Source organism: Mytilus californianus, unplaced genomic scaffold (genome assembly GCF_021869535.1).
Source record: "Mytilus californianus isolate M0D057914Y unplaced genomic scaffold, xbMytCali1.0.p SCAF_8, whole genome shotgun sequence".
Lineage (NCBI taxonomy): Eukaryota > Metazoa > Mollusca > Bivalvia > Mytilida > Mytilidae > Mytilus > Mytilus californianus.
This window is the reverse complement of record NW_026262734.1, coordinates 104,703,317-104,775,405: the sequence shown is the minus strand read 5'-3', so window position 1 is coordinate 104,775,405 and position 72,089 is coordinate 104,703,317. Positions and strand designations below refer to the sequence as shown.

At 32.1% G+C, this 72,089-nt stretch overlaps 2 protein-coding genes and 1 pseudogene across 4 annotated transcripts in view; all 3 read left to right on the top strand.

Annotated features, from left to right (window-relative positions):
• Window positions 1–27,846: 27,846 nt before the first annotated feature.
• Window positions 27,847–40,861, top strand: LOC127712669 (uncharacterized). 2 transcript variants are annotated; one of them, XM_052219255.1, is made up of 8 exons: window positions 27,847–28,088; window positions 29,717–29,776; window positions 30,848–31,147; window positions 33,961–34,260; window positions 35,030–35,275; window positions 36,975–37,067; window positions 37,869–37,908; window positions 39,092–40,861. In XM_052219255.1, the coding sequence occupies exons 2-8, from the start codon at window positions 29,743–29,745 to the stop codon at window positions 39,549–39,551; spliced, it is 1,473 nt and encodes a 490-aa protein (XP_052075215.1). In that variant the 5' UTR covers window positions 27,847–28,088; window positions 29,717–29,742; the 3' UTR covers window positions 39,552–40,861. The 2 variants fall into 2 exon arrangements, with proteins under 2 accessions (XP_052075215.1, XP_052075214.1); XM_052219254.1 differs by lacking the exon at window positions 27,847–28,088 and having other exon boundaries at window positions 28,307–29,776.
• A 10,523-nt stretch (window positions 40,862–51,384) lies between these two features.
• On the top strand, window positions 51,385–54,584 carry LOC127712950 (alkaline phosphatase, tissue-nonspecific isozyme-like; annotated as a pseudogene).
• A 16,856-nt stretch (window positions 54,585–71,440) lies between these two features.
• Window positions 71,441–72,089, top strand: part of LOC127712670 (uncharacterized) — a 9,933-nt gene continuing 9,284 nt past the window's right edge. For both annotated transcript variants that reach the window (XM_052219257.1, XM_052219256.1), the window contains exons 1-2: window positions 71,441–71,493; window positions 71,841–72,089. The exon at window positions 71,841–72,089 is cut by the window's right edge and continues 36 nt beyond it. In XM_052219257.1, the coding sequence (XP_052075217.1) occupies window positions 71,460–71,493; window positions 71,841–72,089 (283 nt within the window). In that variant the 5' untranslated portion in view covers window positions 71,441–71,459. The remainder of the gene's footprint in view (window positions 71,494–71,840) is intronic.

Here is a 72,089-nt window from a genome sequence, read left to right as displayed (position 1 = left end):
ATAGAGAATATAGGGCAAAAAATATGATTAATAGAGAAAATGGACCAAGAAATAAAAACAAAATAGAATAATGAGGTGTTAAAATATAAAGAGAACAGAATAATTGGCAAAAAGTATAAAGAAATAAAGAAAAGAGAAAAATGGCCTCAAACACTGATTAAAGAATAGAGAAAAATGGAATAGAATATCAAAGAATACAGAAATGAAGAAATACGCATCCAGACCATCATACTAGTTGCCTAAACCAACGTTATTTTGTCTCCGGTAGAATGTTATTGGTTTTCATACGTTTTCTTTTTATTCCTATGCCTATCAATTAAGACATGAGCTTTCATAATTTGCCAGCTTATTACATTATAAAAAAAGACTAAGCCGAACATCACTCTGTATTTTTTCTGAAGTAGACATCAGCTACCCACCCTACCACACCATTACCGAAAAGTTAATAAAAAAATTCTACGGCAATACTTTTGTCCTCACTAGGTGCAAAGGGAAGCTGGGTACCTGTTGTCTTCTGGAGAAAAAATCCAGGATGTAGGATAAAGCAAAACATTGTAATCCACATAGCCAAGTGTGTGGCTGTTGTTTTCAGGGTATGAATGGTTCTTTTCCTCGTTGAAGACCCTCCAGCTACTTTCAAGATGAAGAACAGGAATAAAAGCCCTGTTCATTGATAATTTGTATTTTTTCTATGTATTGTGTGCGATTTTGTCCCATGCACATCTCTTTATTTTCTATTTTAGGGCCTAAACACGGCTCAATGCAAGTTTAGCCCTTCAATATTAAAGGTCATATGTTACATTATTGTTTCGGATAAGAGTGAATTTGGTACCTTTTAAAACGTTTAAACCCGCTGCATTTTTTTGCACCTATTCTAAGTCAGGAACCTGATGTTAGGTAGTTGCCGTTTGTTGATGTGGTTCATAAGTGTTCTCGTTTCTTGTTTATTATGTAGATTATACTGTTGCCTAGTTTTCCCGTTTGAATGGTTTTGCACTGATCATTTTGGGGCCCATTGTGGCTTGCTGTTCGGTGTGAGCCAAGGCTCCGTGTTGAAGATCGTACTTTGACCTACAATGGTTTTTCTTTTACAAATTCTGACTTGGATGGAGAAATGTCTCATTGGCACTCATACCACATCTTCTTATATCTATATATGGTCTTTTTAAGTGAATTGGGAGATTCGGATTTCTAGCTTTAATCTCACCCATGTCTTTTTATTTGTATTTACAGAAAATTGAACTAGTTTTGTATTCTTTAATATATTGTAACAGTTTAATTTTCCATGAAAAAAGGACAGTTTTTTTATGTCCGGTAGCATCGTATCATATCTGGACATCGGCTGTTGTCTACTCTTTGGTCGGGTTGTTGTCTCTTTGACATGTTCCCCATTTCCATTGTCAATTTTAATATCGGTAGGCATGTAAAATTGCCAAACCATACACGACCGTTCATTAGTCATCGTAGATCTATTCCAAGTCTTAATAAGTCTAAACAAAGCAGAAAAGGAACTTTTACAACAAGGAATATTACACAACTGAAGCCATAGTCATAAAGATCGATTGACTGATTGGTGTTCCTTTAACGTCGCCGCAGAACATAAAATTATTATCTGATCTTCATTCTCAACATCTTCAATCTCTATTGTTCCCAAGGAAGCAACCATTTGATTCTCTGGGGTGGGGCAGGGATTTGTACCCGAAGTCAATAATTTTTTTTAATCCAAACTGAAAAACATGCCTTTATCCATGGCCACACACAAACACAATAATATTTTCAAGATTTATTAAAAAAAAATTTTTTTACACTTTTATATTTTTATGTTGTTTTGAAATATTAATTTGACTTGAATTTATACGAATTTACTAAATATACATGTTTATACCAAGCCAAGTCCGTTTATATCTTGTTTCTCGCCTGACTATACAAAAGGCCAGGAGAGCTTTGGCCATCATTTGTCGTCTTTGATAGATATGGTTGACTGATAAGCTGTCTATATAAAGTAATGGGACAATGGCATGAAGACATCGCCAAATCACCATATACAATATACAAAAAGACACCTAGAACTTACCATATGGTCTTCAAATACCCACCAACAGGCAGTAAGCTCTGGTTGGCCTTAAACACAAATCAAAGGGCACAGCAAAATGAGAAAATATCCAATTAAAACTGGGTGACCTGGGAGGAAAACATTGGAACTTTCCTAAGAAATACAAATTTCACCCCCCTCCCCCCTCAACATTTCAATAAGGAGATGTGGTATGATTGCCAATGTGACAACTATCCCCAAAGTTCAAATGAAGTGGATGTAAGCAATTATATATAGGCAACCGTACCACCTTCAACAATGAGAAAAAAACCAGTAGGGTATAGTCGGCTATGAAAGGCTCTGACATGAAAAATATGAAACAGTTCAGTTGAGAAAAAACGAACTAATTTATAACACAATAAAACGAAAAACAAATATGACAGACATCAACAAACGACAACCATTGAACTACAGGCTCCTAACTTGGGACAGGCACATACAGTATGTGGCGGGGTTAAACATGCAAGTGAGCGCTCAACCCTCCCGTTAACCTGGGACGAGTTTTGTTACAGAACAACAAAAGAACAAACTATAAAAATCAGTTGAAAAGGGCTTAACATATCAGATCGATACAAAACAGAAAAAAACATCTAACAAAAGCACAGACCGGACGTGGCAGGGTATTTATACATCCTTAACAAACAAAAAAGGACACAAAGTACAGATCTGAGAGTAATCGCAGTACTGACAGCTAGTTTAAAGCCAATAACAACTAATACAAAAATCATGTATCTAAGACTAAAATATCAATCAGTACACATCCAGCATCCAATGAATTTAGTGTAAAGACGTCATTAACAGTCAGAGAAAGACATGACTTTGTGCAATGCCAAATCATAGGTATCAACAGATTGTAGTACCTTGATGTGTATAACAATAATATGTAGTATAATTTTTTAAGTTACTGATAACAAAATTAATATTTATACCAATAAAAACAATACTAGTATTCAAAGATCTATTTACAGTGTTCAATTGGTAACCTTTTAAAATAAGTTTATTTAAAGGATTGATAAGTTTACCCTGATCGTTTTTAATTTACATGCATACAATTTCTATTTATATTATTATTGATAAATACAATATTGCAGAAGTAGTGCAAATAGATCTACAAGTGAGGGAAGTTGTTTGTGACTTCAGGGAACTTTATTTGGATATGCCTGTTATGGTCTAATTGAGATTTACAAGACCTTCATTCAATTTTAGCACATTTTGAGAATGTATGTCCCATTTATAGGCATTATGTTTTTCGGTCTGTGCCTCCGTTTGTTCTTCCGTTCATCCGTCTGTTCCGCTTCAGGTTAATGTTTTTGGTCAAAGTAGTTTTTGATGAAGTTGAAGTCCAATCAACTTAAAACTCAGTACACATGTTCCATATGATATGATCTTTCTAATTTTAATGCCAAATTAGAGTTCTGACCGCAATTTACGGTCCACTGGACATAGAAAATGATAGTTCGAGTGGGGCATTCATGTACTATGGACACATTCTTGTTCAAATCCTTTATTAAAGAAGTTAGTAAATTTACTTCAGATAAAAATACTAAATTAGACGAAACAATCTAATTAAAAGATATATCTCTGATTTCGTTATACTTATATAACTTTTTTGTATGAATTGTAATAAGATTACTGGACAAACGCGTTCAATCTTCGGACTTAATTCTTAACAATTTTACCGAGCGGAGCGAGGCGAAAAAAAAACAACGTCTTTCAAGCCAAATTTTATATGTATGCTTTACACACGAATTTATTGTTTAAACTTGGTAATCAATTAATCTAAAATACAGTCCTAGATAATCAAATAATCATGAAATATTTGGTCTAGTAAACAAATAATCACAAAAAAAAAACGGCCAAGTAATCACATAATCAAAAACCCCATATGGAATCATTAAAGAGGACATATTTTTGTATTAATATTGATTCACTTATAAGGTCTTTGCATCGAAAATAAACTAATTAATTCTAAAACCAGTTGTTGGCATAATACGGGTCATTTTCTTCACATTGACATAATTTACTAAACGTTTATTGAAACCTGTAATGTGAAGACGTGAATGAAAATGCGGAGTTTGTGAGACCAGGTTCAAGCAAGCAGCCACTCTCTAGCAGCCACTTCGCTAGCAGCCAGTTTTCAGATGTTTATATAAACCCAAATGTTGCATAAGATTCAAACGTACTTCAAATGTTTTTATTAATATATAACCACTATATTATCAGTTTTTAATATATAATTAAGCAATCAAAGACACTATTCAATGAATTTCAAAATTTCATTTCTTGTTCATTAATCATTTAAATACAATAGAAATCGCTTTCAATACATCACACAGCGTGCTGTACGCTTTACATTTCAAATAGTCAACACTTTTGAGTGTATATAGAATCGTAAATAATTATGAAATTATTTAAATATTGGCAAAATTACACTATTGTGTGAAATAGCTTTCCATATTCTCGGCATCCTGTCAAATAGTTCATGAAAAGTAACAATTGTTCTGCATTAGAAGAAAAAAAAGTTGCACGCGTGAAAGGTTTATTTTTTGTACTCAAAGTATGGTGGGAAAGGAAATTATTTATTAGCTTTAAAAAATAATCCGTGCTATACCCAAACTGGGAATTTTGATCAAGTAGGCGCTAGGTCTCTAGCTTACGTTTGCACCTAGTGCGGGAAAAAGTATTGCCATAGAATTTGTGTTTGTTACTTTTCGGTAAGGGTTGGGTAAGGTATCTGACCTCAACTTTGGAACTACTTTAGAAAAAAAACTAAGCCGAAAAATACCCTGCGTTTTTTCTAACTGTAGATCTCAGCTACTAAGCTTCCCTTTGTCTTAGTGCGGACAAAAGAATTGCCTTAGAATTTTTTTTTATTAAATTTTCGGTAAGGGTGGGGTTGGGTGTCCGCGAACCCCCCACTTTGGACATACTTAAAAAAAAACTAAGACGAATAACACCCTGGATTTTTTTCTCCACTAGACCTCAGCTACCCAAATTCCCTTTGCACCTAGTATTGCCGTAGATTTTTTTTATTAACTTTTCGGTAATGGTCTGGTAGGGTAGGTAGCTGAGGTCCACCTGAGAAAAAATCAAGAGTGATGTTCGGCTTAATCTTTTTTTTATAATGTAATAAGCTGGCAAATTATGAAAGCTCATGTCTTAATTGATAGACATAGAAATAAAAAGAAAACGTATGATAACCAATAACAATCTACCGGAGACAAAATAACGTTGGTTTAGGCAACTAGGATGATGGTCTGGATACGGGGTTCTTCATTTCTGTATTCTTTGATATTCTATGCCGATTTTCTCTATTCTTTAATCAGTGTTTCAGACCATTTTTCTCTATTCTTTATTTCTTTATACTTTTTGCCAATTATTCTGTTCTCTTTATATTTTAACACCTCATTATTCTATTTTGTTTTTATTTCTTGGTCCAATGTCTCTATTATTCATTTTTTTTGCCCTATATTCTCTATTCCGTAAACCCCCATCCACACCCAGGCTCTAGTTAAGGTCACCATATAGCTTTCAAAAATAAGCAAAACTAATACCGAGTAGGCTCCGAATGGCAAAATGATTGAATGCTAATCCCAGTTTGAATTGTAAAATTGCTCCTGAATGTTCGTATAATGGACCTTGGTCATGAATTCTAATCATCTGAGATCAACCTTTCTAAATTTAAAAGTTAAGATCACGCACCCTTATTGTTCAGATTGATAAAGTCTTTTGCATCCGTCGACATTATCTTCGATTAAAGATCTGATAACCATAGTGACTGTGCATGTATAATTTAACGACCGGGGTAGTTTTCTTATAAGTTTTAAAAAGTAGTAACCTCCCTTGTTAATGTGATGTTGTAATCAATCTATTTATTTGTACCATCTTTATATAATATTGTATTGTACAATTTAAATTTATGATTTGTTTAATATTTAAATATAACATTTTTTTTTTTATTAAAGATATAAACAAGGTAATTTGAAAGGCTTTGATTCATTTATCACCGTAGTTCAATTCATAAGTCAGGCGGTCTATTTTGTCTACATTATGTTGAAAGAACACCGGGGTGTTTACATTGGCATTATTTACTATCAATGACTGTGAAACAAGAAAAGAAAACATTGTACATAATAAAACAAGAAATAATTAAAATTAAATACAAAATTCTTGTTTAGTGAAATCAAAAACGAAAAACGGAAACACATTTGATTTTCATTTTGGTTTTAGAGATATCAAAAACCAAAAATGAAAACACTTTCGTTTTCCGTTTTGGTTTTAGAGAAATCGAAAACGAAAAATGAAAACACTTGTTTTTTCGTTTTGGTTTTTGAGAAATCAAAAACGAAAAATGAAAACACTCTCGTTTTTTGTTTTTTGTTTTTGATATTTCAAAATGAAAAACGAATGGACGCAAAAATACACGGACCTGTGTATCTCGGTTTTGTAATTGTTTATATTTGTATCAAATGGTAGAACAAATAAACAATTTTTGGAGAAGAATTGTCTTTATACCGTTTTGTATTACTTGTTGAGATAAGAAAGGGTTTCCTCCCCATTCTGATGCTTTAAAACAAACATAGTTGCCAATACAAAAACACTTGTCGAAAAGATGATAATTTTCAACAAATTGTCATTCAATCGTCGTAAATAATATAAGAAAGGATCGCAAATTTTTCTCTGTGGCATTTCTTGGGCTTATAGTAATAGTTTGAATAAAAGTTTGAATATTACAAATGTATTAAAGCACATGAGATTAATCAAGGTGATAATAGTTAACCGATGTTCAAATATCTTAAATCGATTAAGTAGAAACAAATCAAGGTAGCAAATAAACACTGAGGGAACCGCATGAAGTCATGAAGTAGCGAAACTTAAATATATTAGACTGCATAATTATAAATATATGAAATATTATACAGCGAATGCACAATCAATAAAAAGACGATCTTTTTATATGATTGTTGTTGTAACCAGGTAACAGGTACACAAACTATTTAAGCGCCGAGTTTCATAATCCCCAAAACGAAATGAAGTTTAAACTTCTGATGCGTCTACTATTCTGTAAGTTCAATTAAATATTCGAATATTGTCATATTAGACATAATTGGGAGGTACTAGAAATCAGTATAATTTTATTGAAATGATCAAAAGAAAAAAAATAGGTTGTGGTGAATATAATGAATAGTAATATACAGTAATATATTTGGTTTAAGACCCTTTATTTCAGGTAAAGATCAATGTAACATCATTTTCAAATGATGTGTGAGATATTATATTGTTGGAGTGTAACTATCATGTTGTTGGTCTTTTTCTTTTATGGCCATTGCGTTGTCAGTTTGTTTTTGACTTGTGAGTTTGAATGTTCCTTTGGTATTTTTCGCCTCCCTTTTACAACCACTGGGTCGATGTCTCTGCTGGTGTACATTTTGTCTCCGAGCACATCATCCGCCCAGTTGCATGATATGCATGACGAAGATCAAACAGAATACTGGCTCGGACGTCGCCCAGTATAAAAAGGTCCGAAACAGACGTCACCATGGACACGGTGTCGTCTGATATGACCGGTGTCCCCATATCACGAGATATGAAAAATATCCCTAATATGACACATTCAGATCATCATACTGATGACAACAGTAATAATATACCTACGCAGCCGTGTTCAGTTCTTCTACAAGACATTTTGGATTTTAATGACTATGAACAGCATTGTCTCATTTCGAAATGTAAAACCAAAAACTGCAAAACTTGTAAAATCTCAATAACAGATGTTCAATTCACTAGCAATTTAACGAAAAAGTCTTATTTTGCAATAAGTTACGATGATCTGATTTGTAAGTCAACAGATGTCGTCTACGGATTAGAGTGTAACCGTTGCGGATTGGTATATGTCGGTGAAACGAAAGGAAGGCTAAAGAAACGTATGTGCGGCCATAGATCAGACAAGCGACATTGTTTACCAGCATTTCAACCAGCCTGATCATTTAATCCTTTCTATGTAAGTTTGCATCATCGAAAAAATATACCACAGGACTAACACACGCCTCTCCGTAGACAAAAAGAAGACCACTGAATTCGACAATTGGGAACTGGGACGCCATATGGTTGCAATGACAAAATTGGTGGTATAGGTATTCTATTCAGTCCTTCCTGTAGCTCGGTGAATGTGATTAACATTTCAACTCTACTCCTCGACGTAGACGCAGTCATGGTCATCGTCATCATACATCACTTACTCACCATGATGTCCCTATTAATGACCTGCTGCCATTTATACAAAAGCTGTAAGGTATTCATCACATTCGCACGAAGCTTTATTCATTACCCTTTCAAAACTTCATTCTCTGTACAAATTATATTTGGAAACCACTGTTACAAACCCCAATTCAAACCAATACAAACTTACAGCTATCATCTCGAATATGGCAAGTCACAGACTTTTCAAACTAGTTCGCATTGGAAAATATGAAAAGGAGAAAAGATTACTTCTAAGACTTTCCTTTGCCAACAAAGGTCTCGATGCCATCAACTTGGGCAATATCCTTCATCATAAATCAGTTCACTCGAAAATACCTCCCTATTTTAAAGATCAATCTGTACCTATCATTTGTTATACCTATACCAAACCAATTGCAACTAAAATTTTCAGTGGTAACGTTTTTCTAAAATTTTGGTCAGAGTCAAGGCTCAATTTTCAGGGAAAACGTAGAGTCTCTATAAGTTTCTATATGTAGAACTAGTTTGATATGTATGTTGCCATATGTGATTGTATACGTATACGTATAGGGTGCACATTTTTATTTAGCTGTCAAATGACAGTGACCTTGACGCATTTAAATTTCAAAAATTGGAATTTTTATACAAGATTCAAAGCAAGAGATGTCTTTTTTTTTTAAATATATTAGCATTCATAAGTTGCCCACCAAAAAAGCTGTTGATAGAAGGTGTTCGTCATTTTCTGGGTAAATATATAATTTCTTTTGGTGAGTTTGGAAGCACAGACAATTTTTCTTTTGCTCAAAAATTTGTGATATATTAAAAAAGAATGGATTGAATTAGCAGTTCTGAGTATATACATTTGCTTAATAGAAACGAGAAGTACTGCACACGGTGAAAAATGGGATGGGGATGTGTCAAAATTATGAAAACAAAATGCCAATAAGGAACAGATGAATCACTCCATCCTACCATTTTTATTACCTATTGAGCAGAAATTGGCTATAAAATTAAATGAAGGTAAAGAATATCTACAGGAAAAGCATCGATGTATCTTACAAACACTTACAGACAACATAGAGAAATGATCGAAGCTAGAAATAGCTAGTACGTTTCATTGTCTACTGTTTGAATAAAAGGCCACCGACAAGGTCTAGGTCAGAGACCACATTGCAGGTCTTTTGTCAGAGAAAGCGATACATAGAGAATACAATAAGACGGTGGCTGCAGCAAAGGCGTAAACTATTTGTATAGCTTTATAATTAGTTTATTAATAGAGTACATGGATGCTTCATACATTTGATATAGATGCGTTATGTTACGAAATTTCCGTCTGTCATATGATCAATGTCCTTGACCTCATTTTCATAGCTCGGCAAATGCTAAAAAACTGTTTAGTTGTTTTCGTCATGTGAATGTCTCCCTCATCATGAGTTATAGGATAACTTTATTTGGTTACTAGTATATGGCATCCCTGCAAGGTCTACATGTCCGTCAAACAGCGTCAGACAGGGGTCACCACCTGACCTCGACCTAATTTCATGTAACAGTGAACAATGATTTGTTTTGTGGTCAAGTCCGTATATCAGATACTGTAAGCAGTGGATCAAATATAGTTAGTGTATGAAATTACAGTGTACATGTCTTTGTGGCAGAGTTCTTCTGACCTTGTTTTTTTCTTTTGTTACAAATTTTTAATCCTGGTATCTATGATACTATGAGTTTATTCATAAATAATGCATCCCGAATTTGCAGCAGTTCCTGTATCAGTGCATTTAAATTATCAGTTACTTTTCATTCATTTGGTATCTTGACATACATATAGAAATTGACAATGATGGTCGGTTGGAAACAAAACTTTACGACAAAAAAGATGTCAGCTTCCTAATTGTGAACTTTCCATTTCTATGTAGCAACATTCCAGCAGCGCCTGCATACAGAGCATATATCTCCCTGTTGATACGATATTCCAGGGCTTGTATTTCCTATTATGATTTCCTTGATAAAGGGTTGCTGCTCACAAGAAAGCTATTAAACCAGGAGTTCCAAGTGGTGAAATTGAAACCGTCAATTCGTAAATTTTACAGACGCCATCACAAGCTGGTTAACCGTTATGGAATATCTGTTTCACAGATGACAACGGATATGTTCCAATTGTCGTAACTATAATCCCGTCCCCTTTTCCCCGAATGTGACCTACCGAATTAGACTTATCACCGGGTTTGTACTAACATGAGCAGGATATTATTCCCCTATGGATACAGTTGGTCCAAATTTTATTATCTTCATGTTGTACCAAAGTCTGTACCTTTATATTTGTAAGCAACAGGTTCAACGTATTTACTAAAATATTGTTACTGTATATTCGCAACTTCGGTTGGGGAAGTGATACTTTGAACCCTTATCAGCTTCCTATTTTTATATAACCATGATAACAGTAGAAATGTCCCCATTTCTGTAATGCGTGATATGCTTAGATTTACACATATATTAAGTTCAAATATCAAAGCATACATAAGCATTACTAAGATATTTTGATAACATTTTTTAAACATAAATATCAAAAATAGTGGAGATCAATACTATAGCTGTTATTATATTTTCTCTGAAATTCCGATGTCCATCTTAAGAAGTGAACTACATCATAATTCAATGGGTGTGGAGATGAAATAGTACAAGTTTGACAACAGATAGTAAAGCGTAGAAAAATTGTATTATAAAAGTTAACAAAAATTCAGAACTCCGAGGAAAATTCAAAATGAAGAAGTCCATAAAAACTGACTAAATCAAACGATATCAATCAACGGAACAAATTAAAAGCAACTACCATATTCTATTATTTTATTATAGTAATATAAAATGACGAAGAAGATAAATATCGAAAAAAACCAAGAAATAACAGTCTTAGGAAATTTTGACTAAGGAAGCTTAGTTGAAGCTCAATTGTAAGAACTCGAAATTGAATATTTGTTCTACAGATAGTTGTAAAAATATAATAAGTATATGTATTCATTGATATAGGAAGATGTGGTATGAGTGCCAATGAGACAACTTTCCATCCAAGTTACAATTTATAAAAGTAAACCATTATAGGTCAAGGTACGGCCTTCAACACGGACCATTGGCTCACACCGAACAGCAAGCTAGAAAGGGCCCCAAAAATTACTAGTGTAAAACCATTCAAACGGAAAAACCAACGGTCTAATCTATATAAAAACGAGAAACGAGAAACACGTATGAACTACATAAACAGACGACAACTACTGTATTCTGACTTAGGACAGGTTTAAACATTTGCAGCGGGATTAAACGTTTTAATGGTACCAAACCTTCTCCCTTTTCTGAAACAATAGTATAACATCACAACATAGAAAAACACACTATAACATATCAATTGGAAGGCTTAACTCCATCAAAAAACGTAAATTAACACACAATGAACGAATAAATTTGACCTGTGACACCTGAATGCAAATACACAGTTAATAAAAAACTACAAGGGATAAATAATTAATGTCAAAAGTAAATAAACAGGTTTAAACAAAGTTAAAATATGATATCATTGTGAAATGTCAAACATTTTTTAGAAAATCATCACTTTTGAAGAAACCTGCGTCATATTATACACAGGTTAATGAAAATAATTTTGTTGTTAAGTATACTTCTTCTTCTGTGTGTATAAAATCTTGCGTTTAGGAATATTAAGAAATTTCTTTAATATCAATAAAACTAATCTAACACTTGGTACATATGGTGTGAATATCAACAATAAAACTATACAATAAGTGCTAGATAAAACTTCCTGTACAGGTCCAAGAACAGCATCTAAGGAAAAATGAAATAATTTTTATGTTCATAGTACGAAGAAGTGAAAATTTGTAGTAATACCAAATAATCAAAGCTGGTATATAGACAAGATCCATGTTAACATTAAATAACAAAAAAGCATTACAAATAGTATCAACAGGTCAAATTAAAAAGAAAGTACGATTTGAGAGTACTCGCAGTTACTGACAGCTAGTTAAAAGCCAAAACAATTAATAATAAAAAATCATGCATCAGTATTTATGTATCTTATAAGCATATTCACGTCCTTGTATATCATGTTCATTATGCTTCACACACATAGGTTATATCAGGGGAAACACCATTATATTGTTTAATCATTAAAGATCAATGGCCAAAGACTTTTTTGTAGTGTGTTAAGTAGGTAGTTTTCGACTAAAAATTTAGCAATTGCAGTTTTAAGGATCATAATCATGTGCATAAATTGCGGAAACAAATAATTAACAATAACAATATACAATTAACATGACAATAGAATTGTTCATGCTGCATCTTAAATTTCCCAATATGAATCAGTAAATTTTCTGAAAATCATTCCTTATAAAATCCTGACTTTTCGATTAAATGTCTATCGTTACACCAAATTCAATTTCGACGTGAGTATATACATTATATTAAGTTATTTAAATAATTTAATTTCCTTTGGATACTCCAAGATATCAAGCTTAGATCTGTGCAATCAATTTAACAGTTAATGACTCATAACTATGAATATTAATTTTACAAAGATCATCCATTACTACTGAGTGCTGGTAGACTCCTGCTATGATTGATAGCATATAAGGCATCATTCTCGATTTATAATAACCTAATATATGAATAAACAAATTCGATATTAAAAAGAGCTAAACAACTTATTTTGACACCACCTTATGATAATGTTCCTGTACCATGTATGGAACCTTATGTTTTGACTTTATTTGGTTTTTTTTGTAATCAATAATTGTATTGTCGTACGATTTTGTTAGAGGTAGAGCGTAAAACATGGTGTTTGTAACTTTGTGTTGATGGCGGATTTAGATCGATATTTATCAAAAATGTTCGCTATGTTTTTAGACTCGAGTCGAGTTAGTACTTGACATATTGCTTAGAACCTTGCATCTATGATGAGTTTATTTAGTGACCTGTTTATATGTTTAGACCGTATGGTGCCCTCTGACCTCTTTTGTTAAGTAAGGTAAGACCAGTTGGTACAGAAAAAAATATTACATAAACCGAAACTTTCTTAGCATTAACATATATGAACAATTTGAAAAAAATATGATAAAAAGAAAACGGTTTATGTACATGAGAAAAAATACACATGTACCAATAAATAAAAAATAGAAATGAAACAACGCTTTCATTATTGTTGTTCATGATGTTGGTTGTTGGTAATAGCTCAATTTATTAAGAGTTAAAATAATTACATTTCAGGATTCCAGTTTGACTAGAAATGAATATAGTGTATACATGTATGTTCTGCATTCTTTTCAGTAAGTTCGTTAAGAATCGTAAAATAAGTCATTTCTACAATTGTCGCGAACTTAAAGGCATTTATATAATCATATTAAGGATAGGATCTTCGTTCCTAAATACCCGAATACGGTTAAAACAGCAAACTGTTTACTAATGAGTACGATTGGTCATCAAATATCAAAAACAATCTTGGCGTATTTCGTGTATTAAATAATTGGATGAAAGCATAACTACAGTGAACAAAGGTGGATAGTTGTCTCTTATGGAATCTTTCCACACCTACATATTTATTATATAAAATCAAATACACTATTATACGATGCACGCACTCATGTTATTACGAATGCCTATGTTGTAAATTTGACATCATTTACACTATGCATGTGAGCGTTTGATTGGAATAATTACGTGTGCAAAGACCTGTTGCAGTTTTCTGTTACAGACAAATGTTTTCCTTACAGCGAAACTTTGTATGTGTTATGTTTAATCGAAGGACTGTATTACCTGTTCTAAAAAGTGTATACAAAAAAGTAAAATAACAAAAATACCGAACTCCAAGGAAAATTCAAATCGGAAAGTCCCTTATCAAATGGCAAAATAAAAAGCTCAAACACATCAAACGAATGGAAAACAACTGTCATATTCCCGACTAGGTACAGGGTTTTCTTTATGTAGAAAACGGTGGATTAAACCTGGTTTTATAGGTAGCTAAACCTCTCACTTGTATGAAAGAGGGTGAAAAAGAGAGAATTATTTGCAACCAAGTCAAGTAATGTAATTAATGTGCACACAGGAAATATCCACAGTTGCTTCAAAATTGGAGAACGAATAGTAACAAAATTAGCGGTACCAATTTCAGTGCACAAGGTTCGTATTTCAACGATTAATATCTCTTCATCATGTTTAGTGTTGCCTAAGACCAGCATATTTGGAGAGCCTAAAACCAAAAAGTAAACACAAATCTGAACAGATAATCAGAGCTATGCTTGAGGGAGATACATTTCTTAATTAAACAAACTTAGAATATCTTTACATCAACAGATATATATATTTCAGGCTTAAGGAATTGCGAAAAGCTCTTTTTGAAGAAATATACCAGAGTCGAAATTGCATGCCCATTTATAGCAAAAGAAAACGAATCTTTGATGTGGTATTTTGATCAATCGACACTCATTTCTATAGGAAAGGAAGTCAATCCTAAGTTTATGTCCAAATATAGTGTAATTAATTCTAGGAATCTTCAAATTTTAAATTTTACTGACGTGGATGAAGGGCGATACACGTGTCACGGATATATTGGTAAAGAAATTCGTCGAGATACAGTCATTGTGACCGCGTGCAGTGAGTAATTTAGTACTATTTTCTTAAAGCAAAAACAACAAACAAATTTATATAGCAAATGAACAAGTATTATTAGTCTTGCATTTTAAAGTAATGCCGTTAACAAAGCGAACACGTTTGAGATTTGTCTTTTTAATCAATATGTATAGTTACTCATGTCTATAGACGGGGTCTAAAGTTATATTGTTTTCGATGTTGTAAATATGAAAATAACAGGCTCTGATATGATTGCAAACGAGACAACTTTCTACAAGCGACAAAAGGACGTAGGTGTTGGCAACTCTGTATCTTGTATTTCTTGGGATTAATATTACTTACCATTTAGCATTTCAAAACAGTAATCTTTCTTTTATTATTTCCTTTTTCTATGTTTGGATTGGTCTTGCTTGTGCATGTGTTATTATACTAAAGCTACTTAAAAGTAAAGTGACACATTTTACAGTAGGTACTTTGGACATTCTTTGATACGTCATTAAAACATTGTTTTCATTGTTAAAGTCCTCCAATTTTCATTGTGTTTTGAAATATTGATATAACCGAAGTAAGTGGTTATAAATGTTTTCTTTTTATTGTTTTCAATTACCCTTTTGTGCTTGCATTCATAGTCATGTAGAGATGGTTAATTTGTCACAAAAATATATTCAGAAATATATCAGAATGATATTTAATCTGTTCATTTGTTAACATATTGAGCTGACTCTTTGCAATTTAGAGCTTGACAAATGTTTCAGGCGCTTGTTCATTGTGGGAAACCGTATGTTGAAACAACAGCAAACATGTTGACATAACCAACTGAAGAACATGTGGATCTAGAGAATCAACTTTATATTTTTGTATGCCGTTTTTTCAAGGATCAATGAATAAGTAAAATCGAATCCGTACATAAGTCATTCGTACGGTTTTACATGGCAATGTAGAAGCATTTTATTTTAATCTTTCAGAACACCATCATACATTCCATTTGTCTTAGCTACTATCTTGCATTCTATAAATGATTTATTGTCAAACATGACATATCACTGGATGTTTACGTGTCATTAGCAATTGGTGTCACTAGTAGAGTAGGAGCTGCTTATCCTTTATTAGTACACGACTTCCCCTCCTTTTTCAAGGGATGATTTTATCGCCTAACTAATATTGTCTGTTTCTGTATGTTTCATCGTTTCCTCTCGTTATCATATAAATATGAGAGTTTATTCTTATTTGATGACTGTCGTTTTTACCTAATGTGTGCTGGTTGCTCATGTTGCGTGCTGGTATTGTGTGATTTTATTAAAATTCTGTTAAAATAGAGGACAACGTCTAAACTGGAATAAAAAAATCAATAAACCAATTTCTATACTTGTGAAAAAAAATCTTTCATTCTGTTTTTTCCGTCTTTCGCGCATGCGGAGTAACCCTGAGGGGGGGGGGGGGGGGTCAACTTTATCAACTCTTTCCTTAAAATTCGAACTCGTATTCGAATTCTAATAACTCGTGCCATAACAAAGTCGTACTTTTACCAACAGGTACCATATTCTTTAGAGTATTATAGGCACAGTGACGATCTTCCAACAAATTTGTATATCCGATTACCAAAATTGTCAAGGCGAAAATATGGATTTCATTATCTTTTTAAAGGTAACCTGTCTCATTTATATACAACGTGTATCATATAACATAAGTAGAATACAATTGTCAGTGTGTATGTTAATGAAAAAATGTAAACCAATAGTTTGTACATTCACTTATGTTTATATAAAATATTATTGCCGCTTCGATATTTATCTAAGTTCTTATTTGTTTATATCTTTTTTTCACAATTTGAATAACAATAGTACATGCTCTTCTTCAGACGTACCAAATGAAATAAGCAGCCTTTCCTCTGTATTGGAAGGACATAGCAGTGAAGGGATAATACATATCAAAACAAATGTCTTATGTTCTCACGATACTGTCGTAGAGAGTGGCATAAAATATTACGACAATATTGGCAAATCTTTACTTCGTGCAACTTTGAAATTGCACATATCACCTCAATGCAATTTGGATAATGATAGGGGAAAAGACAAAAAAGCAACGATTTGGAACTATACGTGCTTTACATTGAACGAAGACCAGTGTGTGACGTCCAACGAAAAATTTCTGGTAAATGTAGAATGTAAGTTAAATATCATATACGTTAAAATAATTGTATTCTTATAAAATATAATTACCAGTCACTGCGTGTATATTTTCAAAAAATGAAAACAACAAGTTATAAATTTTATGCGTCCAGTTTTTTACAGTGTTGTTTTGACCTATTACAAGGTGTAAACAACTGGTTTTTTTTCTAAAGGACAGAACTATGTTCAATTTCCGAAGCATGGCTATCGTTCCTGATTTTTATGGGAATTAAAAAAGAGGCAAATATTGGGTTTGTTTAAAAAAAAAGAGGCTGCAACACCTCTCCAAATTAAAAAAAATAATTTGTTAATGTTACTTCTAAATTATGCTCATGTTTTTCTAGCTAGTGTTTAACACGATAATGTTATTTGATAATAGAAAGATGGATTGATTATTTAGTGCTTGCTTAACGTCCAGTGGCATATAATAGACAGAATAATACAGTAAATTCATCAGAAAGAATAACAAACGCTTTAGTGCTCTTTTCGTATTATTACCATTATCTTTTTATTGTAGAATGTTTTAGCAACGAACAAAGTTAAAAATTCCACAGTTTTAATGATGATTAGTTTCATTAATTTAAGGGATATCAAGGGAAAAGAGAGCATTTACAAAGAAAAGTACAGGACAGTCACAGAAACAAGTGGACGTCTACACCGGTGATTGTGCTTCATTAAACATGAAGACCAACTCAAACTGCGATGACACCATTAAGATATACCTTACAAATGACATGTATAAAGTCCTCTACTTGAAAAACCTTAACAAGACAACCACTGAAACGTTCCTATGCCATATTTACAAAGATGATAATCCGGATGAAATCATAACGGCATCAGAGTTAGAACATGCAGGCTAGTGCCTTTATCTGCAAACAATATTCATTCTCTCATTTGACATTTTATATAATTGAAAAGACAAAAAGATGTATTTATAAGAAAATAAACCTTATTCTGTTTTATTATTCTATCACAAATAGTTTTCAGTTTTCAGTTTCAGCAATTGAAAAGAAAGATACGCATGGTTGACCTTTGCAGAATATGGCTATTCTTTGTGTGTCTCTTTGTCATATAGCTCGTTGGTACTTAGTAGTATACATCCTTGAAATTCAAAGGTTTGAGCTTGAGAATTCCTGATGAAAGTAAATGCAGAAAAACGCCCAGGACTAATCATTTTTATAAGTTTTTTTCTCCTACTTTATCAATCATATCAATATGTGAAAATATAGTTGGCTTTAGCTTTATCCCTTCTTGATTCGTATGACGAGCGATGCATAGGTAGCTGAAGATATTTACCTTGTCGACGGAGTTCATCCAATTTCATTGTTTTAACTCAAAAGGTTATAAAACAAAGAGATAAGCCATTATTGGCAAATCATCAGAGTCTAAATGACGTGGATGGAAGCAACTATTTGTCTGGTCATAAGTGACAAGTAATATTTGAAAAAAAACATCTGTATATAGTGTTCAAATAATGTTGTATATTTGCAACCTATATTTAATTCAATGACAACTAACTAAAAGAACAATAAATGTGTTTTCTCTTTTTTTAGACACCGATTTCAAGCAGTTGACCTATATTTTTGTTGGAATCGCTGCTGTGCTTGCTGTTATTCTAATTTTTGCTGGCGCAGTTATCAAAACTGTGGCATTGAAAAATCATCGTACGTTATTGTATATTATTATGATTTTGGAAAAATATTGTTTGATGACTGATTGATTAATCGATCATGTTGATAGTGTTCAACATCGCGTCATTACATATGGTAGGCATTCCAAATAAAAAAAAATTGTATCTAACCGTATTCCGATGTGCGTGTGTTTGGTTTAAATTTTGTTAAAGTGTATTCGTCGGACAAAGCGACATAACTCAGATCTATATAGATAAATCTCTATGTATTTTACTACGATGGTTATTGTTTTCTTTGATCCAGGTACCCAATATAAAAACGTAGAATGAAATTTAAAATTTGTGTTAAGTAGTAGAATGATTCATTTTGCATAGTTAATTTGTATTTTTGAAGCAGAATGCGATTTATTAACGCTGTTTTGGTATTCCTTTTTTCAACCTTTAAAAATTGTGTTGGAATGCCGACTTATGTGCTATTAAACTTTTTTCTAATAATTATTTGAATACATTATTGAAATTTGTACAAGAAAATTTATAGATTTGTTGGACAATATTCCGCTGTTTACTAATCAAACCTGGATATATTTTGCATGGCTTTAAACTAATTATTGTCATGTAACACTATATTTGTCATTTTATTAGATTCACATTTTCACAGATAAACTTGTTGTCCTCCACGGCAACGCGGAACGGTAAACATAGAAATATCATGCATGCAGCGTACTTTTGTATTTCTGCCCGATTTTATTTGACATTTCACGCAAACGTTTTTTGTTGGATAAACTTAAAATTAATATCAAAATTTCTCCAACAAAAACATTAGCGTCGGATAATTGCTTTGACGAGCATTACCTAGGTATTCATCCAATGTCTAATCTAATCTGTATTATACGAACATGCTTTTGGTCAAATGCGACAATGTCGAACAACAAAACATGTAGGATATGTTATTTCTGCTACATTTGACCAATATCTATTCGCAATCTTAAAAAATTGTAAAATCAAGCACAGACATGCATGTTGATTAAAGAAGTTATTTTATTTCCAGGTCAGTCGCGAACGGATAATTTACCAATGCAAGTCGAACGGTAAGAGAAAAAAAATATTAGATGTAGTAAAGTTTAACATACTTCTGCTATTTTATTCTACCTATTACCAAGAACGATTGTAAACATTCAAATGTAACCAATTCATTAACAAATAAAAGATCAATTACTAGCGGAACAGGGATTGCTGACCAGTCAGGTATATATGAGTTAATTCCGACTTTTGGTGGAATTCTTGCGGCTTATTTTTAGTTTTATGTTTGGTGGTTTATTGACTTTAGTTTTCCATGTGTCCCTTTTTGATATTGGGCATAGATTTGTTTGTCTTTTTGAATTTTGATACCCCATGGTATCTTCGTTCTTTTTTAATACGTGACTAAAATTAATACATATACCTATCAATCAATAGAGAGTGCCAAACTCTTTGCACGTAAAATAATCCATGGAGTAAATATTTAAGGAGTCTGTAGATGACAATTCACAGAACCTACCTAATTGATGTTAAATCTTTCCGTTCAAATAACACGCGTTTCTGGTACAACCTTTATCAGATAGGCCCACAAGTAAAATTTTGAAAATCCCCAAAAAGATAACGTATGAGAGCATTAGCAAATGACATTATTAAAGGATATTTTTAAATATATTGTAATTGAAATAAAAACAACACGACGATTACCATTAGTTGAGTAGGAACTGATGGCTTTCTGGAGGTACTGAATCAATATCTAGTTTTGAAATGTTGCTTTTAATTTTTTTTTCTGGTTTATGAATTTGATATTATTTCTGAGTTGAGACATTTACCAATTCGCTATTGTTTGATTTTTCAACCGGATATGTTTAAAATGTTACTAGTGTAATTAGTTGGTCAAAAAATGCTAACGCTTCATATTTGGTGCTTAATCTTAAGTTTTACTTGTAAAATTTGTGGAATATTGTTAGTTTGTTCGACTGTTTTTTCTTTCAGACATGGTGTAATTTTCTTTTCTTTTTAAACATAGTTTTCAATTTCAACATTGATTTCCTCTTTTCTGTACGCTCAAGGAAACTTTTCTTCCTTTGTTGGTGTAGTTTGTTTAACAATTATTTTTCTTTTGCACACTTAACCCGTAGTGTCATGTGTTGTGGTTGGTGGCCTTTTATTATGTTGCTATTATATAATTATTCACGATAGTAAAACTATAGATTTCACCACTGCAACAAGTGTGTTCCGATATTTCTCCACTCGAGACGGTTAAATTTTAATATTTAAAGCGCGAGGCTTGCCGAGCTTTTTAAATAATTAAAATTTAACTGTTGAGAGTGGAGAAATATCGTAATACACGAGTTATTGTGATGGAATCTGTTTCTCTAATGAATTTTATCCTTCCTTTTCAAAGATTTGCAGAAAGTTGTGTTCTTTATATGTGACGTCATCAGGAATGGTCGCCTTTTTTCATAACGTCACAATAGGAAAATTCAGAAGAAACCAAGAAAATTTGACGTTATAATTAGATTTCGACCAATCATTTGTCGAGAACAGATATTTCACTAGTGAGAAGAAATATTTTTCTCACACCGATAAAGAAATGTGAAAATAGCACAAAAATAAGAGAAACGCCATTTCCCCCTATTCAATGGCGGGTTTTACTTTTGAAAGAATGTAAAGCATACGATAGACACCAATTATATGTGTTACTCCTTTTGTGAAAAATATTTCTACATTATCAATGTTAAATATTAGAAAATTTTGTTTCCGTTATGATCAAATTTAATTAGAAATTTTCTGCTAAACCATAATTTTTTTTTTAATAATCCATAAATGTACTAAAAGATACGACCTTACACATAATTAGTGTAAAAAAAGAACAATATGATTTGAGTCTCCATTATGGTGGATCATCACTTTTTATTTCCTTAGGGGGAATTGTCTTATACTTTAGACGCGAGCTTGTGAAGGAATCGTGGTAATTTAGATGAAAAATGATTTATGACTGTGATTAATGATTGACTTTTACTTTTCTTCTTCACAAAGCAAAAACGAAGAGTTGAAACATTTAATTAAAAGTCTATAAAAAGCGGCATGTATGCGACCGAAAAGGGAGCACACAATTAGCTTATTTTATAACTTAAGATATTAATTGTCATTGAGTTAATAAATGTTTGTATTTCATCTCTTACGGCATTTTTCTTCAGTCTGTACCAATCATTTCTTATATCTATACCTCACCTATCGTGACCAAATTGCACAATTTCAAAACAACGGTTGCATAATCGCAAATGGCCACACGCAGAGAAAAAGCTGTTACTCTTCCGGAGCATCTGAATTCAACCCTTGATTTAATGAGTTCGAGTACTCAGGTTTTTGTTTTTTATGAGTTTATTTTTGCCATGGTATTGTCTTTTTTTCACTGGAATTTAAACTTAAAATACGGTATCATTTGTTTTCCACCTTTTACATTGAAAACTAAAAATGCACTTACGTAATGAAACTTTAAGCAGCATTATGTCCTAAACAGATATAAAATCATTTGAAAGGGAAACAAACAACAGTAATAATATTAATGATAAACAAATCAGACATTTACATACAGGGCAGACAAAAGAATTAATTCAATATACATTGTACATTTGAAAGAACAAGCCGTGTGTTAGTATATATATAGCAATGTTGTTAATAGGCAGAAAATAATATAAGACAAATATGTGTCGGTTGACATTTTATATTGCATGTGTAATAGCAGAGTTTAATTATTTTTAGAAAAAGGACTACTGAAGAAGAACACAAGCATGATGAAGAAATGGTACCTGATAATTTTGATATAACAGATAGTGTAAACCATCATTCGGTCGAATGGAGAAATTGCAACAGTGGAAGAAATATTAGATTAAACCCTACATTAAGTGGAGGTGCAAGCGCTTATTATCAATTTAACGTTTCTAGAAATAGCAATACCGAGGCAATCAATGAACAAAAGACTGTGAGTTTGAACAGTACAGATACCTACCGTAACCACAGCTGTGAAACTGTCACAGATTTAGCCGTTAACCTATACGTAAATACAAATTTGATGAATACATACGAACAACTGGAAAAAACTACCACGACTGATATTCAAGCATATGAAGATGTTAGTTATGATTATTAGAAATGATTTGTTTTGCCTAGTTTATATTGCAATAAGATAAATTCACACTTTAGTTGAAATTGACAAAATGTCGTATACGAGAAAGATCAAGAATGTTGAGACCAAAGATTTAATAATGAACATGAATTATCAGTGTGATCTTTGATCAGATATTTAGCTTTTCTATCGGTAGTTGTTTGTTATTGTTGAGAAAATGTTGTGTAGCACAAATTTCCACTTTTAAAAAAAGAACTTACATGAATACTATTTTCCATCCATCTGTATGGTTTGTTTAGAAATTAGTTTGCTAATTATTCCTGATGCTTCTTTGTATAACAAGAAATGCAAAAAGCAATGTCGATATTTGTAGATAAATTACTCGATAAAACGTTCAAGCCAGATGTTTTGTTTCAATTATGCTATTGTTGATAAAGACATTGTACGTCAAGTATTGTAAATCCTTCATTTTTTGTACCAGATATATTGAAATCAGTAATGCTAATGGTGATAATTATACTGTTATTATATAAACCACCGGTACACTTTTTTCTTATCAAACAGCAATTGAATGAAATAAAATGAAAGTTCTAGAGTATGACCTCTGATACTTTCTTGTAAAAAAAAAATCAGTTCCAGTTCTGTTACATACTGTTTTGTTTTTTAATTTCTTTGTGTAATCTTACACTTGTTTAATACGTGCACAACGTTATTGAATCCTAGAATATGTCTATATTTAGTTATGCTGATTTTGAGGTACAAATTAAGTGATTATTTTGTCGTAGTAGTTTGAAATACAGTATTTTATAATCGATTCATCGTATTTACATAAATTTCTTTGAGTATGAAGTATGTAGCATATCATGATCATAGGCTATTCTTATCCACAGCAAACTCCTAAATTTGCTAATATCTAGACATTTTGTAACTAAATATTTCGAAATTGTTGTTACTAGTTTCACATTTTATTTTCACACAGTTTAACATTAATTAACTCCTATACATTGAATATTAGAGAGACATTTTACCCCACCAAATTAAAAGTTTGCAGCAGTTTCTTTTCTAAAACATAAACACTTGATATTAAAATTATGTCATATTGTTATGTATTATATATGATCTGTTGAATGATTTGTCATTCATGAAAGTGTCAATAAACGTAATCACGGACGCTCGAGACCATTTGGGAGAAAACTACATAAAAGTTTGATGAGAGTCAGGATTATACGGGCGTAAAAGATACATAAAAATGTACAAAAAAGTATTCTCCCTTTTTAAAACAAAATATCAAAATCTTTAGTTGGTCTTTCTTTTTTATGACAGAAAGTTTGACTAATTCTTTAAACATGTATTATTATTAAAAGATGAATACTTGTGTGAGGCATAGACAAGCAAAACGTGTTATACTGTTCCACCTGGAGTGGGAGTTGCATTATATGTACTGTTACATATTGTTCAGATATTTTAGTATTCATAAATGATTAACAAATCTATGGAGGTTGTTCACAGTAACTCTGATGCCCTCTGATGCAGATCCTGCTATATATGAGGCACCCGTAGTGTTGCTCATGTTGGTACCAACCCGGTAATAAGTCTAATTCTGTAGGTCACATTTGTGAAAAAGGGACGGGATTGTAGTTACGATATAACGGACATCCGCTATCAACTGTGAAACGGATATTCCATAATGGTCAACCAACTCGTATCTTTCGCCTCTCTTCTAGAACACTGTAGAAGGTAAACTTCTAGAACATTGTAGAAAGGAAACTTTAAGAACTTTAGTTTGTAGCCCGAATTTGTTTTCTCTCAATCGATTTATAACTTTTGAACACCGGTAAACTACTGTTGCCTTTATTTTAAAAAGACGCATCGTAGATTATAATAATTCTATGCAATTCTAATAGAAAGTTCTAATCATTCCATCACTATCTACGAATGTTCCAGTGATCTCAATTACACAATACCATTATTTTGTAAACAATTATTAACAGGTCACAACCGATTATGAAGGACACACAAAACACAAAAGGCCAAGATAAATAATCATAATAATTACAATCTCATAATAAATTTCGAACAGTTATGGCCTTTCCATGTGTAAAGGTAAACTGTTCAGATAAACATATTTTATCTTTGTTTTAAAGATGCAAACATAAAAATCAACGCCTATTACTGTGTGTAAGGAAAAGCATTGTAGAGTAGAGAATGCTCGTAAACACAGACTGCTAATTTTACAGATATTAACCAACATTTGAGTATGTTTAATCGTCATAATGAGGAAGCAATTAATGCAAGACAATCGGATATTTTGATTACTCATAAATTCAATATCGATGACGTTTATTTCCCTTCGTCCTTTTTCAAAAACCACCTTTGAATTATTTCCTTTTTGATAAATTATATTTAATCGAAGTTTGAATTATTCATTGAAGGTAAGGTTGATAATATATTACAACTAATCATTAAAAACGATAATTACCCATTAAGATAATCTACGCAAATTTAAAACAACAAATAAATGAATAGCATGATCTCCAAAGCGGATCGAGACCGCGTGTGTCGATATCTTCTGCTATGCATATTTCACCCGCCAAAGAAAGACAAACGATGACTTAAAAAAAAGACAATCAGTAGTTCACCTAACACTACATCAACTACCAAAGACTGATTAATATACATAATACAATTAATACATTAATATTAATATAACTATTCAGAAATCACAATAATGAAATGTTAAGTATTTGTAAATTTTAATTCTGAAGAAGAAAGGGATTCGCCGGAACAGGTTTGGGTCTTCTATAAACAAAGTGCCATCAATTTAAAAAGCGGGATACGACTGTTGTCTTTATTCTACGCAAAGAAATACCTGTACCAAGCCAGGAATATATATATATATATATATATATAGAAGTCTATAAAAAGGACCAACCAGCAAATTTACTATGTACCGGATCGTCTAGAATAGACGATACTGTGCAGATAAGGAAAAAAATATATAAGTCTAGAGATTTGCACAACGATACTAATATAAGATGGTATTATACGAAGATGTTGTTAATAAATCGTGTTGACAAATATTGTCAACACGATTTATTAACAACATCTTCGTATAATACCATCTTATATTAGTATCGTTGTGCAAATCTCTAGACTTATATATATATATATATATATATATATATATATATATATATATATATATATATGACAGTTGTTTTCCATTCGCTTGATGTATTTTAGCTTTTGATTTTGCCATGTCACAAGGGACTTACCGTTTTGAACTTTTTTTTTTTTTTTTTACTTTTAAATGTGATCTTTCACTACATATATTAATAAGCACCACTGAACGTTTCATTACTTAAGCTGCTATAACGGTCAAGAGTTTTTATCATAATTTTACGAGAAAGTTTTGTCAATGGCTTTAACAAAGTCTAAGTATAAATAAATAAGCCAGACACACTAGTCAGTAAAAGAGGAGCGAAAGATACAAGAGGGACAATCAAACTCATAAATCGAAAACAAATTGACAACGCCATGGCTAAAAACAGAAAAAGACAAACAAATAATAGTACACAAAACACAACATAGAAACTAAAGACTAAGCAACACGATCTCAGGTGCTCCGGAAGGGTAAGCAGATCCTGCTTCACATGTGGCACCCTTCGTGTTGCTTATGTTAGTACAAACCCGGTAATAGGTCCAATTAGGTAGGTCACATTCGTGAAAAGAGGACGGAATTGTAGTAACGACATAAGGAACATATCCGCTATCATCTATCTATCGTCCGTAAAATTTAAGAAGAGATGATTTCAACTTCAACATTTGGAACTCTTAGTTTAATAACTTCCTTTTGAGTAGCCACCCTCTATCAAGAAAATCATGATAGGAAATACAAGCCCGGGAATATCGTATCAATTGGGAGATATCTACTCCAGATGCAGGCGCCCCTAGAATGTTGCTACATAGAAATGGAAAGTTCACAATTGGGAAGCTGAAAACATCTCTTTTGTCGTAAAGTTTTGTTCTCAACCGATCCTCATTGTCCATTTTTAGATTTGAGTCAAAATATGAAGCAGACTTAACTGTATCTGTATCCTTTATCTAAAGTTCGATGGGATAGATGCGTTCAACATAGTCACCAAATTTTGAATTATTTAGTGAGAGAACATCATCTATATAGTAAATTTCATTTACTTCATCTACATAACTGTAGTCAATAATTTTCCCTTATCTATATATAGAAATAAATTAAATAGCTAAAGCAAATTTTCAGTCCTAACAATCATATTTTAACAGTCTTTGTTATGATATGTCGAGGCGGTTTGGGTCGACAAAAATTTGAAAATTGTGTGCTTAGTATTATTTTCTTTGTTTTAGTTGTTTAAAGTGACATTCGTCGAAGAAAGATGCATAACTCATCTGTATTAGAAACGCTGTATTTGTTTTACTACATATTGTACTATGGTTGTTCTCTTTATTCCAGGTATCCAATATGAAAACATAAAGCAAAAATAAAAAAAGGATGCTTTTTATGATAATTAAAATTGTGTGAAACAAAATGAAAACAATACCCCGGGGATTATCAGAATTCGGAATGACAGACAACGCTATGCCCAAAAACAAAATGAAACAAATGTAGTCCTTGCAGTTAAGATTTTAAGGGTCTGTTGATAGCTGCTCAAGCTTTCCGCAAATTTTTGAAAAGACGTTTTGAAATTTTAGAATATTTAAACCTTTCTAAAGATAAATACGAGTCATTTGTCGACAGATGGGAGGAACTTATGGAATTTGTTTAATTTATTTTGATTGCATAGTTATTGGACTCCAAAGTTTTCTTTATATAGTATCATATACTGTATTTTCACATTGAAGATTTGAACATGTTAAATGTTTCATGATTCTTATTCGCATAATAACAATGTCATATATTTTAATTCGCTTTAATCTTTTACAATGTATGTATTCACTGTAGTTTGAACACCAAAAAAAGATCAAAAGAAAAAAAATAAGGTTTTGCTTGATGATGTGACCTTTCAGCAAGTTTGATACATTGTACCACCTGAAAAAGAATGTTTATGTTGGGGTCTGATAGAAGCCTGCATATTGATATTAACACGGATCGCTGATACAGAACGATAGCCACTAATTGTCTTATAGAGAAAACTTACTTGTTTTTACTACTAATAAATACACAATCAAATTATATCGGTAAGTTTACATTCAATCCAAACCGTATTAGGAGAATATTGTGTTGCCGTCACAAGAATGCACCCGTAATCAACGCATAAAGTGGTGATTTGGTTGTATGTAGTACGGCTGGTTTTTTTTTTCTGATCTGCTATTGTATTCCCTTTTACAAGATTAATCTTGGTTGCAGAACATTTTTAATTGATTTATTGATCGTCAAAATACGCATTTCATTTTGACCACTGGATGTGAATATAAACAACACTTAATCGAAATTTCAAATTCTTAAAGCCATTTTTAACTAGATTTGTAAGACTTTGCCATCTTTAAATCTAATGTTAGTCAATTATATGAACGAAAGATTAAAACGATTCGTATATAGTAGTAAAATGTTGATGAAAAAATGTTAATTATTTACTGAAATCACCATCGGTTTTTAGTGGGGTTCAATTTTACCCAAGTAGCTAGAAAATAAGCTTGCAAACCTTTATTATTTAAATCAACACTGTAACGGTTTTGTGTTGGGTTCGTATCGCCCAGTTCTATGTTGTGTTCTGTTTACTTTTGTTTGCCTTATGGAAAATTTTCGTTTTTTGCTATGGCATTGACATTTTTTTTTTCGACTTGAATATTCCTTTGGTATCTTTCGCCTCTATTTCACCCTATCAATTCATCTGTTCTCGCTTCTTTTGGAGTTCATGTGATTCCCGACGTTTTGTTTGCTATATTTAGTCGTCTCATGTTAATCGATAAACGAGATTTAAACCACTGTAAACTACTGTCACCTAAATTGAAAAGGAAAAAAGACAACGATCCAACTCTTATTTCCTGATATAGAATATATTGTTAGGTCAATAATTCTCAAACCCACTGAGTACAAATATCATCAATTGGCCGAATTTTGAATATGTCTCATTGTTATATTGAGGAAAAATATTTCAAGATAATCGGAAATGTTTCGTACTTAATTAACTCAATAATATTCACTGTCATTTCCTTTTGTCATAATTCAAAATTCTACTTCGAAATATTTCCTCATTATTAATATAAATTTATCACAGTATCACAAAATCCACTGATTAAATGTAAGTTTTATATATCTAAACAAATAGTGATCCCAAGCGGACAGTCACAAAAAGAGGACAAATTCTTAGCGGGAAGTCATAACTCTTAATCCAATAAAGGCAGGAAATTATATGTCCATTACAAAAAAAAAAAAAAAAAAAAAAAAAAAAAAAAATACAAACTTGGAAACTGACAAAGAACATTCATGTTCATACATTTTAAAATGCCGAAGCAGTTGTCTGGTTTTACCTTCATAACGTACGCTAAAAGCATAATATTTGAAAGCAAGAATGTACATTACGCTAAAAGTACTAATAAAATTATTAAAAACCAAGATAGTTTAAAAAAGGGACGTCCATACAACCTGACAAAATCATACACTCGTCTATATTAACCAAGGGAACGAATTGAACACAACTGCTGTATTACTCACGAGACGAGGGAAGAACTATATGACCAAAGGAACCTAAAATTGTAGACAAATTGAGGTCAACCTTGTCTGAGGTAGCTGGACACATTAATTGTATATACTAGTTATGCATTTTCTTTCTTTTCCTTCAGTAATACGAACATTATTTTTTTAGCACCGAATGTCATAATTCTAATAGAAATGCAGTTTGAACTGTTGATGTGTTTATTACTTCGTAAGTAAATTTAAATTTATCATTGCATTGTTTATATATTTGACATACTTCTCGTTGAAAAAAAAAAAAATAATGAAAAATTTATTTATTTTATTCTTCAAAAGTTTGTGGTGGTAAAACGTACAATGACAGAATGACGAACAGCAGTCTAGAGAACATAACATGGAAAACCAATATATTTCTCGTATGGTTCACACTGGAACAATTGCTTATTTATGAAGAAATCTAATTCAGTGTAAGGAATGCAAAACTATAGAGCGTACAAGAGTATCATTAACCTTCTATTGGTTCTTGAGATATCCAATGCATTTAAAAACATAATGTCAAGTGTCAAATGAATTGGAAAAGAAAAATTACTATAGTAAGGCTGACGTTAATGATTTTTCGCTTATCTCGACCTACGTTTGCACAAGAGTGATTGTTTTAATTTATGTTTCAAATAATTCTATTTTAAATCATGTCAAAATAAAGGTCAAATATGAGTTCATAGAAATGGTCACCTCGGCATTTCCTACCTAGATTTCAACACGTGCCAAAGAAGTGCGTTCGTTTGGATGTGTTGAAGATATAAATGCACACTCACGTCTGATCGGGATTGTGGAATTAAATCTGGGCCCCACCTCGTTATTCCTCGTTAAAGAATTCTTGCAGCACTTCATTGAGGGGTCCGTAGGTTGATTTTTTAAAGACAAAGTATACTTCCCCTTAAGTCTAGTTGCAGTCTAGAGTTATCGCCCTTATCTCGATAAACCGATTACTTAACGTACATATTGGATAGATAACTAAATTGTTCTCTTCCTGTACGCATAACATAATCACAATAGATTGTTAAAAAAACAACAATCAATCCATCATGTGAAATGGAAACACGGAGAAAATATTGGTCATTGACCTTTCAGATTGCTTTGAATTATATAGTCACTTTGACCTTTTATTTATCAAAAAGCACTGTAGTAAATATTTGTCTTTTTTGTCTAGAATACAGGTTTTCACTTGATACCAAAAACTCATTTCATATACCACACATCCGAGGAGTAGGAGAGCTTTTTTCAACGATAATATTTTTTTTAGATATTTCAAACGGTAATAAGACATTTGTAAAAGAATACACCACAGCTAAAATCACATGTCCTTTAAAACTGACTGAGAAGGATAATGTTTCATGGTATTATGAAGAATCAAAACCAATTGTTATAATGAATGTCATTAATCCTGAATTCAAATTCAAGTATAGTATCAATAGTGCATTAAATGAAGGAAAGTCCAGCTTAAACATTTACAATTTCACTAAGAGTAATGAGGGAAAGTATAGTTGTCAAGGAATTGTTGGCGGTGAGCATCAGGAAGGAATAGTTACCGTATCCCTATGCAGTAAGTAAAACGTCTTCATTGAGTTATAAAAAAATTAAAGAAAATAAACCTTTCATTAATACAAACATTCCTAGTTTACCAATTTGACTGAATAGCGAAGTGGGAATAATCCAAAGCGACAGAAACCCAGTATAAAATACACAAACTACATCTAGAGATGAACATAAAAGTTTCTATGCATATAGACATGTTCTAAATTCTCCGAACCACAACTTTTGGAAGTGTCCAAAACAAACTTGTATTCCTTTTCAATGCCAAAAAACAACACAATAAAAAACAACAATAAAATCAGGTACGGTAATATCAAATTTTGTACTAATCTTTATATTACCAAAGTTGTTCATCAAGTATGCATAGATATTTTTAGTCGTTTATTTGTCGTTGTGTTGTCAGTTTATATGCGTCTTATGAGTTTTGAATTTGACCTTGGCATATTCCGTCCGTAACTATTAACGGAAAACTGAGGCTTTATATGCCAGATTGTTTTTATTGATAGTACTCCATGACTTTTTTTTCAATTCACAGCGGTGGCATGATCGTCAATTTTGCAAAAAAAAGTCCGCTCAAACCGGTGCTAGGGGGCGTCTGAAGTTGGCAGTGAGGTGAGAGTTGTTTACTCCGTGTTGAAGGCCTCACTGTTTCTTTGATATGAAGAACAGGAATAAAATCTCTGTTTCCTTACTTTTTTTAATGCTGTGCATATACTGATTTTGTGTCATGGATGATACCTCATATCCTTTCTTTTCTATTACAGCATATATGCAGTGTTAAGTTCGAAAAAAGAAAGGAATATTTAAACTGCCTCTTCGAAAAGAGGGTTTATCGGATAGAAGGACACATTTTACCATATATAACGCCACTTAATGCTTAAGAATGTATGAATAGAACAAAATATTGTGGAAATATTCTTTCTTAAATGAACATTTGCGTTGAAGACCCATTGGTGGTCTTCGGCTGTTATCTGCTCTTTGGTCGGGTTGTTGTCTCTTTGACATATTCCCCATTTCCATTCTCAATTTTATTATTGGAAATTCAAAAATAAGTCAGAATTTTTAATTTATATCTTCACGTTAAAGTCTTCGAAAAACTGTAAAGTAGATAACAATAAATAATAAGATCAGTACACGTGTATAATTCAATGCATTAAAAAACTACATCCCGAGTATATATAAAATAAAGAAAATGTGGTAAGATAACTAATGAGACAACTATCCTTCAGACTTCAAATGAAGTGGATGTCAGAATAGGCACAAATGAGCAAAACTCATACCGTATATTTGGTTTTAAAAGGACCTGACCTGAAAAATGTGAAACAATTCAAATAGCCTAAGTTATAACAAAACAAGAGAAACAAAATGACAAAAATGAACAAACGTCAACCACTGCCCTACAGGCGCCTTGCTTAGAACTTGTACATAAAGAATGTCGCAGTGTTAAACATGTTAATGAGCGCTCAACCTATCCCCTACCTTGGACAATGATTTAACAGCACAACATAAGAACAAATTGTAATATGAGTAGCAGTAGGTTTAGCTCAAACGATCGGTACAAGGCACTTTATTTTTAACGTTGACTTACACTAGTCATTTCATTCAAATTGATTTTCGTCAAGCATATGAATAAAAAGAAATCTGGGGAAACAGCAACCCACCAAAATAAAATAAAAACGCACATGTTCATGTTCAATTAAGTAAAATCTCCTGAAGGAAATTTTATGCTAAGGTAAAAAATGAGTAATAAAATATATGAATGAAAGATGTGTTATCTTAAGGACTGAGTACTTTTATGTCGAACATCTACTACACATTTGATCAATAAAGGAAAATCAGTCTTATATATTGTTCAAAGAAGACGACACCAATATTATTTACAGTGGTTACATTACCAAATATTGTTAAATGTTAATAATCACGCCGTGTTGGAGACCAATTGGTGACTTTGGGCTGTTTTCTGCTCTTTGGTCGGACCAACTCTTCGTTAATTATACGGACGCCATCACGAGTTGGTTGACCGTTATGGAATATCCACATATTCACAGATGATAGCAGATATGTTCCGATTGTCGTAACTACAATTCCGTCCCCCTTTCCCCGAATATGGCCTACCGAATTAGACTTATTACCGGGTTTGTACTACAATGAGCAACACGACGGGTGCCACAGGTGGAGCAGGATCTGCTTACCCTTCCGGAGCACCTGCAATCACCCCAGTTTTTGGTGGGGTTTGTGTTGCTCAGTCTTTAGTTTCTATGTTGTGCTTTGTATACTGCTGTTGTCTGTTTGTCTTTTTTTTTAGTAATAGCATTGTCAGTTTATTTTTTACTTATGAATCTAAATGTCCCTTTGATATATTTTGCCTCTCTGTTGTTATTTCTTTGACACATTCCCCGTTTCCATTCCCAATTCCTTTCTTTGTATTATTTCGTTTGACATTTAATCATTCACTACTGGCTGCTTGTAGAAAACATTTTAAGGCTTCAAAATTCAAGCTAGAAAAATGAATCCACACCATATTGCAATTACCAGTTTACAAAACTATAACCCGTGCGTCTTTAAATTGTTTTTCAATGGGACATGGTACCTACTATTTTTATTTATAACACAGTTGTATTAATCATGTTTATGTGTTTATAATTTAGTTAAAAGGATAGTCTTAGTATGATGAAGGGCACTTGGCATGGATTTGAAAACGACTTAAAAAAAAAGATTAAAAAGCTATCTCTACAATAGAGCATGTTGCTTTGAAGCGGCGTTCATTTATCTTCAACAAATCAATACGATTAAAAGCGCATATTCGATTTTGTTTTGTTGTAGAGATGTCGGAACTGCTCAGCACATTCTCAAAGTATCTTAACGTTAATGTATGGAGACATGCAGTTCGACAAAGATACGTTTTATGCTCAGACGGTACTACCATATTCTCCAATAGATCTGATAGTTATGATTTATTCAATGATTTTTTCAAACTGAAAGATTCCCCTCAGCTAACAGGAATAGTGGAGACGAACAAAGACAAAATGAAAGGACAAACAGATAGATATATATGTTTCACGGTGACTGGGCACCAATGCAGTATTACCGATGTTGATTCTGAATTTCATTTAAAGATTGAATGTAAGTGAATGGTTTACTTACGATTTGTCAAGATTTCTCTTAAACTCAGTACAAAATATGGTACTATGATGGTATAAGATCTACATTTTTATTATATGCAGTAAAACAAACCTGTGCAAATTTATAAACTCCCACGTAACAAGCTTTTCGGATTCTTGCAGGTTGAAAATACTATGAAAATGTATATTTAGCTAAATTTAAACACTGTTAAACCTTCAGAAAACGTTTAGTTGCCTAGCAAATTAAGTGATTTGAGTTTTAATGTAAAGCACCGAAAACCCAAATCTATTCAAATATTTACAACAAATTTTTATATAATTTTCCTATTTCAAGAAATCCTGAAATATGTATAAAAGCCACTGAGCAAAAACATTTTATTGCAAATATTGTTTCCACAGTGTTTCGTTTACCACGGTCTATAAAAATATTCTAGAGTATAACATTGTGAAAGTTAAAGATTAATTGCAGGTCCGCTGCAATGATTTTAGATATACACATTCAGATATGTTCTTTGCACCACTACTGTAAACTATTACCGTGTTAACGTGTATATGGCAAATAAGAATTAATGTGAACTAGTCTTGAAATATTGTATTATAGTTCAAAATCGAGATATATATCACGGGATAAATTGTGTCTGCAAGTTAAAAAAATTTAATTTGATTGTTTAAAAAAAATAAAAATAGTCACAAACTCCAGTTTCAATTTGATTATTCAAATTTATGAAAACGTGTTCTATTCCTATGCCGTCAATTTTGACTTTTTTTAGGGATTTCAAGTGAAGAAAAGGAGCACCGAAAACTTAACAACAGTGAATTGTATACCTACACATGCACCTGTAATTTATCAGGGGTTGAGGAAAACACTAGCTGCAATGAAAGCATAGACGCATACGTTCTAAATAAAACTCTATTGTTTAAGGAATATAAAATGATCAACGATGGCACTTACCAGTGTTCACTTGCACAGAATAAAACAGACAACTGGAGTACTAACACCAGATTACCGAAATGGGGTATGACATTTTCTTGGACATTAATGTTGAACAATAGTTACTTATTTGAAATCAAATATATCTGCAAATGAATATTCACGTCACTTTACGAGTGAAATCAAATAAACATGACATATCTTTGAAATTACTTATTTTAACTACCTGACGCGTACCAAAAAATATTCTCTGAATTTTTACTTATTGATCTTTAAAATGCAGAAATACAGCTAATACTAACAATGACCACTTTCCTTTCCTCTATCTTGATATCTATATCATTACGGGAAGCTTACTACAAAAATGTATGATGAAAGAGATGATTTTTCATTTCCTATCGTTAATTATCCATTTTTAGATGGTGACGTTCCCTTGTCACCATCTGATGGTGTTTATATATCTCAACTTGTACGATTCGCTCGTGTATGTAACAACGTATTAGATTTTAGCGAGAGAAATTTATATATTACTGAAAAATTATTACACCAGGGTTTTCGATATCATAAACTAGTCAAAACATTTACTCAATTTTATCATCGGTATACATGGTATAAGGACATCATTCGTAAATATAACTCAACACGCAGACATCTTATACGTTCGGGTATTTCACATCCAATCTTTTATGGTAATATTCTTTACAATGCACAAAAATGTCAGTATTCACCTCAAAAGCTAACAAAACCTTTAAACAGACTTATTAAGAAGGGATATAGTTACGATACTGTTGTCATGTCATTAAAGATTGCATATTTTGGCTTTAATATTGATTCACTTATAGGGTCTTTGCATCGGAATTAAACATATTTATTCTAAAACCAGTTGTTGGCATGACACGGGTTATGTTCTTCTCATATATTTTATGACGGTATAATACTAAACCCCTAACAGGAGGGATTGTGTCTGATATTCTTATGATGAAGACATAATCTTTCAATCAGTTTAATTCAGGTCTGGAGCTGGCATGTCAGTTACTGCTAGTAGTCTGTTGTTATTTATGTATTATTGTCATTTTGTTTATTTTCTTTTGTTTCCTATTCTGACATCGGACTCGGACTTATCTTAAACTGAATTTTACTGTGCGTACTGTTGTACGTTTGTACGTTTGTTTTTTCTACATTGACTAGAGGTATAGGGGGAGGGTTGAGATCTCAAAAAACATGTTTAACCCCGCCGCATTTTTGCGCCTGTCCCAAGTCAGGAGCATTTGGCCTTTGTTAGTCTTGTATCATTTTTAATTTTAGTTTCTTGTGTATAATTTGGAGTTTAGTATGACGTCCATTATCACTGAACTTGTATACATATTTGTTTAGGGGCCAGCTGAAGGACGCCTCCGGGTGCGGGAGTTTCTCGCTGCATTGAAGACCCATTGGTGGCCTTTGGCTGTTGTCTTCTCTATGGTTGGGTTGTTGTCTCTTTGACACATTCCCCATTTCCATTCTCAATTTTATTGTAACTGCATTTTTGCCAGAAACGAACTTTTAAAATGCTACAATTTATGCTAATTTACAAATACCAAAAATAAATAAAACGAATGTGAAAGATGACAATTTTAAACAACAAGACATTTTGTCAGTAGTTCATTATGTTCGATTAAATGTAACATTTAAACATTTGTCCATATTTATAAAAAAAAAATAGATAACTATACTCTTCTAAAAACTTATACATATGAATACTAAGTGTGAACACCTCGATTTATAAAATTCAATTCTGAATTCAGCTTCAGGAATTATTCAAGTATATCTACTTATTGGTGCTTCCGTTGTATGTGGTATGGTTATAGTCGGTGTGTTTATCTTGGCCAGCAGAAGAGGTTTGTATCTTTTTGCCATTTTCTTTTTGTTCATTATTTTATATAGTTCCTTTCACAGAGCATTTTAGAAACTTAACATCGAATCTCAAATTATCTTTTCGTCACAAATTAATATTTTTCACTCATAGCAAGTCGTTATAACATTTTTGATGATGTTAAGTTTGAAATTGACATTTCGGAATAAAAATTGTTTATTATTGTAGACCTGATTAACTCTTATATATATATTATTTTAGCCGAGTTGCGACGTAGTCCAATATAAGAAGTTATTCACAGATCTTGCTACATTGCTAAATGGATACTTTTAAGATTGAGTTAATTCTAAGAGGCAATAATATTATATGGATCGTAGTAACAATAGAAGAAACTTCGTTTTTCGGACAATTTTTCGGAGCTTCAAATCATATCTTGATCAATCATTGATCAATATGGATCTTTTGGAAGAAAAATACCCCCTAAGCATGCTAAATACCTAATGGATGAAACATATTACCGGAAGGATACACTCTAATTCGTGAAAGATTTCCGACCTTTTCCTAAAAGGACAAAACACCGAAGTAGAAATTTGTTCACACTATTTTCATATTTTGTCACAAATCATACTTATGACGACTTCTGTTGAAACAGACTATAAAGGTTTCCAAAAATTTGTGTTTTGTTGTTTTCGCTGTGCCTGATTGTCTTCATATGCAGCCGTTCATGGCATCATTCGACCGGTATTCTCAACTATGTTAGTTACCTCATTAGATAATAACTTTCAATGCATGTTACTAAGTATGCAGACAATCGGTTTTATTTTAGGTCTGTATGACCACCCAAATGCAACAAATCCACCAGAAAGGTATAGTTACAATATATCGCTCTTATGACTCACTTGATTTAATATAAAGATATCTTCATATCAATATTCCTATACAAATTTTAATTTTGAATAGTTAAAGAATCAAATGTAAACTCAGGTTTCAATAGGGTTCATGTTTTGCACTATTTAGTTTAAAGTGTAATATTTTGTTGGATGTTGTTTTTCATTTCGTTTGTTTTCTTTTGATTTCTGATACTGAGTGAATTAAAATAATTTGTCAAATTTATGTCTTAACATATATACAAATCGAGAAAGAAGAAAACAAATCAGGGTAACAAACAAAAAACTGATGGAATCGCATGAACTCCGAAAGGAGTAAAATCGGATGCGTCATATAACATCTTTCCATTAACATCAGTTACAAATGTACTCTTCGAGCGTCACTGATTATTCTTTTGTATACAAAACGCGCGCCTGATGTATATAAATTTTAGTCCTGGTATCTATGATGCATTTATTCATTCATTTGACATTTTAGTGACTTATTAATATTCTTACGGTTTTAAGAAAAAATAGTATTGCATTAAACATGTTTGATCTGAACAATAAAAGCAATGAAACAATCTCTGTTGAGATTTTATTTGCATTTACACATACATATAATAACTTGAAAACAATAGCACATATAAATGTATTCAAATGTGTAAAATTAATATGGTACAAAGGAGGTAATAAAAATTACTTTCAACCAGAAACAGACAACATCACGTCTTTAATGGAAAATGACAAAAAAAGACAAACAACACTTTACAAAAATTTAAAGATTGAGCGACACGAATCCCAACAACAACCGGGGTTAACATTGTTTAACTCATGTGTTTCGGAATGGTAAGCAGTTTCTATTCCACTAGGTGCAACAGTCGTTTCACTCACTAGAAGTACGGTCGTTAGTCGCGTTAAAAAAATCAAGCATGTTCAATACAATCATTCTGGCCTACATTTCAACCCAGTTTTCACTTTGGTTTTGCTTATTTTACAATCATTATGGTAAATTATTATGTACGTTTATACATGTTGCACTCGAAAAAGAGTTAAACAATGTAAGGTGTACATGAGGTTTAAGCATTTCATTCTACATATTCGGTAATCATTAAGTAATATCGAGAAATCAGAGCGAATTTAGTATCATTGGTATGATTTGTTTATCTCTTTTATAATTTAGCTTACACTCTGGATTACCTGATGACCAAGAACATGGGTCTGTTGATAACGAGTACGAAGAAATTGACAGTGTCTCTTATCATTCAGTAAACTTACGTAGTTACGGTTTTGAAAACACCAACCGACTGAACTCCGAAAATGATAGAGTTTCTGATAATAGACCAATTTCTAGCAGTAGTAGAAGTTCTTTAACATTGTTTCATTTCTACATAAACACATCTATTGGCAGTACGAATAATATGCCGGCTAGTTACGAAAATGAATTAAGTCATCCAAGTCAACTGGGCACTTGCGATATTTGGACTAATAATAGCCAAAGCAATAATACTTCTGAAAGTGGAACACTTCAAGTTAATCAATACATGAACATCGCTAATTCCGACTTCCCAAATGAGTATGAAGATTTGAAACACCAAAGTGGCGATACACACACATACGAAACTCTTCCTTCAGATGGTTAGAAAACAAAGTGGAAACTGCAAAGGAATAATGAATACGTTCCAAGTTGTTTTCTTTGTCGCTCATGACTCTTGCATGGAATTTCTTGATATGATTACATATGAATAGCAATACACAGTCGTTAACAATTGAGATATGACTATACAACATATAAAGCTCTAAATCGTCCCGAGTCTTAGATAACACGTTAATAAATGAACGTACAAAACAAACATTTCGAAAACAAAGATATACTGCTAACGTGAATGTTTTGATACAAATGAGAGATTATACAAGCTATAAAACCAGGTTAAATCCACCATTTTCTACATAAAAATATGCTTTTACCAATTCAGGAATATGACAGTTATAATCCATTCGTTAGCCTTTTGATTACGGAGTGTCCGATTTGATTTTTCATCGGAATTCGGTATTTTTATTATTTTACTTTATACATATTCATGCATCATCAGGAAAGATGAAAAGAAAGAACTTAAGTAATAAAATTGTGTGTCTCCTGACAGAATGTGAAATACAAGAATGATTATACAGCTGAAACGGGGGTGTAAACTATTTGTATAAAGTTTATATTTCAGAAGGTAGAACACCTGGATACTGCCTATGGTGTATAAACGATTTCCACTGGCATTTGTCTTTCGTTTTTGTGGTTCAGCGACTGCTTACATATGTTAAAGGCTTAAAAGTTTATATAAATTTTTGACATAGATATCCCGGTTACAATGAGTAATATGACAACTGTATTTTTTTAGGGGCCAGCTGAAGCCCGTCTCCGGGTGTTGTATTTTCTCGTTATGTTGATCCATTGGTAGTCGTGTGCTGTTTTCTACTCTTTGGTCGGGTTGTTGTCTCTTTGCTAGGTTCCCCGTTTCATTTCTCAATGTTATTGTTGGTATATAGCGTCATTGCAAAGTGTACATATTTGACAAGCATGATTCATCTGACCTTGACGTAATTTTTATGGTTCATTTGTCGACTTTAGGTTTTGTGATTAGGTTCGTTTAAGAGATATTATCAGCAATACATGCATTATGTTAGTTGTGTTTGTTTAAAGCATGATTTGTAGGTGTACTTATCCTTCTGCCAAAGGTCATCTGACGGTGTCCTCATTTGAATCGTTTATTGGTCAACGTTGTTAATTGGTGAATAGAAATATAATATTGTTATGTCGGTATTGTGGGACTTATCTGATCTCAACATTATTTCAATGAACCATTGATAATGTTGACGGTTTTGTCTTCTTGTTAACAAACAAATCCAGTTTGCAACATTGTTGTTTCTTTTGTTATTTATTTCCATATCTATATATTTTTTAACCTACATTGTAATAAATGAACTTAATTAGAACAAATGTTTTGTCATTTTTAAACAATACTGTAAACTTTTACTTCTGTGTATACAGGATTCATCTTTAGTCTATCATTAGTAATTTAACTAGATACGTCATGCATATTTAAAGTACATGGAATAGAATTATAGATTTTTTTCTTACGTTTGACACTTGTTTTCAAAACAATGACCATCGTTTAAAGTATAAGTTTTCAAAACAGCTGTACCCTCTTTTAAACAATTATTTTTATCGAAGTTATTATTACAAACTTCAAGATGACGTATGATACCATTTACCTAGCATTGTCATTAAGCAATACAAGCAACAACTCCATTAATTGGTCAATTTGTACTAAAAGCTATAAAATGCAATCAGCTGATCATTGATTTTCTGTCAGAATCGATACCCGAGATGACTTTAGGTGAAGTCCGAGTATTGTCTGGTCACGGAAAAGTTCGAGAAACATGAAACAAAATTAACAAGATGAATGAAGTCAAACCATTTTTAATTTCATTCATCAAACTTGTCGTGCATGTGACTTCATTTTCGATAAAGTAATATCTAAAGGGGGACAGTAAAAATTATAAAATTAGTCCATAACATAATGCAATCTCGATGATTCTAAAGCTCATGTATAAACGTGTATGTTAATTTATCATTAAGCAGTGTTTTAGTGATTAACAGAGAATGCCCCTTAATGAAAGTCACAAATGATGACCCTACTATATAATGAAACAATTACCATATTTATTTTACTTCTCTGTTCGGTGTACCATGAAATAGGGCATTACAGTATTGTACTTGTTTGGCTTTCTAACTATTTTGATATGAGCGTCACTGAGGAGTCTTATGTAGACGACACACGCTTCTGACTTATTAAATTATAAGCCTGGTACCTTTGATAACTATTCACAAAGAAATAATTGCGGATAAGAGTTATCTTAAATGATAAGTTTTACATTACATTTAAAAAAATTCATTGCAAGAATATTGTATGATTAGAAATCATCGCCCGCTGCTGGAAATACAGTTTCGTCACTTTTACAAACTTTTCATGAGAAGATATTTGAGAGGTGTCTATTGCTTACCTCATAAAATAAAAAAAAACCGAACATATTCCATCTCAACCTGGAAACGAGTGGCTCATTTTCTTCTCACAGATATATTTTGTTAGATGATGTACTTTCAATGCTATTTATTAACGCAGTTTCAAATTTTAAATGTTTGGTATAAGAAAGTTAAATGATTCATCTTTAAAACAATATTTCAGGGAAATACCAAATAATCATGATATAAATTAAAAGAAAAGAAGAAAACCCAAAACATCTTTGATTAAAATTGATAAACCAACTGATTAAAAGTCATATGGACCTCTAAAATTATTTACACACAAAACAAGCACGCCACTTAAACATCTCAAAATGTCCGATAGATGAATCCTTGGCTACATTACTGGTTAAATACAAAATAAATTGAATTATTATTTTTGTTCTGTTACGGAAAAACTGTAACAATTACTTGTGTTGAAAGCTTTCTGAAGTTAACTGATAAGATGCCCATTAATGAAAGTTGATAGATAGTCACTTATGTCAAATCAGCTTTTCTGTTGTACAAAGTTATACATGCGGTGCTGTTTGAACAGTGTAAATGACATTGTCATAGTTTTATGACATTTTCTTAGAACATAAAAAGACTATTTACTTTCTACGAAAAGTGGAAAGACCTAAAAAAGTTACACGAACAGCAGAATTTTCGCTCAGGTTGAAGAAGGGTCGATTCTGTAAAATTTCATCCATTAAGGTGGCTGGGGTGTCTTCCTCCATCTTTGATTTTGAAGTAGCAGATAACAATTGGTCTAGATCTTTAATGACATGTGCAAATTTTGAGAGTAGTTTGTAATTCATGTGTAAGACTTTTCATGTTAATATAGAAAATCATGTGGTTTATCATACTTACGGCTGTTTTTCTAAAAAAACACATTATTTTTGTTTGATGAAATTTTTTCAACTTTGCCACATAAGGGGAGATAACTCAGATAATATGGGAGATAACTCAGATAAAGTAATTTTTATAATAGAAAGTGTTATGAATTACCTATTTTAATATGTAGCAAGAAAACAAGTCCGGTGACCCCATTTTTTCTTTTTCTTATCTGAAAGCATGTTATAAGAGCCAATTTCTCACATTTTATCTTAAAATTCTATGATGTAGTTTTCTTTTTATCACACAAAATTGGATTTTTCCATGCATAATCTATACACAATCTGACAATTTTGCACAACCTGTAGCGTGAAAAAAAGTCCGGCGACCTATCCTTTTTATTATATTTTGGAAAAAAGCATGATAAAAACTACATTTTGACAAATTATTAAAAAATTCTATGGATTTTAATTAAGACCCCCCATCTACCTTAATGCATGCACAGTTCGTTATAAAAAATAAGGAGATGTGGTATGATTGCCAATGAGACAACAATCCACCAAATGAAGTGGATAAAAGCAATAATAGGCAATCAAACAGCCTTCATTAATGAGAAAAACCCATACCGTATAGTCTAAATTTCAGGGCTCGGTAAACAACATCATCGTAAAAATAAGAATTTGCAATCCCGTTTTCTAGCCAAACTTCCAAACCAAATCTTTATATCTACGGAAGAATTTATTACAGTTTTAAGTAATTTGTGGTAACGATATCCCTGACTTAATAATTTACCAGTAATACATAGATTACGGTAATTGAAATCCAAAACGTCACTACAGACACGGGCATAGCAAACGAGTTAAAGAGTTAAATGATTATCTAAGATACCTGGGACGATCTCATTTCACAAAGGATTTCTATTGTCTACTTATTGTACCTCGAACTTAAATACCCGGTGTAGGTCTTTAAGTTGAGGTTCAATTTACTAAAAGTTAATCGGGCATGACTAATTAGATACGCCCTCTTAAAATCAAGGGGTACGAAATAGGATTGGGAAATAACACCCAGCAAAATATCATAATTTACAATTTTTGAGAATTTTTGATTCAAAGTGTTTTTGATTGCTTTAATATCTCCATTCAATAATCAATCGGTGGAAATACTAACCTGTCCTGAACCGAGAGATGTTGGCTGCAATAGGAATTTATTTAAATAAAAAAGTCCATATCTCATTTACTTATAGTGGCCGTTATTGTTTGTAAATTCATGACGTTCTGTTTTTTGGCATTCGTCTACCGTGGAGAAAAAAAAAGGGAAGGAGGGCTAATTTGATTTTGTTTTTTGGTGTTTTAACGCCACTTGTAAGCACCGCTTTTGGGCTATTTCGTGGCGGCCAGTTTTTATTGGTGGAGGAAGCCGGAGTGCCCGGACAAAACCACCGACCTTCGATAGGAAAACTGACAATCCTAGTCAATTAAGATTGGAGTCGAGTGCACCCGCACGAGCGGGGTTCGAACTCACAACCTCAGTGTTGACTGGCTAGTAATTACAGTAGTAACTACTTAGACCACTCGGCCACCGATGCCCCCAGGAGGGCTAAAGTCTTAGCTTACGACTTCGATCATGATTCAACTGTATTCTATTACGGCATACGTTTTACTTCTAGCGAACGCTCTGCCTTATTGTAAAAAGTGCCACTTTAAAATTGTAATCATTTGCCTCAGGTTGATCCACTTTGCATCTCGTCGTAAATATGCATGACATATTTGACACTGGACATGAAAGGAGCAATTCATTAATCAGCTTCATTTAGTAACGTATAATCATTTGGTTTCAGTAAATAATCGTCACCCTTGTGAGGGATACAAATATGGTCACTTGGTCTTTTTCCGACCGGCAGTAAAACGCTTGCCAAAGTGGGGCGTCCGTTTGGCTGTGCGGGATGTATCAAGTTTGCAGCCACGTCCGGTCAGATTAGGGACGTTAAATCCGATACCTCGTGTACAGAAAGTGCCACGCTCTTTGCACGTTAAGAACCCTTGCAACAACTCATTGAGGGGTCCGTAGGTGGCCTGTTGCAAGGCAAAATTTCTGTGCCTATCCAATATATCCTCATTGTCCAGTGGCAGTCCAAATTTTCCAGACCATCATCCCAGATGGCCTCTATTATTACAAAACCTACCTATTGTATTTATTGTTAACTTGTTTTCGTCCTGAACATTCATGAAATATTTGCCACTGGACGTTAAGCAACCAACAATCAATAAATCAATAAATAATCGTCTCAAACAGTTTTCCAATTTTTATATTTCATTTTTATTTAAGTATGAATTTTTAAAAGTAAATCTTTCTTCCATCATTTTTCTCTTTGCATTTAATCTTTTTTTTTCAACATTACAAAAACGTTGTCGTGGTACACATCAGGGGTTACATTGTATCCTTTAGCAAAACTAATAGGAGAGGGGATAAGAACAGAAAAACGATCTTCATTGAGTGCCAATAACTCATATATTGAAGCGAACAATGACGGCTGTCTCGTCTACGTATCACCATTTGCTGTTTCAAGTTTATTCATATCTCAGACAGGTATAATACTTGCCATAAAAGCAAAAATGGATAAAAAAATGTTGACAACAATTTTTCAAGGATTTGTTTCCTATTCTGACATCGGACTCGGACTTCTCTTAAACTGAGTTTTACTGTGCGTACTGTTGTGCGTTTGTTTTTTCTACATTAGCTAGAGGTATAGGGGGAGGGTTGAGATCTCAAAAAACATGTTTAACCCCGCCGCATTTTTGCGCCTGTCCCAAGTCAGGACACTCTAGCCTTTGATAGTCTTGTATCATTTTTAATTTTAGTTTCTTGTGTATAATTTGGAGTTTAGTATGACGTCCATTATCACTGAACTAGTATACATATTTGTTTAGGGGCCAGCTGAAGGACCCCTCCAGGTGTAGGAGTTTCTCGCTGCATTGAAGACCCATTGGTGGCCTTCGGCTGTTGTCTGTTCCATGGTCGGGTTGTTGTCTCTTTGACACATTCCCCATTTCCATTCTCAATTTTATAACTTATTTTGGGCGTTTCATTTATTTATTTTTTAGATATTGTTTTGCTAATCGGTTTCGTTATATTTTTTTTTTTCATCTACAATTGTCCTAGCAAAATTCGCAAAAAATGTGTTAAAATCAGCCAAGCGACTTATTTGAAAAGATTTAGCTGACCTTTCTTGTTGATATTACACATTTCGATCATTCAACTCGTGCATAGATCTTTTTTCCCCCTAATGTTTTTTTAACGTATAGATAACGTGAAATTCTCACTACACCAGAAATCTGATATACATTCCTATTTCGATGGGACAAAACTGCGTATTTATATATCCGATAAGCCAAACGAACGCACCCATTTAGTAAGGGTATACTGTGGGACGGGAGAGGCCTCGAGATGTCAATATTTCTATACCCAAGTGAATCATTTGATTTTGAATAAAAGGTGATAAAGATATACTGTACATTAATGCGAGAGCAACACAAATACACAGACATATCAAAACATTTATGGTCAACTTTCAGTCTTTTTTTTATAGAAACATCCGTATACAGAAAAATAATCAGTGAAAACCGCCTAATGACTTAATAATAGTTATACGGAGTTAGCTCAATAAAAATTACCGTCAAATATTATATATCCCAAAAGTCACATTTGATTTAATACTATTTACTGTCAAAATTATCCCAGCAATCACTAGTCTCTGGTTGAAAAATTTCACCTGTCCTATTTTAATTTTGATCGGTGAAAATTTAAGAAGTTTTAATATAAACCAGTAGAAGAAAAACACTTCACTGTATAATAAAACGGTAAAATAAATGATGATAATGGATGACGACCAGCGGCAAATAAAAAGAATATTCAGGACGATATCATTTAAATACAATACGAATATTAACCGCGCTTTTTACTAGACTGACACGCTGAGTCGGTGTTTTTATACGTAAGTTCCCAAGATATTAGTTCGCAGGAAAAAATGTCACCCGACACGGACATATTTCCGACTCTGAGCCGACCAGTCTGTGCTCCTACTCTATGATGTCACGTTTTAAGCGCCAAGTAATAGCCAATACTAATTTAACGTCTTTGTTTGGCCCGGTCGGGATTCGAACAAACGACCTCCCGCTCTCGAGGGGAACACCTTTACATGAGACCAACCAGTAGAGCGGTAGTACATAATATACCAAAACCTCAAGTACAATAAACAATACAGTTTAACAGACTTCTCACAGTTACTAAAGCGAGCTAAAAGTATCGAACCTAAATTAAATGCGTGAAATGATATTGTAAACTACACGTAAACATCGATGATCGACTTTAGTGTAGATTTCATGGATCAACGCTCTCGGCAAATTAAAAACTCTTGCACAAATTATTTGGGTGATCCGAATGTGGCCAGCTGTTACAAGTCTAAATTTCTGTCCTAATTCAATATACCCTCATTTTCCAGTGGTAATTTAAATTTTCACGTCCAACCTCACTGTCGACCTCCTATTGCACGACCTACCTATTGAGTATTGTATTTAAAGACTTCATGTGTTATAGTCATGAACATGCATGAACTATTTGCCACTGGACGTAAAGCAAACACCAATCAATCAACTTCATAAATTGTTCCATGTACTTAGCACTCAAAGACAAGATCTTGTAAATTGCTATGAAGTACTATTTCTTTTAAATTTTTATGGTTTTTTTTTGTGTTTTTTTTTTTCCTTCAATTTATTACATTAGTGACTGCTTATAAAAAACTTTTAATATTTTTTTACTATGGTTCTTATCTACTGTTTTAATACGATTTATAACATGATGTTTTGTCAGGAAAGGATAAAACTAAGAAAGGTAAAAGTTTTTTTTCAGGTGTTTTGCTTCAGTTGGACATAAAATGGGAATAACGGACGACTAAAATAAAAGAGTTTGTTTTCATATAATACATCGAATCTACGAATATATGTCACCTAAACACGTTGTGATCGGGTCAGTGAAACCTAGTTGATGCTATAGATGTCACACTTATGCTTTTTAATACGATTTTATTCATTAAAGTTTGCATGCATAGTTTTTATTTTAAAAAAACCCAAAGCAACATCTATTAATTAATTGGACTGAACAGACAACACTAATATTTTGCATTCGCATGTAACGTAGTGTAGTAAAATTACAGAATCAAAAAGGAATGAACATTTACCGGATGAATATTGTGAAGGACCTTATGCATCTAGGTCTGTTCGATTAAAAGTTCTGAAACAAGCTGTTTAAAAAGCTAATAGATGGAAGAATTTACTTACTGTTTTCTTAGGTCTGGTCTGTTTCATGATTACTGACAGATTAAAAACATCATATATATATATATATATAACAAGAAGTTGTTGTGCAGAATATTCATTGGTCAGTTATAAATGAGGTATGTATAGGGTTTTGAATGCCTCATTTATTAAATAAGAAATCGTTATTTTGAAAAATTGGATCAAAAACATAAATTTACCCCCTAATTTTGTAAAACTATCATTTGGTGTTATTTTAATGCTAAACAAAATATAATAAATGAATAATTGAATGATGTACTGCCATTTAATCGGTCCGTTTCCGTTGCAATTTGGTAACTGTTTATTGTATATATCAGTCTGAGTACTGTTTAACTATCATTTAAGGCAAACATATTTAGACTCGTCCAATTCAGTGGAATTAGGTTTCTGCGAGTGCTTTTTGTGTACTTTTCATATGTTTTTGACGGTTTGTAAGTCAGTGAAAGTTCAATGATTAAGTTAATATTGACATTAAAAGACCTCCTCACAAAAAGGGCTGTTCAAATCCCCTCGCCCTTCGGGCTCGGGGATCTGAACACCCCTTTTTGTTCAGAGGTCTTTTAATATCAATATCAACTTATCATTGAACTTTTACTTTTACATAAACACGTAAGACGGTGTCAAAGTACAGTGTTTATATATTTGTGAAATGTATCGCGAAGGACACAAATAGTCCAAATTTAAAATGGACAAGAAAATGGAGTCAAGTAATGCAGTCCTTGTAAAAGATTAGAAATACGGATATGGGATACGTAGAATTGTAAATTGTTTTCTCTCGAAAAAAATAATACTCTTTTTTATGATTTTGTGTGAATATCTTTTATGGAAAACCAGTTTGCAATAGTTGTAAATTGTAAATGATGCCGGAAAGGTGCACGTATTTGAAGATTTTCAAAGTACAATAGCAAGTTCAGATGATTTAATTTTCAAATTTTGTTCCTGAAAATGTTGACTGTATTTTTTTTATTAGGTCTTTCCACTTTTCTGTGAAAAGACCTATTGTATTTGTTCTGATTATTATTTTTTTTCTTCCGCCAAATTTTGTTATCGCGTTAAATATTTGTTTCGCAATATGTCGCTAAGATATTTCTTATATAGTATCATACAGTTTATGCGCTTTTTATTTTCACCCATTCTAAGCCGAACAATTTTCTTTGTAAGAGTTCTCTCCCTATTCACTGTTTATCAAGTGTGTGCATCTCCTTCGTAACAAATAAAGATATCGCCAAATTTATTTTTCTAAATTGTTCGTTACATCCTCAGAAATATTTGGCTATTTGGATTGAAGCGATTCGATGAAATTTTAAAGGAGTTATCTACCTTTACCAAATAAATTTGTCGGTATGTTTTTTTAACTCATAAACCGTTAACCGTAGAACCCTTGAATCTTTTTATTTGAGGTCCCTAGGTCCTAACTAAGAAAATGAGGTCAAGGTCAAAGGTCAAGGTCAAGTTCTCAATTTTGACTTTTCCTTGTTTTTGCATTTTCTCAAACACTTTTTAAGATATATATGAAACAACAATGTAAAATGTTTGCTTTATTGTAATGAAGTTGTGTTACATTTTGTCTGAAACAATCTAATGGCATATTATAGGAGTAAGTGCCCGTAAAATGTCCAATTATAAGGTTAATTGATTATTACTTCAACTTGGTTCATTATAAAGCCATATGACCTTTTACAAATGGTTGGATGACATATGACCTTGAAAAATGACAACCGGAAGTGACCTTGAGAAAACCGGAAGTAGCCATTTTTGCACTTTCTTCATAGAAAAGTACTCGGAATCCATATATTTATAATTTTAATAAATTAACTTATCACTGAAGACTAGAAATGACTTTCGATAAACCGGAAGTGGCCAATTATGTCCTGGTTTACAAGCAAAAGTATATAAAAACTATATATTTTTTGAATCAGTGTGAAAGAAACTATTATATGAGACCGGAAGTGACATTTACTTCACCGGAAGTAGCTAATTATCTCCCTTATTTCACTTAGAAGTATATAGAAACCACTTATTTATCGCATCAGTATGAAGAAACTGATAATAAGATGCCAATTTTAACTTTGAGTAAACATGAACTAGCTTCTTTTCAATAAATTTTAAAATTGCTGTGGAAAGACCTTCAATTGTTCTCTGAACAATTGGTTTTTAATTTATTTTATAATTGTTTAAAAAGTAAGTTGTAAGTAAACCTAACACGATGTTGGCTGATATCTTCAGCAAATGTTAGGTCTTTTCGGTGTTGAGACTCACAAAGTATTTAGACTGTGATTCCCAAACTCTGGTTTGAGCTTAATTAATAGAAAAAATAACAAAAAAATGTGTTAAAGGCACTAGAAGCGTTAGCATACGGTTATTTAAATCCTATCTTTTAGTTGCAATTATATTGTCTATTGACAAATTAGAAATAAAATATTCCAAATATTTGTTTAACTTAACAAAAATATTTTTATAAGATTTATCTACCTTTTTACATCTGGTAAATACTTTTTAAGCAATACTACTTCCAAGGAAAAATCATTTTAGAAATAGATTTTAATCTTATATAGACGTCGTCTTTCTGTGTACATGCTTTCTCGGTTGGTATTGCTTAATCTGAATTTCTGTTGGGGTTTTGTGGATAGTTGTTTGTCTTATGATTTGTATTTGATGCTCAATGTTTGTTTCTATTCTTCGATTTATGACTTGAATCCCCCACCCAAACGGTTTACATCCTTTTCAAAAAGCTTGTGAAAATGAATCCAAATTTTATATATTTTAAAAATGGCCTTTTTTCTCTATATTTGAATTTGACATGTTTGGAATTGAACTGGAAAATGTAGCTTTAAACCAGGTTTAATCCACCTTTTTCTACATAAGGAATGGCCTGTACTAATTCAGGAATATGACAGTTGTTTTCTATTCGTTTGATGTGTTTGAGCTTTTGATTTTGCCATTTGTTGAGGGAATTTCCGTTTTGAATTTTTTTGGAGTTCGGTATTTTTGTTATTTTACTTTTTTGAGACGTTCGAAATGAAGACAGTCATCTTGAATCTATAATACTAGTTTCGTACATGTATTCATGTGTTCTACAAAGTGTAGTGATATAAGGCATATACTAATGGCAAATACAAGGACATGTTTCATTTATTTGATTAAAATTATTTTATTGAGGTACACAAAAAAAAACCTTTTTTTAATAATGTAGCCACAGACTGGAACAAGTTTGCAAAAGACAGCCTCAAATCAGCAATGAAACCTGATCTCAACACCAATGTTGCCAAAAACATCATTCTGTTTATCGGAGACGGTATAGGTATGTCTACCATAACTGCTTCTAGAATATACAAAGGCCAAAAATAATGAAAAACAGAGGAAGAAACAGTCTTAAAATTTGAAGAATTTCCACAGGTTGCGTTGTCAAAGGTAAAAGTAATGTATGAAATATACTCAAGGATTGTAGGTAAAATAACAAAATAACTTCAGTAGATTTTAGCACTATTTGGCAAACTTCAAAAAAAAGATGTCAATGTAAGATACCAATTTCAGTTACTACATACATGTAAATATGGTCAAGTTTGGAAAACAGAAAATTAAACATGTGTAAAAATATACCTAAATGAAGGTGTTTTCTTTTCCTAATGAATACTACAGTTCAATGTTTAGATATTTGTACATTGTTTAATCTCTAGAATTTACAGACTTATTTCTTAATCGGCAAGAGTAAGTCTTTTCTTGTCATATAACTCACATCAAACAAATCAGTGTATTTCCTAATTAAAATGTACATCAAGGCATATCAATTGCAAACAAGAGAATAAAAAATAGACATACATTTACACATTCCTATACATTACATGCATTTAAACATTATTATTTGATTTATATAAGGCAAACAATTTGTGATAAAAGACCTAACTGGGTAAAAGAATAATAACCCCACTCTATATAATGTTAGGAAAACTAATAAATAGGTGTGTCAATTTGGTAAATTTATTTTAAATTTGTTTGTCCCGCTTCCAAACTCTTTTTACGTATGAATGAAGATGTTATAAAGCTTTTGTCATCATTTTACATAATTCAAATGAATAAATTTTCTAAGTTTAGTATTCTCCATTATATCATACTTGATAAAAATCACTACCGAAGATCCATAGTGTAAATGAACACATAATGAATGAATGAATAATAAGTAGAATATAAATTCCTCACCCGACCTCAATGGAAGTAGCACAGTTTTTGCAAGAATTCTTCATCACTGCTACAATGTACATGTATGATTTGGTAGATTGGCTAATGTCGACGGTCGAAAAAATCAAAAAATCTACAGTTTCATTAACCAATGCTATTTGCCAGACAAATGTACGACTGCAGCGTCAACTGCTAACCAAGTAGCACAATTTAACCCAAAAATGTTACCCATATACTGCAATTCCACAGAGTTTACTGTAGATAACTGTTTTAAGCCGCATAGTTGCCAAATGCAGACCGCAATGGACGAGACAGAGGCATACTCAGTAATCCACAAAACTGAACTCAAAACATCACCACAAAACTGTTCGACTTCTTTGTCAATCATTACGGCGTTAGTTTTAAACAGTCTTCGGCAGGGAACACATTCATTATAAGGAAAAACATGAATTTCAGTGCATACCACCTGATTTGAAAATTATAGTGGCGAAATTTCAACTTTCGAACTGAAAGCTTTATTTAGACGATGAAGTTATGAATGATAATTTTTGTTTATATATGTATTTTACAAGTATTGCTATTTGAAATTGAAAATTAAACAACATAATCTCTTTCTGCGTTTTTATAGCCCGTCTGTATATATTATTTCATGTTCACGTTCGTCGTTATTCATAATCTTTTACATATTGTTCTTAGGTTTATGGTGTTGATCGGCAGGTACCAGATTCTGCACAGACAGCTACAGCTTTGATGGGAGGGGTTAAGACAAACGTTAAAGTGATTGGATATACTGAAGATGTGAAAACTGATTACTGTTCTACGGAATCTATAACTAAAAGGGTGCATTCTATTTTAGATCACTTCCAAAATGCAGGTAGGGATATTTCCTATACTCAACTCTGTAGTATCACTTGTAAATGAGTTCAAACGTGTTTTTTTTTCTAATAATACTGTAATTTGTATTTACTAATACTCGATAGTTTCAAAAATTCAACATGTATAATTGACTATGATATCTTAATATTTTACGTTTTCACAAGATCCAAAACTAGATTTTAAAACCACTTATAATAACTTTTCATTTAATATCCGTGTACGTGTTTGACTTCACATACAGCTCCGCATCACGTCCTTGAACGTAACGATACTGTAATGATTTATGTAAATTTTGTAGATTTAAGAATGACAATATCTTTATCGGAATATGTATAAGTGGCTTTGATAAAGTATGATCTTGTTAATGTTTGAAAAACAATGAAAATAAAAGGTAGTTTCCCCAAACATATGGTAGGACAACCGTATGTGAACAGTTGTTGCTATTGCATAATTCTTTTTTCAATTTTTATAAACTTTACAAGGAAGAGGATCAGGAGTAGTGACAACAACCAGACTGACTCATACTACACCTGCAGCTGCCTACGCCCACTCAGCACAGAGATCTTGGGAGAATGATAAAGACTTGATTAACGCAGTAGTGACAGGTGATTGTACCGACATTGCTTATCAACTTGTCAATGATAGTTATGATATACAGGTGAGATAATATTAATTTAATAGTTGTAATTATAATAAGATGTTATATCAGGAAAAATAACTGCTTATGCTTCCGGAGCATCTCAATTAAGAACTGATTAAACATGCTTCATAATTTGTGTGATGTCATGCAATCTTTTCTAACATATTTTTGTCTGTCTGTTTTGGATTTTTAGGTCCCTTGAAAATGCCACCTTGGAATTTTCTAAAATTTTCTTTTACAATGTGCGAGGTAAATATCAGGTGAAATGACCGTAGATGACAATATCAAAAAGACACAACAAGACTACGGACTTTTACATAAGAGGTAACAGTAATACACTGATGTTCAAAACTTGTAAATACATTCGCATTATACAAATCAAGAGAATGTTATTCACAGGAACTTCAAGCGGAATGGTATGATAGTACCTCGACGGTGTAATTGTCTTTGTATGCATCCCCCGCCATGCAAAAATAAGGAATAGTTCACAGATCAGACGACTATTGGGGTACTTAAAGATCTAAGACCACAAACAGGAAACTCGTGAGTTGAGACACATACACGGTGTATTGGTCAACCAAATTGCATTGTAACCGTAAAACTTGTGCAGAGTTGATTGTAGTCGTTGTTCCTCATAACCCTGCTGGAGTAGTATTTATCTAAGGAACACACCCCTGTTACTAATTAGTGATATCTTTTTTCTCTTCTAATTTAAGAGTCTAATTTCAACCTTCTGATAGCCTAAATAAGATGCATTCCGAGAAATGATACGAAATAAAAAGGGAGATCAACTTGACACTTTAGACAAATAACTAAACCCCTTGACAATGTGGCATCAATGAATGTTACATGTAAATTGTAATTAGCAGGTAATGAAAACACGTGCATCTAAATTCGTCTCTTGATAGCCTCGTTTCGCAAATAAGTCATCAAATAAATCCCGGTCCTTTTTCAAGCTTAGGCAAAGATTAATGCATATAGTAGATATTAAGAAGTTAGTATTTACTAGAGTATTAATGTTTACGGAATCAAATATATCAAACTAAACAGCCTGCTACTGTTAAAATTATATAGAGCAGGAAATGAAGAACGTATTATATATAGTTTGTATGACAAAGGTGACTAAATATTAAAATGAGGAGTTGTGGTATGATTGCCAATGAGACTACACTGTCCACCAGAGTTAGAATGAAGTGGTAGTATGATCTTATAGGTTGTAATAGAAACAATTCAAACGAGAAAACTAACGGCCTAATTAATAACAAGACAATTAACGAAATTTTCTTTTATGACAGACATGAACCAACGGCAACTTGAAAAATATTGTTTATAAGGGAAAACGACAAAACCATGTTGAACTTCAAAGTTCAATATTGCGCTTATCAATTTGATCTATTAATTTTAAAATCATCAGGTAGCAATGGGAGGTGGAAGACAAAATTGTCTGCCGAACACAACAACAGATCCAGAGTATGGAAAAATGGGAAAACGACAGGATGGACTTGATCTTACTATGGTATTGTCTTTTATGACACCTGCACATGAAATGTGATATATTTTTTATGGATTTATTTTCTCTGTTTCATCCTTAATTAATCATTTTTATTCAATGCACGTTTTGGAATACTGCATTGCATTGAAAAAACCGCAGTTGTATATTTAAATGATAAATGCATCAATTAAGGTTGCACTTTGTAAATACAGCTGTTTCTCAAACCACGCCTCTCTTGGGGAGATATATAGTATTTATAGAGAATAAATTTTGTGAACGTACTGGTTCCCAGTTATGATCTCTACGTTTCATCTCGTAGAGACAAAACTTGGGAATGTTACCAGTAAATATGCATATGCATATCATTCATATTGAAATATGTGGAAATCCTAGAGTCAAGGTAGGGGTAGTACATAATTCTTAGAAGTTAAACATAACTCTTAGAAGTTCGGGGCATATAAACGTTGAAAATATGCCGAACAGCCCTATATGTTGACCTTTAAAAAAAAGTAGTGCATATGAACTTTCCATTCTAGGATATAATTTCTTTCAAAACTTCATAGTAGAAATGGTACAGTTTTAGCCGTAAAAGGAGTTCCTATGGGAAATTGCATTGTGGATATTTACAGAAATGCAACCTATATTGGGTGAAAAAAGAGAACATACAGAATTTCACCAAATCTGGTTTATCTCAGAGATTGTAATGAAATTACCTCAAATATGAAGTTTTATAAATATTTCATGAAGATTGAGAAAACCGTTGGCCTTAACTATGATGACTCAGCATAAATTCACAGTTTACAGTATACATAGTTTACTTAAAGCCCTAAATTCAAAAATAATTTCATAATATATGCATATATGTAATTTAAATTGATTAGAAGTGCTTATATTTACTCTTTGCAGTCATTGCAACTCATAGATCCTTCCTGAATATTATTGGTGGGATGTTTTTTTTCATGTCGAAAACCCAAAAGTAATCCGTAACACCTAAATGTGCTTTTTTGTGACAGCAGCATAAAATATTAAAGCTTGAAATACAAAAATAACTCAATAAAACTTACAATAGCATGGTTTATCCTAAATATGTACTACATATTCCATATTGCTAGAAACAGCAGAAGAATTTAGGAAATTTGAGGCCCCAGGGCAAAAAACAGAGAAAAATATCTACCCCTGGGTCATAAAACAAATAATTTAACTTGTAAATGCTATGATTTTATTATTTTAAAGCTCTTTTGTGTAGAAAACAATAACTCTGCTGTGAAGTTATGCAAAAATCAGATGGTAGCAGTCATTCCTATAAAACTTTTAGTAAATTCATACATCAGACTGGTATCTTCATGCATACTACTTTTGGAAATATTGCTTTGTTTAAACACTTCTAGTTCATATACTAGTTAAATTATGATAGATATATGGTTAGAGATGATACTGTTGTGACAGGATTTCTTAACTGACCATTTGAGGCAGATTGACAAAATAGGCATACAGTAAGATGTGGACTGGAGACAGAGGCAGGATTGGAAACTTTATATATTCCTGAATGTTGGAATGATTAACTGCTAAACATTACATTTATAGTATTCTGAAATGCTTTCAATTTGTTATCAGAATAGTTTTAAACAGGTTCTAGACATTTCATGTCAGAAAACATGCACATAGTGTAAGCTGGCAATAATTAAAGTCTTGTTTAGAAATTCTTACGTACTGGTTCCCAGTTATGATCTCTATGTTTCATCTCGTAGAGAAATAACTTGGGAATGTTACCAGTAAATATGCATATGCATATCATTCATATTGAAATATGTGGAAATCCTAGAGTCAAGGTAGGGGTAGTACATAATTTTAGTGTAAGTTTAAACTCTTACAAGTTTTGGGCATATAAACGTTGCAAATATGCCGCACATCCCTATATTTCGACCTTTGAAAAAAAAGTAGTGGATATGAACTTTCCATTCTAGGATATAATTTCTTTCAAAACTTCATAGTAAAAATGGTACAGTTTTAGCCGTAAAAGGAGTTCCTATGGGAAATTGCATTGTGGATATTTACAGAAATGCAACCTCAAAGCAGTATTGACCGAACAAAAACAAGAGTCCTCACACCAGTTATAGTTTTACACCAGAACTAACTACTTATTATACTTGTAATAAACTCCGACTATAAATTTTTTATTACCACAATCATTATTGATATATATTTATTTTTTGTTTTTTATTTTTACTAATAATATTATTATTATCATTATTATTATTATTTTTAATTTTTTTTTAATTTTCATTTTGATCCTTGCATTATATAAAATGTGAAACATGAACAAATTACTCATGTTATTATTTTCAGATATTGTATGTGCCGTAAAAGCTGTTCTGTTCAGACATTTCTTTTTTATTTAATTAAAAAAGGTGGTCAGTCACTTTTCAGATAATACTACCATTGTACATTGTAGAAAAAAGACTGACCACATCTTTATTAATTACAATCTAATAATCTGAATAGGAGTGAATATACCTCAGTGGATATGTCTGAAAATAAATTTTATTTCTGTATCAAATTTGTTTATTTCAGTAACAATCTACACCGACCATTTGCGGTTATTTGCCACCAGGGGTAACAAACTTAATAGAAAATCAAAGGATATGGGGATTAAACCATTGTGGTGACGTCAGCCTATTCATTTACCGTGGATTCTTTTTCTAGAATCAACGCTTCCTAAATCTGCCGCTGAAATGGACTCACCAAATTATATTCAATTGTTTACTTTGTGTGTCTAATTTCATTAAGTTTGAATTGGCTAATTAACTGATTTCTGTTCACTAATGGAATTAATATAAAAACTTACCTTTAATCTTTGTAATTTGTATATGCCTTCACTGGGAATCGAACGCTTCCTTGAAATCTGTTATGAATGACTGACATCAACACATCGACGAAACGTCTCGGCTACCAATGGGTTACAACTTAGATGTCTATTTTACATCTATAAATGAACATCGGACACACAGGGGTTGTACCTTTGTATATACACAATGGGCAGTCGTATAGTATAAGTTGGTAGCCGCGAGGTTAGCATGCTTAAAATCAACGAGTTAAACGATAGGGATTTGTCGGTTTAGGTTCGAATCCCTGTATTATCTCTGTTGTCCCAATTCTGTTTTTTTTTTCTAATTTTCGTATTATAGTGGATATTTTTGTAATAATAGCTAGTTTTACCGTTTATTTTTTTTATTATTATTGGCTATTTCACATGTTTGAAACAAAAATGATTACATTCTATTTGCCAATTTTTGTTGTATAAATATAGTTTGATTTCATCTGTTTTGCTACATAATTTTACAAATGTTTGTTCGCAAATTCCTATGCGAGAAAATCGTGATGTGCCTAGAGTGCTAGAAATTTCGGTAACATACTTATTATATATACTTTATATATGCTCTTTGGTCGGGTTGTTGTCTCTTTGACACATTCCCCATTTCCATTCTCAATTTTATTAGAAATAAGTTCGAATATGACTTATTTTGTAAAAACAGATAATATTCATATGCCTGATAATATAAAGATCTTTAAAGGTAGAAGTGTTATATTTGTATTTTGTTAACCAATTAATTGTGATCTGAGATTTATCAATGCATCGTTGGACACGATAACATGGTTATTTAAACTCACTTACAATACCTTCTAATTAAGAAAAGGCTATAATTTTGAAAAGAAATTAACACAATAGTTTAAGTTATAGATACAATGGATAAGCGTAGATTCATGAAAAACAAACCATTCGCCCTCCGGGCTCATGGTTTCTTTTTCAAGAATCCACGCTTATCCATTGTATCTATATAACATAATCCATCCTTGACACAAAAGCAGTACATGCACAACAGAAACCCCACAAAAAGCAACGGAAAAGCGCTTGTATTGCAGTTCTTCATCCAAAGTCGCAGTGAGGCCTTCAACATGGAGCAAACAAAATATCACCTCACTGCAAGTTTAAGACGGCCCCAGGAGTAGCACTGGTTTGAGCGGAATTCTCTATAAAATTTCGTACTTTATTTATTACTCTATATCATTTCATACTTTTCTTAAGTGCTTTATTTATTTTGGTCCTATCTATCTTATGCTCTCAAACATTTGGCCACCTGCGTTTATGATTAAGGCCATTCCAGAAACACGTGTTGTGCATACTAACATCATTTGTTTTATTAATATTATTTTTAATATCTCTAAAGAAATGGAAAGAATTGCAATTGGCAAGAGGTCGAAGTCACAAATACGTGTGGAACAATTAACAATTTGATAGCATATACCCGATGACCACTGATTATGTACTTGGTATGTATGGAAATTAAAAATATCTCGATTCATTTAAATCATAAGTGTAAAACACGTTGATGGCATACAAGAATTTTATACTGTATTCTAACATGGACAGATTTATGTCTTCTTTCATTTTTTTAGATTTATGTCTTCTTTCATTTTTTTCCTATATATTTTTTTTCGGGGCAAAACTAACCAAATTGACATCAAAAGGGCAGCATATCTCCTTCCCTTAATACAATAATTCCTCGGTGTACAGTTAATTAGGAATTGAAACAAAATAATGTATGGACGAAGTAGATACAATTATGTGTGATAGAAAGGGACAAATCCTTCTTTGTGCTGAAAAAATCCCCACTTCTTCTGACAAACTAACATCTTCAGAAATCTGTATTGACAAAATATTTGTAAGGTTTAGTGGTCGTATCTTTTCATCAGACAGTCTGGATTCCTATGGAAAATAACAGCACTTATCTTTTCGCCTACATTTTCCTTAATCTGTTTAAAGAGAAGACTGTATACAGGTGCCATCCAAGAGAAAAGAAAAAACATGCTTGTTACACTTTGGATTACGTGTTTTTCAATACACTGTCATTTCTATGAGAACAAACTGTGTTCCTCCTCTGACTGACTTCTTCCTTCTTTATTAGATGACGCAGAAATCCAACACAGGCTTTACAAAAAGAAAAAGCTAGCTTTATCCTGTAATGTTGAATTCCGCAATTAAGCTACTGTTGTCTCGCTGAATAGTTTCAAGATTAGGAGAATATGTTGATTTCGTTAATCTCATTCAACTTTAAATCAAATTTACCACAGATACAGTCATATCTTAACTAACATATAGAAATAACAACGAGGGTCGCCTGAGAACTTAACGACAAAAGAGAGGACTCAAACTTTTCCCACTGCGAACTTTCCATTTTATTCAGAAACAATGCAACAGCTCTTGCAATTGAAGTATAAATTTCCAAGTTAAAACAGTAATCCAGGTTTCTCTGTTTCATATCATGAGTTCATTGATAGAGAGTTACTGCTTACAATGAAGCTTTAGTACAAAAGGCTTTTAGTAGTGGAAACATGAGAAACGTATGTGAATGTGCATTTAAATAGGTATATCTCCTGTCAAGACATTTTGTATTACATATATATACGGGGTCTGTAAATAGGACCAATTTCTTAAGGTACAAATGTATGCTGTAAAAGCCCCATTGTAAAAACAATCGCCGTATTCAAGTCAACAAAATATAATACAAAACACATTTAACACGAAGTTGTCAACCATTGGACTGGAAACTCATGGGTACAGTCATAGTTAGCACTTGACGAGTTACACATGAATGAGAGTGCTTAAATCTCCCCTCTAAGCCGTTACATTGTTTTTGTTTCCTAAACAACACCTATTAATGTATGAAGAGAGCTGTCATATACAACCATATTCATAATCAAATCTAATCATTTGATACAAAAATCATAATTGTTTTTCGAAAAATGGACGTGATTTTATTCAAAATTCAGGTAACCTTTTTTCTTTACTTCGAAACATTTTTTCGGGACCGTACTCAGATGCATTATCTGTAATAAGATCGATCCGCCTATGTCTTTACTTTAGCTAAATAAAGAGGATAAAATCGGAGAACGCATATTACCAAGCAAGTGTTACGTTGCAATCCTTTGTTCTACTGTATTCCTTCTTGGTATTTACGGAGTATCATTATAATCATTCCCTTTAGAAAACAAAGTGACAATGCCATGGAAAAAAACGAAAAACGACGAAAATACAAACAACAGAACACAAAAAAACAACATAGAAAACCGAAGACTGAGCAACACGATTCACACCAAAAACAGGGGGTGATAGTAATAGTGCTTTGCAATTTTTTCTTTTGTGTTTTCTTTTTCTTTTAAGAATAAATACATGTAATTACTGTGCAGTCTTAAAAACTATATGAAGTAATATAATTGAACGATTTTATTTTGATGGGTGACATTGTGTCACTTTTGGATATCTTAATTCCTGATTTGATGAAAAAGCAAAATATACAGGAACAAGATAATATATAACTACTGAATATTATCTGAAATATAAAATGTGTGTGTGCAAGTAGAATATAAGGCTGTGCCGAGCATTTATTTCCTATTTGGAGGCCAGCACAGATGAAATGTATGTTTTGGGACAGTACATGTTTGCTCATTTTATACGTCAACTAATTAAACTTTTCAGATTGAAATACGTTTGCTAAAATGACAATTATGAATTTGAAACTACGTGAAAATTCCACAATCCATAAAATTTCCAGGACATCATAGATTAATCTTTACGAAAACACATTATCAACGTCACAAACAAGACTTAATAAGGTCAAAGTGTATGCGGTTAATTCATTTGATTGAGCAAATAGAACATTTGCAGTATAAAATCAAATTCATTTATTTTCTGAAGTTTTAGTCAAAACATTTTAATAAAGATGCTTCATGTGGAGCAGCTTATCCTTATCCTTCCGGAGCATATAAGATCTCTAGCTTTTTAGATTTCGATGTTGTGTTTTTCTCTACTGTTGTTTGTCCTTTTGTCTTTTTAATTTTTGCCATGGCGTTGTCAGTTTGTCTTCAGCTTGTGATTTGAATGTCCCTTGGGTATCTTCCGCCGTCTCTTTTAAAACCAGTAACATAATGTTGTGTGATCTTAAAGAATCAATAATTTTATTCTTTTTAGTTATATGTATAGCTTGACTATTTTTTTAACAATCTACACTAAAATTACACATATTTTTCCTAAGGACTAGTGGAACCATTTGATGCCGAACCTTCTATTGACGGAATGCAGTATAACACTTTATCATACGGCAATGGTCCAGGAACAAATTGTACAGCAGGACGACAAAATCAAAACGGTATCGACTCAAGTATGTTAGAAATGATTGTTCTAGTTTAATATCTTGCACTACATCCATTTTTTTTGTTATTCAAATCTAGAATAACTTGCGGAATATGACGACAAGCTCTATATTGCGACGAGCTTAAACAAAAAATGAATCCAATAGAGTTGGTAGAATTTATGATATATCACTAACACTACACTAGCAAAAACTTTGCAACAACCAATCAGCGGTAGATTAAATTTATGATAAGCAAAAATGTTTTTTTTACTTATACTGATCTCAAGTTTGTGTACATGAAACTGGCACACAGTGTTAAGTCTTTCCTTTATTCCGATACGTCTACAGCGAATAATTCAGTAATGATCATGCATTTCCATGTGACGTTTTTAATTGGCCTTATATAAGACTTTAAGTCAATACAGACAATTCTCATGTGCTGAATATTACATATATTGAATTACCATACCAGTGATTAACAAGGTTTGGTGTGACTGCTAGAAAGTGTCTTGTCACAACTGAAATAATCGTAGAAAAGCTAAATCTGAAAGTTAAAAGGGGAGTTGAGATTTAATAAAAAAAAAATCTACCCAAATACACATCGGCGGTTGTCTGATGGTATATTTAATGTGTTTTTGTTAAATAAATCTGTATGATGGCAAAACTTTGATAGTGTCTGTTTTATTCATACTAAACATTTTTAGACACGGGACTTTTAAGGGCTGGGTGTGTTATATAGACACCTGTATATTTATCTCTAGATGTCTTTTGGTTATTAATGATCGCCTTTAATCCATACTAGAAGATTTAGATTGATTATGACATTCATCACAACATGCTAGTACTCCTAAAGTATAACCATTAACTTGGGCTTCCGAAAAGGTTGGAATTTAACATATGCAGTCTCACAATTTTATTCAACCATTGAAGTTTTATACAGGACTTTTTTTTTAATCAACAGAACCACAATAAAAAAATATGGAGATATGGTATGATTGTCAATGTGACATGTTCTTCTAACTATCCACCAGTGACGTAGATATAACAACTTTATATGTAGTTCACCATACGCCCTTCAACAGTGAGCAAAAAACCCAATACCAAATAGTAAGCCATAAAAGGCAAGTTCTTTTAGATCATTAATCAAGGCACTCAAGTGTTGCTGTAACTCAAATATCTGAATTACATTTACCTGTGTATATTGTGACTCTGTCATCCTGATTAACAACTAAATTGATTTAATGCTGAGAAAAATTGAGTGTATTTTATCAAGCTTTGATCTATGGAATCAATGTTCCGATTAATGATTGATAAGTCTACTCAAATTTATGAATATTATGTAAAAAAAGATCATCTATTACTAATGAGTACTAGTTGATATTCTTCTGGTATGATTATTTGTATATAACGGATCATTCTCGATTGATGAGAAAACAAGTTCGATATGAATAAGGGTGAAACATCTAACAAATAAAGTCAGCAGTAGTTTACCGCTATTCAATAGAAACCTTAATTCAACACTACCTTATGTCAATGTTCCTGTAAATAAGGAGCCTCGTTTTAGCTTGTGTAATGTTTTTTTTCAAATCAACAAGTGAAAAGTCGTACGAGTATTTGTAATTTTATGTTGTTTGTGGATCTTAATTGATTGATATCTGTCAAAACATTCCACTAAATTGTGTATACTCGAGACAGGTTACAACTTGACAATGTGGCATTGGAAAGCATTGTCTTAATGTTAAATTCTTACAATTTTCATTTAACCGACGTAATATTGTATACAGGTTGTTTTGGAGTTATATTGTTTTGTTTAATTTTTATTGATGTCACTAACTCTTTTGTGCTTGCATTCATGGTCATGTACATGTATATACATTTGTAGGGTTAATTTGCAACAAAAACATAAACCATGTCATTTGTTGTTTGTTTGTTTTTGTTATGTTGATGTTTATATTCTTGAACTATTATACTTTTGTGCGATTTCTTAAATATGCAGCGTTTGCCTATATTTTTAAGCTCCCTTCAAATTTTGCTCGTGTAAAAAAAAAATGGTCCTCTGGTGCAACCAATGACAATGATGCTTGCCTTATTGACTGTGTGGTTGTTAAAAAAATGCAACCCCGTCTCATAGAAAAAGAAGGGTTGACTTCGATGCCTCTTGTACGGCGACTGTCCTACTTTATGCAAGTTAAGGAAAGGTATTGATATAATTTAATGGAGTTTGTATGTGAACTGGAGAAACAGAAATCACGCGCGTATCAAACCTACTATTATGTTCTAGTGGTTTTCAATCCTTTGTCTGGTGAATCCACTTTGCAACATCAACCAATTTATATTTTTCCTCAACATGAACATGTAAATAAACTCATCATAGCTATAAGGAGTGAACGTTTGTATTTGCACCAGACGCGTGTTTCGTCTACAAAAGACTCATCAGTGACGCTCGAATAAGAACAAGTTAAAAAGATCGAATAAAGTACGAGTTGAAGAGCATGGAGCTACAAAAATTCCCAAAAGGTTTGCAAAATACAGATAAAGTAACATATTCCTGAGGTAGGAAAGCCTTAGTATTTCAAAAATTCAAAGTTTTGTAAACAGTTAATTTATAATAATGACCATATCAATGATAATTCATGTCAACACAGAAATCCTGACAGACAGACTACAGGGCTGGTGATACCGTCAGGGAATAAAAGCTCTACCAGCAGTGGCATCGACCCAGTACTTGTACTTTAACTCATCAAAGATACGAGGATTGAAATTTTGCATTTAAGCCATATGCGCGTTTCGTCCATAAAAGACTCATCAGTGACGCTCGAATTTTAAAAAGTTAAAAAGACCGAATAAAGTACGAAGTTGAAGAGCATGGTACATCATTACTTCATAAAAGGTTTGCCAAATACAGCTTCGGTAACCTATTCCTAAGGTAGTAAAATATATGTTACTGAACATTAATCAATTAATTTCAATACGACATTACATTATCTTTTGGGTTTAAAATGTTATCTTTCATCTGTGTTATATTTCTATTGTTTCTCAACTAGATTGAATTTAACCACACATCCCACAAGTCATTTGACATTAATGCATGATATACACAAAAATATTGAAACATTGAAACATTAAAATTCGATAGGAAAAGTCTTTGCAAATTTTGTTTTTAATCGAAAATAGGACAAATGTCCTCTATAGTCTCTTTGTCTATTTGTCATGTGCCTTAAGGTGTAATACCACCAAATCATAGTACGTCACATCCGGTTGCATACGAAAATAGGTCGAAAAAAAATATTCCCTTGAATTTGACAGTTGTAGGTAATTGATCCTACATTTCATTGCAGTAAAACATTTCTGGGTCATAAACATATATCTTGGGTATTTCAAAGCACCATTATTTTTTTATTTGGGGTTTCTATAGAATATTTTGGAAACTTGAGGTTACATGGTTACTAAAGCTTGTATACAGGTTAAAAAAGGGGGAAAATTTGATTGGTTAACTTCCAGTGATGGTTATTTTCTTATATGCAATGAAATGTTATGTGAAATTTTTTCTATAGTACTGGACAGGATCAAACTTTACTCATGCCAAGTATTTCTTTATTTGAAACAAAGATAAATTCTGCACAATTTTTTGAAAAGTGCAAATTTAACAAAGACTAATAGGGGAAAATCAATGGTGGTATTACACCTAATATAGGAAGCTGTACATGCACCTTTGACCTTGTGAGTACTCTCATGTGTTAAAATTTCTTGCTATTTAAGTGAAATATTACTAATAATGAAATATTCTGAGTGGATTGAGTCTCCAAAACACATTTTATGAGAAAATTTCCTTGAAATAGGACTTTACCATGAATATTAGTTGACAGAATAAGCCATACTTAGAGTTTTGGGGAGCTTTTTCTCCTTTTTTCTTATATTCTGCTATACTAGAAATTTTTTCCTAAGAAATACTTTAATAAATATATAGTTTTAAGTAAATGAAATTATTTTTAAAGCAGTAACAACAAATTATTCACCAAAAGAGAAGCTTTTTATGTCCCTCTCTGGAACGCGGCGTAAATTTAAGTTTTACGTCAGGACTTATTGAAACCTCCTTGGAGACAGTAAACTTTTATACGGATAGTTCATTCAGCTTGAATACTTCAATTAATCATTTATTATAACATTTCTATCATAAATGAGTGAAAGTTACCCCAAAATTTTTATTTATTGGCCTATAAAGTAGAAATTTTGAGGAAATGAGAGGTATAAATGGACCAAAAGAGACCTTATAAGGAAGACAAAGAGGTCCATTGGTAGTATTTATCATCCTAAAGTCATCTTTTGTATCATATTCAACTGTTTGTAGGCAGATGAGATAAATATTTGATCATTTATTGGTCCACACTATATTCTATCATGATGCGGCTTGGTTTGGATTTTTCGAAGAAATTTTGCTCGAATCGCTGCAGATGTCGTCTTACATTATACTAGATTTTTCTCAAACTATTGAACTGATTATGACAAAACTTGACAGGAATGCTTGAAATAACCAGTATAACAAAGGAAAAAAGTCACATTCAGTTTATTTAACAAAAAAGTCTTCTTTAGGTGTAATACCACCAAATCATAGTACGTCACATCCGGTTGCATACGAAAATAGGTCGAAAAAAAATATTCCCTTGAATTTGACAGTTGTAGGTAATTGATCCTACATTTCATTGCAGTAAAACATTTCTGGGTCATAAACATATATCTTGGGTATTTCAAAGCACCATTATTTTTTTATTTGGGGTTTCTATAGAATATTTTGGAAACTTGAGGTTACATGGTTACTAAAGCTTGTATACAGGTTAAAAAAGGGGGAAAATTTGATTGGTTAACTTCCAGTGATGGTTATTTTCTTATATGCAATGAAATGTTATGTGAAATTTTTTCTATAGTACTGGACAGGATCAAACTTTACTCATGCCAAGTATTTCTTTATTTGAAACAAAGATAAATTCTGCACAATTTTTTGAAAAGTGCAAATTTAACAAAGACTAATAGGGGAAAATCAATGGTGGTATTACACCTTAATAACGGAAATAAATATATATTTTCTATCACAACTAACAATCAATAAAACAATGGAAATTAATCATTCAGGATATACAGTTCATCATTATGAATCAATTAATTTCCCTAAAATCAAAATTGATAAATTTCCCTATTTGTGGAGTTTATGTTTGTTCAAACTTTAACAAAATTAAATGAATTTCACAATTTTTCTAAAGAAATTGTTCATTTATTTGATGCAATACATCGATTTGCTAACCTTTGATAATAAATGAGCAGTGTTAATTTTTAAAATGATATGACAAATGTTTGTTATATTTGTTGAATTTCCTTTGTTTATAGAATATCGCAATAAAGTAAGTTCTCCAAATATTGATACAAGATTTACATTCAATTAACATTAATAGTTATAAAAAGTACCACAACTATAATTTAGTACGCCAGACGCGCGTTTCGTCTACATAAGACTCATCCGTTGCAGTCATCCAGTGTATGCAATTTCGTCCGTGTAGAGTTACGCCAAACATTTGTCATTTTATTTATAAAGATAAATTTGCAAATCGAGAGCAAATTTCGATGTTATAATGATTTTTTTTTTTTACTTTTTTCGAAGAAAAATAGAAAGCTTTATAAATGTGAAATAAATATGCCCCTGCTTGAACACTCTCGTCTTTCAATGGGTTGCAATTAAAATTTTAATATTTGACACGCATCGGTACAATAAACACATATGGTTTATACTCTAAATATACATACTATTCTCGGTTTTATATAGATTATACCGTTGGTTTTCCCGTTTGAATGGTTTGACACTGTCACTTTTGGGACCCTTTATAGCTTTGTGTTCGGTGAGAGCCAAGGCTCCGTGTTGTTGACCGTACTTTGACCTATAATGGTTTACTTTTACAAATTGTGATTTGAATGGGGAGTTGTCTCATTGACACTCATACCACATCTTCTTATATCTATAGACAATCGCATAGTATAAGTTGGTAGATTCGAGGTTAAGATGCATGAGCTATAGAGTTAGAAATAGAGACTTGCCGGTTTATGATTCGAATTCCTGTTTTCTCTTTGTTTTCCCCATTCTTTACTTTTTCCGTGTTTTCTTTCTATGTATTTAAATTTTTATATTTCATAAAAATAGCGGATTTCATGTTTAATTTTTGATTATAATGGGTCAATTCACGTATTTGAAAAAGCATAATGATAAAATTCAATTTGATCATTTTTGTTTTATATATTTAGTATAATCTCATCTGTTTCACTACATATATTTACAAGTGTTTATTTGCAAATACCTATACGAGTAAATAGTGATGTGAATAGAATAAAGATTTAAAGAAATTTCGGTAACATACTTATCATATATACTAAAAATGAGTTCTAATATGTCTTATTTCGTAAATTACGGATAATATTCAGATACATATTAATTTGAAGACAGACGTTTTGTGTTGTGTTATATTTATATTTGTATTTTTCTAACCAATTAATTGTGACCTTTGTATCGTTGAACATACATGACAAGAGGGTTATTCATTCTCACTAACATATCCGTCTTATTAAGGAAAAGGTTTTCATTTTGAAAAGACATCAACACAGTAGTTTAAGTTATAACAGTTGTGAAATCATATAAAATTCAAATTTATGGAAATATCTGAGACAGTTCGTTCAGTGTAACACGACTAGTACAGATAACTTACGATCAAAGTGAAAGCTAAGAAAATATAGCTTTTGCTAAAAAGATTTTGCCTTACAAATGTCCTTTTTCGAACGACACTAATTTAATCTTTTGTAAGCACAGCGTACGTTTGGTATTTGTTATTAAAAGCCTTTCATTTTAATAATTTTTAGTGTGTAATAATAATTTTTTACAAAAGCAATACAGCTTATAGGATACATACACATAATTTTACATGCACCAATATAATAACTTTTACAAGAGATATATAATATATCTGAAAATATAGAGGAGCGCATGAAAGAAAATATAATACATAATACAAAATACAAATTACGAAATACGAGCGGAGAACGGTATAATACTTAAATAAGTATACTATATAATGCAAATAAATTCTAAGTTTTTCTGCTGATTTCAAAAATATACCTAAGTTATTTTTTTTTATATACTTTTTTCGAATTTGACTATATTTTTTACATTCAAGTATAAAATGGTATTCATCTTCAATAGAGCTAGTATTACAATTTGTACATAGTCTATTATTGTTATCAACATTATAATATCTGCCTGTTTCTATGCTTAATATATGAGCTGATATACGATATTTACAAATGTATGGTTTGTATATATAATTTACAGATATATCTAAATAAAATTGCAATGCGTGTGTACTATACATGTATCTATACATATGACATTTATTTGAATTCTCAAAAAAACACAGTTACTTCAGTAATGAATGCACCAAGCATTATATATATATATATATATATATATATATATATATGTTTGAATATTATAAAAATTGCGGAAATGTTACAGATAATGATTGCAAGGGTATTTTCGATCAGTGAGAACGGAAATCATTTAAACCTATTCTATATGAACCATTATATATCTATAAAATCAACTTCAAGTGTATTTTAATTTCCGCGTGTATTGATCATATTTTGTCATTACAACAAAGAAGAATTTGAATGGGGATGTGAGTAAATATAACTTATAAATGTAATCTTTATGCATATTTCATTTGTCAGCAATATCATTTGCATTCTGTGCAATCTATAATTTTGATTTGTATATGTGATTATCAAATAGATATATTTATGTAAAACTTAGAGTTTTCATACCTCTAAGTTCCTTTTAAGATATGAGTTGAAAAACCTGATACATTGTAGTATGAAAGAACTGTACCTTAAGATACGAATATTTGTCCACATACCAATGCAAACTGGTGGACATGGTCTATTAAACCGCACAACATCCATGAGTATGTGTTTTTTTAATCAGTTAAGGCGTACATTTGAATTAATGTCAAATTTAAGTAATACTAACTTGAAAGCAACCAAACGACATTAAACAAGAAATGAATCAAGTCAACAATTTTTGTTCCACAATGGACATTATAGTGTCCATATAAAATTCTATATGCAATTTTTTGAAAATAAAAAAAGCCTATTAACGGTTAGCATTAAATTGGTAAGAGACCACTAAAGATTGACTATCAATATCAGATTTTCTAAATGACAACAGCATTAAGATAAAACCAACAATACCAGAAACGAAGTTCTTGATTTAATTAATTTCTTTGGATCCCAAATCCCCGTTTTAAAATTGATCAGTATATTGCATGTGCCAAATGTCAAGTGGCCAAACAGTGTTTTTGTATCCAATACATTCCTGTACATGCTCGTTGTATATATTACATGCTTCATACTTATCAATATAAAACGTATATACCATACTACAATAGTGTCGCGTCATTGCTAGGCAACACTATATCAAGTTTTTCGTTTTGACAATCACTAATAAATAGATATATGTGTAGAGCATCGAAGCTCTATATGTTGTTGAAATAAACAGGTGCACTTATTTACATATAAACAATAAACTCTGTCATGACTTTTTCACCAAAGTGGTATATAAACTCTCTTTTTGTGGGATTCGTATTGAACAGACTATAGGTTTCTACATTGTGTTTTGTTAATCTGTCTTATTATTGAAGGCGGGTTCAAGTTTTATTGCCATGGGGTTGTCAGGTTGTAATCGACTTATGAGTTTGAATGTTCCTTTCAAACCATCTCATTTTCTTTGTGGAAAGAAATTGTGTACACGATATTATTGTATCGTCTTAACAGTTGCTGGTAAAATAAAATATCGTTTATCATGTTTATGTATCACAAACTTTTTTTCAGGAATAAACGTTGACGGACAATGAGTTCATGTTTGATTTTCTGTATTCTTATAAGTACGTAAGTTTTACAATGAAGGTATTATGTTTCCTAATGCAAATTTAGAATTTTAAACAAATACGTATTTTTTGGTTAATTGTGAAAGATATTGAAATTGATAAAATATTTGAGATTAACTTTATCGAAAAGACACCATTTGACGACTTAAAAAATTCGGATGCATATTTTAAGCAATATTGCGAGAGCAGCCTGTAAGAACTTTGAGTTAGTATCTGCCTTTTCATGTGTATCGTATGACCTAAAAGTGTCTGTCTAAAGCTATCAAAACTAAGCAAATACGAGCTCACACGAAACCCATCATTGATTTCGATGAAATCAAGTTATACTTATATCTATATTTCAGGCTTTTCAAATTCGTATAAGCTGTTTGTGAAGAAATATTCGACTGTTGAAATTAGTTGCCAATTTACGACAAATGAAAACGATAATGTGTCTTGGTATTTTGAAGAGTCAACATTAATTGCTATCCGAAAGGACGTAAATCCTGACTTCAAGTCTAAATTTAAAATCAACGGCTATTTCAATCTTCAAATTTTAAATTTTACTGAGGCTGATCAAGGACGTTACATGTGTCATGGAATTTCTGGTGGAA

What these genes read in the sequence shown, in the direction of transcription:
- LOC127712669 (XM_052219255.1), top strand. Translation starts at nt 29,743, where the DNA reads ATGCAGTTTGAACTGTTGATGTGTTTATTACTTC. An exon ending in AGTTACCGTATCCCTATGCA is followed by an intron (nt 31,148 to 33,960) that starts GTAAGTAAAACG and finishes GTTTTGTTGTAG; the next exon opens with AGATGTCGGAACTGCTCAGC. An exon ending in TATCTTGGCCAGCAGAAGAG is followed by an intron (nt 37,068 to 37,868) that starts GTTTGTATCTTT and finishes GTTTTATTTTAG; the next exon opens with GTCTGTATGACCACCCAAAT.